This window comes from Telopea speciosissima, chromosome 3 (assembly GCF_018873765.1).
Source record: "Telopea speciosissima isolate NSW1024214 ecotype Mountain lineage chromosome 3, Tspe_v1, whole genome shotgun sequence".
In the NCBI taxonomy this organism is placed as follows: domain Eukaryota; kingdom Viridiplantae; phylum Streptophyta; class Magnoliopsida; order Proteales; family Proteaceae; genus Telopea; species Telopea speciosissima.
Window position 1 is genome coordinate 72,197,489 of NC_057918.1, and position 53,031 is coordinate 72,250,519.

A 53,031-nucleotide genomic window follows, 5' to 3' on the forward strand; every position below is an offset into this window, starting at 1 on the left:
TCGGAGGTCGACCATGCAAAGACATCCATGTTCGCTTGGAGGAGGTGTCCAAGCCCTTCTTTTTGTTCCTTTCTTAGTAGCGAGCCAACCTGTACGACCTTGGAGGGGTCGCCCCGGCTGAGGGGCCATGGGATGAGGTCTTCCACTGGTCTTCCTCTTCTTTCTGTCAGTTCATCTCTCTGGTCACTGACAATGTTCTCTAGGCAGAGTGCCATTCCGCAGGTGTTACCATTATTTTTTTTTCATGAAGGTGGCATAGTACTCCCTTGCTTTCTTCTGATCTCCTCGGACTTCGCCTACCCCATTCTCAGTGGGGAACTTCATCTTCAGGTGAAGTGGCAATATGACTCCTCTAGAGATGGTCACCCTAGGCGGCCATTGAAGGACACCACGGACTTGATGACCATGATAGTCACTTGTCGAGGGTGTACCCTGAAGGTGATGGGTAGTTCTATGGTACCTCTGATGGAGGCGGTGGCACCTGAGAATCCATGGAGGTACGCGGGCTCTGGTTTGAGCTGATCGTCCCCGAACCCGAACTGTCGATAGGCGTCCAAGGAGAGTACGTCAACAGACGCCCCTGTGTCTATCAGTACCCTATGTACAGGTCGGTTGGCTACCTCCACCTGTACTACTAGGGCATCCTCATGTGGGAAGTTTAGTCCTTCCAGGTCTTCATCCGAGAAGGAGATCACCGCCTCGGTCTTGGCTATCTTGCTTGGCTTCTCTGCCACTCCCACGAACCTGGCATGGGCTTTACCTTTTCTGGTGGACTCTTGCCCCGGTCCTCCAAGTATGGTGAGGATAGGAGGTCCCTTGGTGCCACTAGGTTCTGTTGCATCTCTCTGCTCTTCTGGGCGGTCTCTCTCTCGATCTGTTCTTCTTTCTTCTCATCTCGGTTCTACTCTGTCTCCGTTATGACCTCTGTCTCCTTTTCCTGAGCAGTTGTCACGTCTCCCCGTCACATACTTGTTCAAGCTTCCTGCTCTTACAAGTTGTTCTATCTCTCTCTTCAATTGATAGCACTCACCTGTGTCGTGCCCATTCTCTTTGTGGAAGAGACAGTACTTGTTAGGGTTTCGCTTCTCTGGTCCGACTAGCATGGGCCGTGGCCAATGGAGTAGGTCACGGTCTTGGATCCACATAAGTATCTGGGACCTGGTGGTGTTCAGCGGTGTGAACTCAGGGGTGCTTGCCCTCTCACTTCTCTCTGGGCGACAGTCTGTCCTCCCAGATGGGCGATCGCCCTTCTCTTGTTGATGCTCTGTCCTCGACCTCTTACCTTCTTTGCGATCATCAGGTGCTGACCTCTTGTTGTCCTGCGGCTTGGCCTCGATTATCTTTGTTCTAGCTTGTAGTACCTCGGCCATATTTGCAAATTTATTGCACCGCTCTAGGAGCTCTTTCATAGTCCTGGTCTCATGACATGCCAGGTCTCTGATGCCTCCTGCTAGGGCTGCATGCTGTGTCTGGTAGTCCAAGTCTCGAACCTCCAGGGACTCCTTGGTGAACCTGCTAACGTACTCCCTGAGAGATTCCCCAGGGTTTTGTACCACATTCAATAGATTGACGATGGTCTTCTTCTGCTTGACACTGCTTTGGAAGCACGTGATAAACTGTTCGCATAGCTCTGCGAACAAGCATATAGATCTCGGTCATAGCCTGGAGAACCATAATGTGGCTGCTCCCTTGAGGGATGCAGGGAATGCCCGATAGGAGTCCATGCCTGACCCACCATAGAGCGTCATCATGCCATTAAAGTAGTTGATGTGGTCATTAGGGTCAGTGGTACCACTGTAAAGTTCAAAGGTGGGTAGTCGGAACCTGGAAGGTAGCGTGGCTGACATGATCTCTGTCGAGAATGGGTGTTGTCCAGCTATGGAATGTGTCTCGCCTTTGGTCTGCTTCTTCAGCCCTTCCAGCTTCTCATCCAGGTCGGGGAGTCTTCTATCGAGCTCCTCATCCCGTGTCTGTCCCTCACTCTTGGCTGGATGTTCGCTGTGACCCCGTTCACGCTCTCTCTTGGATGTCCCCTCCCGCCTTGAGTGTTGGCGGGATGGTGAATGGTCACGCCGTGATGAACCCTGTCGTGAAGGTGAGGGGCTTTCCTCTCTGTAGGTCCGACTTCATCGTGGTATGTGACCTTCTTCAAGTCGTCCGTCGAACACAGACCTCCAGACCGATCTCTGCTGGCTAGACACCCTCACCCTGGGTGTTGGCGTCCTCCGACATTCTGACCGTGGCAAGAGGTCTCTTGTTCTCGTGGGACGCTGGGAAGGCTCCCCCCGCTGCGGAGTGGGGGTTGCCCATTGCGCAAGTCTCTCTGATCCCACGCCCCTGGGAGATGATCTCCTAGGGTTCAGCTCTTGTCGAGGTACAGACTCCACCCTTGCTGATGGTGAAGTCCTTCGGCGGTGAGAAGTCGCATGCTGTGTCAGGTATTCTCCAAAGAGTCGTTGTTCATCGAGGATCTGTCATTACAGGTCTTTGATCTGACCCACAGTGGCTAGACCATTGGGGTCAGGTATCACCTCCACCACCACATCGTCTACTGCATCATTGTTGGGCTCGTCGACCACAAATTGGTCATTAAGGGGGATCTCTTCCTCCAGAGGGACATGGTCCTGGTCATTGGCTCTGCCGAAAGAGCACTCTGGGGTGGTGATCCATTCCTTGCTCCGTTGTTGGTGGTGGTAGTCTTCCTTCGTGCCATTGAATGAATATGGAAGCGAGCTAGTAGCTATAATGGCTAGCGTCGTTCCCACAGACAGCGCCAATCTGTTACGTCAAGAAATTGTCGAGTGGTCCTGCGAGTGCCGTCACCTGCAAGTGGACCAAGGGGTCAACAGAGAGAACCGGTGTGGTTCCTGCCTAGGGCTCTCCGATGCCAAAGTTAGATCTCCTGAGCAAACAGATGAATAGTGATTATTCAATATGAGTTTTGATGTCCCCCAATGGGGTTGTGTACCTTGTCTTTTATAGCAGTGTATGGCGGTGTGGAGAGTCCCAGTTTGATGGCTATTGTGCCGTTGAGTGGATAGAGGCCCTGGGTAACGGGGCTCTATCCTGATTGGCCACCTCCCCGCGGGAGGGAGTGTCCTGGTGGTATCAAGATCCTTGGTGGATAGATACCCGCGTGTGGTGATAACGTCATTGGTACTTAAATCCGTCTGAGTGACGTGACTTCTAAGCGATGGCCTAGAGTCCTAGTGGTGACATGAGTCTGTAGTGACACGATTGGGTCATAAACGAGTAGCCCCGGTGTCCGTGTACATCACGTCTGCGTCCACGATGCCGCGCCTGGGTGCAAGCCACTCCTGGGTGTAGGTCGCACCTGGGTGTGGCCGCGCCTGGGTGAGGCCACGCCTGGTGCAGGCCACGCCTGGGTGAGGCCGCGTCTGGGTGTGGTTGCGCCTGGGTGAGGCCGCACCTGGGTGAGGTCACGCCCGGGTGGGACCCCCAGTTGGTTCTCCTTGGTTCTGGAGCGGGTCGTTCTGTGACGCGTGGCAGCCGCTGATTGGTCCGGTGAATCTTGGATGTATCAGGTTGTTTTTTTCCCTTCTAATATCTAAGAAATTTGATCACAAAAATTTTAGTTATCATCACTATGGAAAAACTTCCCCACAATGTCATAGTGCAATTTTCCTCTCACATGCATGGTTGAAAAATCCGGTTTTTTAGATGCGACCTGCCTTTTTCAAAATCTTGTGACTTAGGTGAGTCAAACCTAGTTCGGATGAGTATTTTTTTTTTCTTCTTATTTTTTGTAATATCTTCCTTCTTTTTCTTCTCCGAGTGAGGAGGGGGGGACTAAGGCTATGGTTTCTTCACAAGTGAGAAGAAAAAAATAGGCTAATATCGAAGACAAGGAATAAAAATTCTAGGGTATTATTTAGTTTTAGACCAAACTTGTGGTATATGAATAATATATGGCTCAATAAAAAAAAATCCAGATTTGTTGAGTTTCACATGGCTTGGGCAAAAAACAGAGTCAATGAGATCTCGGATTGATTAGACCTAGTTTTGTCATTCTTAAATGTGGGGGCAAGTCTTCATGACTCATTACTAGATTTCATGTTCGACTCAGATGACTCGCCCAAGCCGAAGCCTAGTTTTCCAACTATGCTCACATGGATTATTTTATTATTTTTTTTCTCCTACTCTAAATATGTGAGTCCCATGTCGTTATATTTTTTTCAGGGCATCACTTGGTCTGGTGTGCAGATTCCTCCCCACACTGATGGAAACCCTCCCCCTTATTTTTTATTTTATAATGATTATAAAAAATTAATTTTAATTTTAATTTAATTTCGCATCCTTTCCTTTGATTTGCAAGGGAAATTAAAGGGAAAGGAATTGAAAATTTCAAATCTAAAAAAAGAAACTTTTATTATTAGTACCCACATGTTTATGTCATCAACTCCAAAATCATTCCTTATTTGATGATTAAATTTAAAGAAGGTTTTACTACCAAGTTGTGGGGCACTTGCGCTAGCGCATGGGGGCCACCGGTAATGCATGCATGGTCATCCAAGGGAAGGGGAGGGGTGGTTAATTCATTGCCCCATGTGAAAGGGTGTAGGGGATGCTACCGGGTAACGTTCTTCTTTCCCTAAATTTCACTTTTAGTTTGCAGCCAAATCCTTTAAATATTTTTACGATTCATTACTAAATATAATAAGAAATTTGAATAGTTTAAAGTTTAGACCATAAACAATCATCATGATAATGATTACCAAAACTTCTTTTCTAGATTTGAAAAACTTCGCTTTCCTTCCTTTTAATTCCTCATGCAATATTTACCACAAAAAAAAATCCTCCTACAACCAAACACAACCTCTTAGAGTGTTGAGGTGGCCAAACGAAAGCGATTAATTAATTAATTGTAAAACTTCTCTTCTGAGAAAACTAAGGCAGGCAAGAGCAAAGAAAGAAACAGTATAGAAGAAACCAGCAATCACACAATCATATCACAATTGATTGCAACAACTACATAATACAACTTATCTCTCTGTCATATATATACAACCTATATATATATATATGAATCAATATTATTATGTAGTCAATCATCGATCAGGACTATTATTAATTATTATTTCACTACTTTCTGCAAATTGCAATAGGCATATCTACTATATCTGGATTACAGTTCAAATACATGAACAGGAGGAGGGACGACAAGTGGATATTACTACTGTACGTATTTGAACAAAATCCTATTATGTAGTCAAGATTGAGGGAACTAACGCGGATTTGGAACCAAGAATGCGAGCCTTAGTGTCAGGGAAATGATCAAACCCTGAAAGTGTAGTGACTTCTCCATTGCGAGTGACTTGAATTGGGTACCTAAGCAGATGGCCTGGCAGGTCATGATGCTCTAGATCATCACTCTCTTTGGAGTAAAGATCCCAGTACTTATCAGCGATCCGGTTCACCTTACCAACACATTCCAAACTCCCAGGATGGAGTAAGCCATTGTCAAGCATGCCAAGATGCTCGTACCACAATGCCATCCGGAAGCCATGGATCTGACCTCTTGCAGCTTGCTTGGTTGCTAGGTGATGCGGTTGATATGCTCCCATGGCTATCTCAGAGTCCCTACCACCATCCATTGACCTCTGATTCAGATTTGCAGATCCAATGATAATGTATTCATCATCAACTATCATCATCTTTCCATGAACATAAATCATGAAGCGGCGCTCCTGCTGTGCTCTACTATAATCACTACCCTTCTCTGGTTTATGAGGAGCTTCATATTCTTCACCAACATTCCTACTCTTCATCTCCCTATTGCCAAGGCAAAAGAATGTCAAGTATTCCCTTGGGTCGGCCTCCATAAGCCCCTTAGCGTGGAGGGCCTGAGTGATATCAGTGTACATCATTTCCATTGTTCTCCTCTGCCAATCTAAAATTGGTTGGACATGATCACTCTCTGGAATACCTTCTGGCCACATAGGGACCACAACATAGGCCACAAACCTCTCACCTGCTTCAATCTTACTCACAATCTTCAGTGAGATTTCTTTTGGAATTAGATGCAAGGCACCTATATCTTCAACCTTGATGTCATGCTCTGGCTTCCAACAGAATGAGCTTCCCAGGAAATATTGATTTTCAATGTACACAAAATGCTTTGCTCTTCGAATGGCATTTATGTAGGCATCCTGAATACTTCGATCGATTATGTTGTTCTTTCCACTCACAAGTCCTGCTCTGGCAGCATCCTCTGGTGTTGCAGGAAAGCCGAATGCAGCACCTCCATCGATGGATCTAAATAACTGAACATTCCATGTCTCATGGTCCCCTGGGAACATAACTGGAGATGGGGTTATAATAATGTCTTCAAGGTTGTGGAGCTGAACAAGTACGTTTTTCCCACCTTGCTTCCACCATCTCTGCTCAAAATTGTAAAGGACATCCCATGCTATGGGTCCTTCCAGACGGCAATGGATATCATGCCAGGGCTCTCTTGGACCACCTTTGTGGATTGAAGAACCTTTGAAGTTGGGTTGATGAAAATCATGATGGTGGGCTGTGTTCAAGGTCTTGAAAAGGGAATGGAAGGGTGTATCATATCTCCCATCACAAAGATCAATTCCACCAACAAAACTCACTATTCTTCTCCTTCTCCTCCATTCCTCCTCCTCTGAGGACGACCATGATCTTCTGTTGGGCATCTCACTGTCTACCACCAGAGTCTTTTGGTGATGAGTGAACATTGTGGAAATCTCAAAGCCCTGAACCAAGCTATCCCCAACATCAGGGTCACGGCCACACAAAACACAGTGAACATCACTGTCTCGAAAGTAATCTTCAGTTTCTGTATCATGGGTGTCCATAACACCTTCATTCTTTATCAAACCCACGGAGGTTCTGTCATCCCAAACAAGCATAAGAACCTTGACACCTTCACTAGCCTTCCTCTTGAGCAGCTCCCCAAGAGTAACGTCTCCTCCAGACTTTGGCCTGCTCATGTCCCTTACTAAGGTAATCTTAGTATAGACAGACCACCCAGCTATATAAATCAAATGTTTTGCATTAGTTATCGCATCAAAAATATCCTCCCAGCATCTATGGGGTTCATAGTATTTTCCCCCTGAAAGAGGGATTTTGGGGATGAAGTCGTCTGGGATATGTGCATCTTGGTAAAGAGTAACTCTGCATCCTTGTCTTTGTGAGAAGAATGTGTAAGGGACACCAGGAAATTTGGGACTTGTAATTCCCCTGGACCAAGTAAGTTGATTTGCTACAGGAACATATTGTAGCTTTACATGGATCTTTGAATGTCGATGAATAATATGTTTATGATGTTCATAAATGAATTCCACCCATCTATCTATTTCTTCCCCACCAATGATTTCCTCAACAGGTACATAAGCTCTTCCTACTACTGTTGCCCCAATGGGCTTATCATCTTTAACAGTGAAAATTATATGGGAAGACATATGAGCACAGTAAATGTGAAAAGATTCGAACCATCGAGGGTTGACATGCTCGCGTTTCAGCATTCTTGTCCGCCCAACTCTAGCTTTTCCTATATCAATTGTTGCATATAGTCTAGTACCCTTGCCGATTCCAATTCCATCTTGTACCTTCTCCACAAGCCTGCCAATGAAATTTGGGCCAAATCCCAAGTGCAGCTTATCCACCTCAAAAATGGTGACATGAAGCATTCCGTGGATCAAAATTGGAGCCATCTCTGAAACTTCTACTGCAAAGACCCACCACCGTACCTCAACTAAGTTGGATTGAAGAATAGCTGCTAGCTTTGATCCTCAAGTCATACAAATACAGGGAAGGGGACAGAAAGAACTACCACAAGAGATAGATATACCTTTAACAGATAACAGAAAAGGTTTTTCACCTGACAAATTGGATGGGATGGGAGAGCTTAAGGAAGAAGTGAAATATACATACATATATAAAACCAGTTTAGATAAAAAAATAAGAACTGATCTGGTTTCCAGTGAAGAAGTGGAGTTGTTAACGAAAGTAGGTAAGTGGAGTAGGAGAAACCTAAAAGTAATAGTTATAAATAGATGCTTGAGGAAGCACTTTCGTACTAGTTTGCATCAGCTTCAGATTATCAGATACATTAATCCCTTTGAATATTTGTAACTTCGATCACCAACAACCCTGATATGATGGTCAATGACAACAGTCCATCCTACAAGGTAAGCTCATTTGTGAAAACAATATAAATATATATATATATATAACCAACTACTCTTCTAACTCATCTTGTTTCTGTTACTATTCTTTAGTCCTAGCTACTACTTCTACCATATTTGTGCATGTTTGGGGGAGCTTGAGAGCTTTTCAGGCCTCTGCTTCTTGGATTTTGATGAGAAACCCAATAACCACAACCCCCTCTCTGCCTTCTGCTTAATCCTTGCCTGAGAAGCTCCAACAACAACAACAACAACAACAACAACAACAACCTGCTATGTAGCAATGGCTACTGTTAAATGGTTCAGTTTCGGTTAAACCGTCTAATTAAACGGTCTCAATTTTGAAACCATAATCGAACCATTTATTAAATGGTTTCACATTTTCGATTTAATCGGTTCGGTTCAGTGTTGGTAAACGTCTTATGTTTCTTTTTGCCACATTTATGTACATCTAAGAGGATTAAACGGTCTGGCCAGTTTGGTTTAAACTGTTTATTTAAATGGTCTCAATTTTGAATCCATAACCAAAGCATTTATTAAACGGCTTCACGGTTTCGGTTTAAATGGTTCGATTGGAATTTAGTGAACGATTTCAGTTTGATTTTGACACCCTTAGTGTTGACACCTCTATACGTGTATTTAGAACTTGGCACCTTTTTTTTAATTGCCCCTTATTTTATTCCCAAGAGTCTTTTAAGATTGGGGGTATAAAAGAATTTTAAAAAATAATTGTTGAAGATAACATATCACTGCATCAATATATGTCACTGTCATTCACATTTTTCGACTATGCATATGAAATGATATTATTATCCTCTCTGGAAAAAGATTGTGTTATATTAAAAGGGAAAAAATGTAAGATTACAAATTATTTAATTTGACACCTTGAGGGGTGTCAATAAGAAATTCTCTTTATATAAGAATAAGAGAATAAGGAAGTAGTTTTCTGTATGGGAGTGTGACCTATACAAACACTCCCATGTGTTTATCTCTCTCCTCCTCAAAACAAGGGGACAGAGGTGTCTTTTCATATGGAGAAGGAGAGAGAGAGATTCATGGGAGTGCTAGCATGGATCTTTATCCTCTCAGGTTCCCTGCCCGGTACAATTCATATAGTTCCTCTCATAGGAGGTGAAAATGACCATCTTATCCCTAGCCCGAACGTACTGTCCGGGTGGGGTCCCACCCCCCCCCCTCTTATTAGAGGCACTAGGGAACTATACCAGGCAAGGAACCTGAGAGGATAATTTTTCGTGCTAGCTTAGGCCACACTGTCGGACAAAGTTATTTTTCCCAAAAAAATATTATTTAATCTAACAACGTATGGGGGTTAAGTAGATGTTGATGATGATGATAATGATGCAATCTGCATATATTCATTTATTGAATAATACTTCATACTCAATCTTAAGAGTGTGGGTATCATTGGTCGTCGAGGTAGAAATTTTGGTACCAAAGAACATTACAGCTGTGTTTGGTATGAATTGCAAGTCGATTTCGCATTCTCCGATAATAATAACAATTATTTTTATCATCCGAAAATGCAAAATCGACTTGGGATGGAAGACCGTTAATGGTGTTGTGAACTAATGCCAATTGTTTTCTCTCTCTCTCTTTTGTTCTTAGGGCATTGGATGCATTATAATTAACTAATTTTGAATTATGCAGCCCTTATCATATGGTAGATACATATGCCATATATGATCCATCCAAAGTAATAAAGGATGCTCTCAAAATATTAAAAAATTTACGAGGAAAAGGTTTTAGGGCCAAATTGCAAGTAAAATTTGCAAAGGAAAAATCCAGAAAATATATGATCCCCAATAAAAAAATTTCCTATGACAATTTTACAAATTAAAAAAAAAAAACAATTGAAAATTATATTTTACCATAAAATTTTCTTTTCCAATAATTTTCTGCCGAAACAAACAAAGCCATAAAAGGAAATTTCTTTTCTCAATTTTGGGTTTGAGGGTTCACCAGAGCAGTACGTCATGGTTGGGTTTCTCCTTCCATCCAGCTCTCTGTTTTCATCTTGCTTGACCCTGTTAGAAGTTTACATCATACATGAGTTGTCTTTGTTAAAATTTTAAAACAGTCGGCTACCATTTTTCTTCTGCAACTATGCACTTAATTTATATTTTTATCAAATTTCTTGTTAATAACTTCCACTCTTTGAAAATTATAGATATTGTTCTGTTTAGATCCTTCAGTTAATGTCACATCATTAGTGTATTCTAGAAATGTCTTTTTTTCCTCAGGCATTCCATGTTAAAGGTTGGAAGTGTGAATCAGTATTTAATCCTCTTTGATTTCTTGGGAGGGAATATCTCATTTTTTTTATGAAAATCTTCTTTAATTGCATATAAAGACATCCACTGAAACATTAAATAAAAATATATATGGTTCCCTCCCTTCCTGATCTTCCAAGTCGCCAACTACACCTCCAAGGAAAGGAGGGTGGTGATCTGAGTAGTCATTGCTCTTTCATCTGTTGGTTCCTATGGATTGCTAGGAACGATATGGTGTCTGGGAAGCGGATTTGGTAACCATTCGAACTGCTCATTTCTGAGGGCTCCTGATTGTGGAATCCGATGATAAGGATGTTGTATCCCATCAACAATGGGCTGCCATTCAATCACCATTGGAGATTAGATTGACTGTGGAGGATGTCTTGCATATTTCTTCATATTCTGTAACTTATAATTTTCAGTTTATTTCGAGGGAGATTAACAGCATTGCTGACTTCCTAACTAGGAGGGCCTTGTCGATATCGTGCACGACAATTTGGTTCAATTCCAATCCATGGATTATAGAGATATGTCATACTCTATCCATAGTGTTGTACGTAATCTTGAATAAATCCTCCATTCCCCATTCTGGGGTTTGGGGGTTCTTGCACCAGGAAGAAAAAAAGAGGAAGAAAAGTCACAATACGAGTGGAAAAGTAGGATAAACACACCGTTAAAACTCAATGGTTAAATCTTAACCGTTGAATAAATAAACTTAAATAAAACCGTCGATTAAATAACCCGGCAACCGACTCTCTAACCAAGTAGGGTTCCATTCTCTCTCCTCTCTCACAACGCTGCAAACCATCTCTCCGACAAGTCTCCGACGGCTCTCCATCTCTCCGAAGGCGATTAGTCATCCTTCCCTCCATTTCTGCGATTCTTCTGATCTGAGTTGGAGATTCCTGCTTTTATCCAGGGAATTGGGGGAGATAACTACTTCGCAAGTGACGCCGGACTGAATCGCCTTCGACAAGTCAGTGACGCCGGACTAAATCGCCTTGTCTCGGGCCTAAAGATCAGCATCTTCAATAATTAATATCGAATTACAATAAATCAGATCTTCAATATTTTCTTTTCATCAGTTCCATGCTTCTGTATTTTATTTGGCATGAAAGGAAGCTTGTCCTGCACAACAGCATAAGCATGAGTAACTTAACCCCCTATTGAGTTCTGTTCAACATTAATCGATGGTGTGTTACCGTGCCCATCTCACCGAATTTGTCCAAGTCCAGTTTCTCTGTTTCTGTTGATGCACCTAATCTTGAGAGTCATCCCAACCTCCTAAAATCTTGGTTTTTTGGGATCAAATGATGGGGCATCAGGGGCCAGCATGGTTCCATCCTTATACTTCCTGAACTTTTCATACTCCTCAAACCTGTAAAGCCTAGCAGTCATCTGGGTACCCCCCAGCACAAGATTCTTTGCATCTTCATCTGGGTTCTCCCCATCGAAGTTGATACTCTACTAGCCATCATCGATTATGAGAAATCTTGGCGAGACACCTCCATCCACGAAGCCCTTCAACCCATGCCACACGCCGATGGGTTAGAGTCGCCCTAAGGTGGGGAATCTTAACCCTACAGTTTGAGGAACAAAGATTGGTGAGGGAGGAGATCGAACCAAAATAACTGGGGCTGCTACTACCGTCTAGAACAGAGCATGGAAAGAGGAAACAGAAGAAGCAGAAAAGGAGGTTTTTTTTTTTTTTTTTTTGTTATTTGTTTCATTTTTGGTTTCTTTTTTCTTTTTTTAATTTGCTTTGATCATGGAGGTTTTAGACGTTTAAAGAGAAGACATTCCATTTCAGGTTTCCTAGTTTCTGGGTACTAGATATGAAATTGGAATTACAGAGATATAGAGAGAATGAAGAAAAGATAGGGCTTTTGATTTCAGGGTTTCCTCTTCCACCGAAAGGGGATATTCAAATTAGGGAGGTGTGGTGCGATAACCTTGACGCTGGCAGGTTTTTTGGAGGATTGGAGGTAGAAGAACCTACTCTGATTTTGGAGGATTGGAGGTAGAAGATGGAAGCCCTGCTCTCCCTCTCCCTCTTCCAAAGACGACACGGCGGCGAGACCAGTTGTAGAGAGGAGAAAGAAGAAACCTGCTGTCTCGGTTAGCAGGTTGAATGCTTTTTTTATTCAACAGTTACAATTAAAAGATCAAAAAATAAACGGCTCAGATTAACGTGTTGTGTTTAGTGTTGAGTTTAAGAAATATACCCTTAGCTTAATTTCTTATTTAGATAGGTTTGCTCTGCAACTGTCCATGAACCGTTTATTTGGCTTTCTCATGCGTCCTTCTTCTCTGCATTCTCATCAGGAAGCCATATTTAATGATTATAAATTCCCTTCCATCAAGCCGTTGCCATTACATTCTATTTTCTTCTTGATATGATGTGATTTGACACTAATTTGACACAAATCACCCTCTTTAACCTTGTAATTTGTACCTTCCTAGTCGCATCCAAGAAGATAAAAAAGAGGGAACCTACCCATAACAAAGTAGTAGACTACTAGTAGCTAGCTTGCTTAATTGGCAAGTGAATCCTGCTTGCAGGGCGTTTTTTTATCTAAGAACCAGAAGAACAACCCCTTTAAGTAACTTACTACCACTGTGAAACTTAAAATATTTTCAGGCCAAATGCTCCTCGATCCCTTGGATGAGAGAGAGAGAGAGAGAAAGAGGGGGTGGCAAGAGTTGAAAATTTTGAGTGAGTATATGAAATAACATATTTACTTTGGGAATTTGTCTAACAACTTTAACATCAAACCAAGTGAAACAGGATTTAATTAAAAAAAGAAAAAGGAAAAAGAAAAAAGAAGAAAGTGAAAAATCTAATTAATCTAATATAATTGATCTACCCTTTCTTACCATGCCGACTGATCTGGTGAAACCATCCAATTCCCTTCAAGGCCTTGGAAATCTTTGCAAGGTTAGGCCTGCCCATTCCCAAATTCATCTTCCCTGTTGAGAATTTCAAAGCCTGTAAGCAGCAGAATTGTTCATTCATATCATCATCCTCTTCCTCATCATCCTCATAGTACTCAACTTCATGTTTCTTCTTCTTCTTTGTTTGCTTCTTATCCTTGCTTTTCACTTTCTTCTCCTTCTTTTCCAATTTCACCTTCCCTGTCTCAGTTTCATAAGTCTCCCATAGTAAATCCATCCCTTCTTCTTCATCATCATCATCAACATTCCTTCTTTCCTCATAAAGCTTGCATGCCAATGTCCTCTTCCACTCCTTTTCTTTCCTCATTGACCCAAAGCTCCCAAGGCTGGAACCCAGTACCTCTGGATTCCCATATTCCACACTCAATTTAATTGGGTTTTCATTTACCCTGTTAACAGCTGCCTTGGATCCTCCACCTCCACCCAGTACCTTTGGATTCCCATATTCCAGACTCAATTTAATTGGGTTTTCATTTACCCTGTTAACAGCTGCCGCCTTGGATCCTCCACCTCCACCCACTACTACTAGTGAGTACTCTTCTTGGTTTTCTCCAATCTTGTCGGACACAGTACCTTTTGGTACAATGTCATGATTTTCTTCTTCTTCTTCAGATGGAACTGTATCCTGTAAGAAGCATCCTAGGCTATCTCCTCCACATTTCCATTTCCTCTGACAAACCTCAACTGGGTTTTCTTCTAACTTGTTAGTTACTGCAGCTTCAAGTTCATCTAAACCAATGTCTAGTGCTTGTAAGCCTTTCCCATCAAACTTAGTTTCTAAAACCTCAATTGGGTCTTCTTCTCCTTCTCCTACATTGAAACCAATTGTGTTGAACACCACCACACATGCTTCTAGCTCCTCGAAGAGGCTGAATTCGATGCTTTCGTCGTCAAGTCTGGACCGTAATGTGTGTACAACTTTTCGATATGTGTCAAGGAGGAAGCCCACTTTAGACTCTGAGGTTTCTAGAGAGACCTTGTCATCCAAGATGCCGGGGAAGACAGTTGAGAGAGTAAGGAGGAGGAGAAAAGTGGTGATGAAGAGAGGAGAAAGAAAGGAGAGGAGTTTAAGGAGGTAAGGAGAGAAGAAAAGCAAGTAAGAGAAGTATAGAGGATGAGACAGTATGAAGGAGCAGAAGATGATGAAGTCAGTAAGGAGCAGACTAGAAAAATGAGTCTTGTTGTTCTTGTTAAAGATTGAGAAACAGAATTCAGACATCTCTTCTTTGCAGAAGAGAGAAAAGATGGAGAGAAGTGGAGGATGGAAGAATGGAAGGATGGGAGAATGGAAGAATGGAGAAAGAAATTAGTTGTTACTTTTTATGTTCTGTTTTAGTAAGAACTAAGAAGAAGGAATTAAAGAGAGTGAATTGGGGTAGTGAAACCGGCGTGACTAAAGGAGAGGAGAGTGAAGAGTGTTGTAACCAACCAACAAAGTAACAAAAGGTGACTACTAACATTGGTTGCAAGAAACACCTTTAGAAAAGTCCTTCATACCAAAACCACCAAACCAGTTTCTTTTAACTAAATGACTAGAATGTCCTCATTACCATCCTTATATTAATAATTGCAGTCTTTTCCCTATAATGCCATTGCCATATATGAGTGCATGACCTTTATCACATTTTGTGGAACCTTCTCCTAATTGGGTTTTTCTTTTTTACTTTCTGATAATTAATGAAACTTAGCCAAGATTAGATACTAACTTCATGCATTTATTGAATTGCATGTTCTCACAACCAAGAGGGCCCTAACATTACTCTATTATAGCATCAAAGTGAATGATTAATATGGGGGCATTCTAAGGTAATTATCAGACCTATGTCTTGTTCCATCCTTGCAAATATCTTCATTCTCACGGTGCTACCGCGTAAAGCCTATAGTTACATGAAACTTGTATCGATGGGTCCGATGTTCATCATCATCATCATCATCATCATCATCTTCTTCTTCTTCTTGATTAAATGGGTCCAATACAAATTGCATTTGTAGCACGCGGAAACGTTTTTATGAATGAACAGCTCAATGATTTAGAGGCATGTGAAATTAAAAGTGGTAGTTACAATCGTACTTAATTAATTTCCCCTCCTCGTCATGTTGATTTGAACATTTTACCTAATTCTCTAAAATGCCAAGAAATTAAGGACCAATTTAAACAATTTAATTAATAAAAAGGACATAATTAACAAACTACAACAGTTAGACAACAAACACTAGTCCAAAACAAATCCCTACTAAATCCACTATCAAAAATAAAAATAAAATAAAATCCCAAACTAAATAGAGACAATTAATTGAAAATTAGGGCTGCTTTTGGTGTGCATTTTTCATTTTGGGCAGTAAGGACTGATTATTGATCAGAATATATATATATTTTGCCTGCTTGGGTGGGAAAAGGAAGAAAAATAAATGTGAGTAAAGAAGATTAGGGTTTTGGAAGGTATATAAGTATATTCACAATTCACATGGGGAACCCACTCATGACCACTTAAGTGCACGCTATGCATTCATGCCATCTCTGGTCTCCTCCTTTTAAACCCTACACGGCCCCATGTGTCTGTTGTTACTCACAATTGGGTGGTGAGTCGTCAAAAGCCATATATAGAGGCTATTTTGGGTAAAGAAAAATGCTCCACAGTTCACAGTTTCTTTGTCTCTGCCCTTTTTGACCAACTGTTACACCATTATTTTATTTATTTGACGAGAATACCCTTCTTTAGACCGACTATTTTCCTGCAATATTGCCAGAATTGAATCCGATCCCTTGGGCCCTTGGCTCATTAATGAAGGACGATGGATGGACTTCCATCCCACCATCATCATTTAATTAGCGATGAGACCCCTTCCTTTGTTCCCACATTTGCATTAGAAAGTAGTTTTGTGTTGCTCTCTACTTTATGGAAGTTTTCCCTTTTTAGTCAACTCTCTCAACAACTATGGGAGACTATGGATTGAACCAAGCAAGTAACGGTAACCTAGCTAGATAAAATTATGGTCGAAGGAGGTGAGCCCACCCTGCCCATTGGCCGATTTTAAGTAGGGGTGTAAATGAATAGTTAAAATCCATTTTCGTATCTGTGTTTATATCTATTTAGCACTATCCGAATCCGTCCAAAAGTTAAACGGATACGGATATGGATAGGCTATAGCGATCCAAAAAAATATATTTACATGTAAACGGATAAAATATCCGATCCGTATCCATATTCGTTTAGCACTATCCGAATCCGTCCGATAGCTAATTGGATGCGGATGCGGATATGGATATAATACTATCCGAGCCGAATCCAATCCGTTTACAGACCTAGTTTTAAGTAACCTAAGATTGGATCAAGTGATTTGCCTGAAATGAATTGGAATTGAAATTGGAATTCCTCGAATTCGATCACCGACTCCAATTGATTCCTAAAATCCTTTGTTGAGTCGCTCATTATTCATGTTTGATATATCTTTAGTTTTTTGCTATTGTTTTCTTCTTTAATTTAGTTGGTAAAATAGTAAAAAACTCAATGAATCTTAATTACCTCTTGTAGCAAGATCCAGTACTGTCACAAGTGTTGTGGTGTTTCTGTTCATGCTCAAAGTCAGGAGATAGAGTACATAGCAATGGCTAAAGGTACTAATATGCATGCATGAAAATACACAAGACCCATGCCCATGACGGGGATGTATTTTATTGAATTGGACTTAATCTTGACTATCTTTACTAAATAAAAAAATAAAAAAAAGACTAATCTTGAATATGTCCTCTGTATCCAACGGTCAGTAAGTAGTTGACACATCATCTATCCAAGTGGTAGTGGTAGAATAAAAATGTGTTAACAAACCATTGTAACAATAATATTTTACAGAATTTAAAATTTGAAACAAAAAAATCATATATTTTGAAAAGTCTTTTCTTTTTCTTCTTAATTTCAGTTGCCCGCTGGGGTACTCTGGTCAATCGGATTGGATAGTTGTCAATCCCATATCGTCGGATTTTGATTAGTTCCTCAGTGGTGGTGGGTGAAGTAGAGCTCGGATGACCGAATTTACGAAACAAGTGTTCCCAAAATTGATAACCCCTCACAAGTCACAACCCCCCATGGGCCAAGGCAATTGGCAAGCAAGAAGAGTCTTTGTCTCCTCTCTGCAATGGACTCGAACCCCTCCCCTACCAAGAACCAATTTCTTGGACTAGGCTGATAATCCACCTTCCTCTGATTCTTTGGTGGCGTATTGATGAGGCAATCAATGTAAGGATAACGGTAACATAAATCATGGTCATTGACCTAATAGCGACGAAGAGCTCAGTATAATTGACATCGATGGTGATCTCGTGATATATATATATATATATATATATATATATATATATATATATAGAGAGAGAGAGAGAGAGAGTAGTCTGATATTTAATTATTTTTAAGGAAATAGTTGTATTTAATAAAAGCAAAGACGATGTAATGGTTTAGGTAATAATAATCTGTTATGTGTCTAATGGGACTTATTCTAGTGTATGGACGCCTAGTATGAGATAGGTTAAAGGACTTGATTTAACGCGTTCTATTAGGTTCAGAGCTTTTGACGTATCAATCAATTACCTAACATTATAATAATAATAATAAAGACAAACCTCCCCCACAAAATGCATCAAATGCTGTTAGATTAGAATATTTGTCAAAAGAAACAGGTCGAATTAGAATTGGAATTGGCGAACCCACATGCTACACATGAAAAAAAATGTAATTAATAAGCTAATAAATAATATTTCTTTTGGTAGGGGCATTGAGAGGGGGGATTTTTCATTTTGTAGGGAGACAAGGCGGTCATTTCAAGGAGCTTTGTTTGGGATGCAAGTTGTATATGTGACTAGACAATGTTCTTTTCCCAACAATTAATTAGTAAGACTTAGAGGACAACTGCTAGCATAGCTGGCTTGAGGCTTGTGTAGTTGAGCTAGCCTCCCTCGGAGGTTTCGAGTTCGAGACCTGCAGTTCCTCATCTTATTTAAAATGTAAGCAGTCAATTATGGTTCTCGTCACAAAGTCGTGCCTCTTGATGAAGTTGTCCAACTTCAATCATCTGTTTCATCAAAAATACAATCAAATGGATTGTATGACAATAATACTTTTCAAAAATCCGGTACAATAAAACGCGCAAGACAATGATACGATACATGTTTAATACGATTGCTATATAAAAATTCAAGAGCAAAAATATAAACATATATACACTATAAAACATGCATGTACACCTAATAAATACAATAATAACATTTACTGATGTGCCTAAATATATAGTTTGATCAGTTAACAGGCCTAGATTCATTATAATTTTTATTGTAGAACTTAAAATGGGTAATCAAAAGGGATGGACAACAACCTTAAGTGTGGATGCCAACGAATACAATATACGTATAAGGAATCATGGTCCAGTGCATGTGCAGAACTAAACCGATCTTGAATGGAGAAGGTCAAGGGGCATTCGATCTCTTTGGGATTTGTTCATGTTAGCTTGATGCAACAATGTAGTGTCGTTCCTTTCACCCCAAAATTATGGAATTAGTTTCATTCCAAAGGATTGCATACTCCCTGCACTTCACTTCTCATGGAGACCTATTTATACTTTTCTGTTAATGGTTACTACCTCCTCCTTCCCCCCCTAAGAGTAATGGATGGTGTGGTTTGTGGAGCACTAACCTTAAAAGGGTGTAGATGGATCATACGTAATTATAAAACCTATAATGGCTTTGAATGCTGGGATTCCCACAATGGCCACTACAAGCACTAATAGTTAAAAACATTTCAAAATAGAATTCTACCATGAACCACCGATTAGTTAATATTTCCACGTACATCGATCAAATGGTTAAACTAGGAAACATAAAAAAGGTGAAAAGAAGAAAGATTAAAAATACAAATCTTAGTGGATCCATTAACCCAAAATAGAGTTCCAGAATCAGGCCATCGTAAAGTGGAAACCGTCATGAGCCATGGCATTGCAAAATTGATTGAAGAGAGAGATATATAGATGCATTTGAAACTTATAGAGTGGAAAGATTCTCGCTGGTCGAACGGAGATGGTGAATCTGCCGCTGCAACCGCCGATGGAGCTTCTGCAATCAATGGGAAAAGACATGGAGAAGGGGAATCGACTGACACAAGGGAGTATTAATCTAGTATTTTGAGTTCGTAGGTGCTCCGGTGTTTCAAATCTCTTCTAAAGCAGCGGTAAACCCATGCCCTCCCTAAACCTCATTCTGATTCGAGTAACAAGGCAGGGGAAGGGGTGGTAATTAAGGTCAAACCCCTAATAGGGGTATATTAGTCATTTTAAGTCATGAATTACCAGCATCGTACCACTTAACGGGAATGATATAACGGAATGGGGCTGACTGTAACAACAAACCAAACCTCAGGTGGTGTGGCTGTATAATTTAGAAACATAGAGAGTCATTTTATATTTAATACAAACCTTAAAGGGTGACAGTGTAATTTTTCCAATATAAAACAAAAAGAAATGCCTAAACAAGTTCCTTCATTGAATTTGAATCCAACAATTAAATTGACTTGGGGTTAAACAACTCAAACACAACCCAAGTCATAGGATAGGAATATAGGATGATTTATCAAGCAAAAACCAAAAATCCGACCATCCCTATATACTTGATCAGTCTTCTTTTTTAGAGAATGGGTACGTGCCTCGATCTTCTCTGCCTTCCCCTACCCCAATAATCATATTTTGGTTGGTTGATTGGTTGGTTGGTTGGCCGGCCACTGTTTTGCTGTGGCTAGCTACCACCGCATGCAGCCAGTACGTACTGCAACTACTTGATTGGCCATTGATCGAAGAATCGCGATCATTGATCACATCATGCATCAAGCTAGGGACAAGAAATAGTAATGACAATCTTGGCTGGCAAAACAATTTGATCGTCTTGTCTTAATCGGCGGCACCTGGACGACATAGTCTACAATTAATGTAGCTAGCTAGATATGCATGCACAGAAATATATGCATATCATTCTCAGTTTGAAGTTTGAAGTGATGAATCCACATCATATCATTTCCTAAACGTACAGCGAATATATGCTTAGAATTTTTAAATCACCGTACCCTTGTTGTATACATGGAGAAAAAAACCACAGAGCTTATTGATAGAGAGAGAGAGCATGCTTGCATATTTTCTCTAATAGCTAATTTGAACCTTGAAGGATATGCCCTGTTAATGGGCTATCTCTAATAGGGTGGCCAGGAAGAAGGTTGCAAGCCCAGAGTGCATGGTGGGCGTGGGTTTAGACGGATCTTTATCACCTCCAGTTTGCTGACCAGCCCAGTTCCCCAGTTTCTCTAACAAAGGGGGGCTGAAATGACCTCTCTACCCATGCCCAAACACCCTGCCCGGGTGGGGTCCACCATCCCCCTATTAGAGGAACTGGGGAACTGGGCCGGTCAGCAAACTGGAGGTGATAATTTTCCGGGTTTAGACTGTCTTAATTTGATCCATAATGTCGCCCTCTTAACTTGATTTATTGTTAACCCTAGCTATCATCAGTCCTTAACCACTATCCAACCTACACAATGTAACTAACTGCATCTTCACCAAAATATATATATATATATAACCACATGGATCTCCGACCTTAACCTCCTACAACCTGTTGGCCGGATTGTTAACCTTAGCTATCATCAATCCAGGCCCGGCCTGGCCTGAGCCTGAGCCTGGGCCTGGAAATCTAGCTCTGACCCAATCCATGGGTTGAAAAGCCCAACCCAGACTACTAAATGAGCCGGGCTCTTGTTGGGTTTCAAACTGGGTCGGGCTAAACCAGACCCACAACTTACACCCGTAAGTTTAAGCCTTGCCATTATCCGTTTCCCTTGCCCCGTTTCGCTCTTTATAAAACAGAGAAATACTACGTTCGTAAGATCGTATGGTTGGTTACTGTCTACATTGACGCTTGACACTTTCCAGTGATAGAGATGAGATGAGATGAGATGAGATGAGATGCGATGCGATGAATTTTCAGGGACTAAATGCATCTCCGCAAGAGACAGAGACAGTGTAACTGTAACCCCACTTCACTCTCTCAAACCGAAAATCTCCTTCAGTGAAGGAAAAAAAAAAAAAAAATGGCGAATATCGCAAAGCTTCCAGACGACGCTCGAGCGATCCGAAACTTCGTATTTCCCTACAGATCCTTCATCTCTGCCATCGCTTTCATCTCGGTTTTTCTCTTCACTGCTCTCTTTCTCTTCTCTTCTTCTTCGTCATCGATAACCGATTCAGTAGATGTCAAGCTGGTGAGTAAACATTTTTTTTTTTTTCCTTCTGTTTTTTGGGTAAAAATTTACTGAATCTATTTGGTTTTGTTGTATTAGGGTGTGGTTTCTTCTCGTTTTAATCGCGTCCACTATGTTCGGAGATCCGTGCTTGCCGTGAAGTCAGATCCCTTGAAACCAAGAGTGGATCAGATCCGGAAGCAAGCAGACGACCACAGATCTCTAGCCCTCGCTTATGCTTCGTTTGCGCGAAAGCTCAAGCTCGAGAACTCCAAGCTTGTTAGGGTTTTTGCCGATCTAACTCGTAACTATACAGATCTGATGTCTAAACCGTCTTACCGGTCTTTGTTTGATTCCGATGATGTTTCGATTGATGAGTCTGTGCTTCGCCAGTTTGAGAAGGAGGTGAAAGAACGGATCAAGGTTACACGGCAAGTGATTGCAGAGTCTAAAGAGTCTTTCGATAATCAGCTGAAGATTCAGAAACTTAAAGACACTATTTTTGCTGTCAACGAGCATCTCACCAAGGCTAAGAAGCAGGGGGCTTTCTCTAGCTTGATTGCTGCGAAATCGATTCCCAAGGGCCTGCATTGCGTGACCATGAGATTGATGCAAGAGCGTATTGAGAATCCGGACAAGTACTCGGAGGAAGGGAAATTTCCTCCGCCGGAACTGGAGGATCCCAATCTCTACCACTACGCCATTTTCTCGGATAACGTGGTTGCTGCTTCTGTTGTGGTTAATTCGGCAGTAAAGAACGCGAAGGAACCCTGGAAGCATGTGTTCCATGTTGTGACTGATAAGATGAATCTTGGGGCAATGCAGGTAATGTTCAAGATGAGAGATTACAATGGAGCTCACATTGAGGTGAAAGCAATTGAAGATTACAAGTTCTTGAACTCTTCTTATGTTCCGGTGCTCCGTCAGCTCGAATCTGCGAATCTTCAGAGGTTTTACTTCGAGAATAAGCTCGAGAATGCCACCAAGGACACAACGAACATGAAATTCAGGAATCCCAAGTATCTATCTATGCTGAATCATGTGAGGTTCTATTTACCAGAGATGTATCCCAAGTTGCACAGGATCTTATTTTTGGATGACGACGTGGTTGTTCAGAGAGATCTTACAGGGTTGTGGGCGATTGACATGGATGGAAAGGTCAACGGGGCTGTTGAAACATGTTTCGGGTCATTCCACCGGTATGCTCAGTACATGAATTTCTCACATCCTTTGATCAAAGAGAAATTTAATCCCAAAGCGTGTGGATGGGCCTATGGTATGAACTTCTTCGATCTAGATGCGTGGAGAAGGGAAAAGTGTACGGAACAGTATCATTACTGGCAGAATCTGGTAAGACTGAAAACCTCTTTAAATTCTACATGTTTTGGTTCCTAACAAACTGAAGGCTTGCAGAATAATTTTAATATCACTGACTGAGTCCATAACAAAAAATTTAGCAACTAGCATTAGGTGCTCACTGAACTGAGATTTTTATTCTGTTCAAATCATGGGATCATCTATAGCTTTCAACCATGATGTGTCTGTGATGGATCCTAAGGATTTCTTGCCCCTCCCTCCCAACCCCTGCTTTCTTTATGTTGCTCTACTTATAAAATGAAGTCTGATTTCCTTTAATTTAAGGGTAAAATTTAGAAGACTCGTGGCTAATAACTCTTACAAATAGCAAACTCTAAGGAGCAAATTAACATTTCTGGTTACTTATCTAACATCCAAAAAATAAAAAATCTGGTGGTTTCTATAACAAGAACTGAAAACCCTCTTCATAAGTCCTAATGATGCTAATTTCATCATACACGATTTTGCAGTTTATCTCATGGTAATACAAAAGGAGGTCCTATTTGCATCAATTGGCCATTTGTGTCCTTCCTCTTGGCTGATTTCTAATAACTAATTATCTGTTCTACCTCCTCTGCTTTTAATTATTTGGTTGTTAGGAGAAGGAAGATAAGCAATGTGTGGGTCCTGTAAAAGTTAATGTACTTGTATTTATTCTATATTCATGATGGCTCTGATGGATTTGATTGATTCCTATCTCTTTGTTACAACTTTTTTATAATTATATATCTAGCCCTTGTTTGATGTTTTTAACTGGCTCCGCGGAGATGCTGGAATTGTGTTGCAGAATGAGAATCGAACATTGTGGAAATTGGGGACCCTGCCCCCAGGCCTGATCACATTTTATTCGACAACCAAGCCTCTGGAAAAATTTTGGCATGTTCTTGGACTTGGGTATAATCCAAGCATCAGCATGGAGGAGATCAGGAATGCTGCTGTCATACACTTCAATGGGAACATGAAACCATGGCTTGATATTGCCATGAACCAGTTCCGCCCCCTATGGACAAAATTTGTGGACTATGACAATGAATTTATCCAGACTTGCAATTTTGGTCTCTAGATGAAATTGGTCATGCATGGTTTCCTATGCTGAGCATGAGTCATCAGAAAATCATGGATATGCTAAAAATCAATTCTCCCACAAGTAGTAGTTGGTTTCATGAGGTCTGACGCAATTGTTCAGACTGATTAAAAAAATATATGTATGTATTTTTAATTCATTGTGGTAGATATTTCAAGTTTCAATCTAATTGTTATGTTCTACTACTACTGTCTGTCTTCTGTACATGTCCTTGATATTTACTTACAAGGATTGTTGTTGTTGTTGATCAAGGTTGCTGGATAGTAATAGAGTACGTAGTAGGTCTACTATTGTTCCAACAGGTCTGTTTGCTTCTTCTTTTAAAATTATATGGTTAAACTTCATGAAACATTTGGTGGTAGTGAAGAAATAGGAAGGTGATCTCTCCGAACAGATGATGTTAATAGATAGTGCTTTCATTGCACATGATATTCATTCTCTTTTATTTCTTGTGGTAGTAATGTTTTCCTCCAATCGTCCATGTGTTTAAATCTGAATGCTTATTGCAAAATTTGTTGTGATGGATTAGAGAGGTTTATATTCCATTTTCTAATACCTGCCTGTTATTGTGCCTTGTATATCTGCTTTAGATTTATAGATTAGACTGGGAAAACCACAGAGCTGTTCTCCACTTCAGGCCATCTAGAGTGGGTACTGGATAAGGTTTAAAATACGATTCACTAAAATAAAGTTGCTTGTAAGTTATATTATATACAGATAGGATTTTATTTTTCTTGAGCAACTTAATCCTCCTAAGCAACAGGTTTTCGTTTTGACATCTGGGGTTTGTGTTTTTATGTTTATGTTTAAAGAAAGGAAATAGGGCAAATCGTATGATTCTGTAAATCCCCTGTTTTCAACTTATTATAGAAATTTGATATATATATATATATATATGCACGCACTACCAGCGACATAGGCCTTGCGTGGAAAACACTAATAAATTGCTTGGGGTTTGTGTTTTTATGTTTATGTTTAAAGAAAGGAAATAGGGCAAATCGTATGATTCTGTAAATCCCCTGTTTTCAACTTATTATAGAAATTTGATATATATATATATATATATATATGCACGCACTACCAGCGACATAGGCCTTGCGTGGAAAACACTAATAAATTGCTTGGGCACTGGCACTGGCACTGCACATTGATCGCCATGCACCATTATGAAAACGATAGTGTGCAAAAAAACAAATATAACAAAAACGGTTTGAGACAATTACATCATACTTGAAATTTTGTTTTTCCTACTCTTACTTTATTTATTCCCTTTATTTATTTAATTCTTGTTCTCCCTGCCTAGGTTCCTTATCTCAGGTTCAGTCTTGAGATCGGTCAGGACCGATACCGATCTGGATCTTACAAGAATCTTGCATGTGTTACTATCGGTCAAAAAAGAATGAGATTCCCATTAGTAGCTTACGATTTGCCCCTTGACCTTAGAGGTGTTTATCGTGAAAGTTACACATTATGGATTTTGGTGAACCAAATTTGATGTCACTATGATTATATATTAGTATAGTAGAATCATAGTAATTGTTTCACATACGCTAAGCAGAAACTTGTAACAGTGATTCATAATACGAAACATGTTCTAAAGAAATAAAAATGAAGGTACTAAATCATACAAGGCACTTACGTTCTGTACAACCGAAGAGGAAAACTTTCTTCCCATGAAGCTCTCCATTATATTCTAATGCATTCTGACAATAAATTGAGAATAACTTTCAGCAGTATACAAATTCTAAATTTCTTTTTCATATTAAAAAAAAATTATCCTTCCTAGACGTCCAGGATTATTGACTACAGCTTTATATCTATCTGCGAGAGGGGAGGAAAGTAAAGTTGAACTACAAATTATCCAAAAATTTGAAAATTCCACTTGAACTGATGTGTTTAATCACCTGAGACTACACATTACCCTGTTTTAGCATTATTTTCAGTCCGATGTGTTCTACACATTACCGTGTTTTAGCATTATTTTCAGTTTGATGTGTTTAATCACCTGAGACTGATCTGTCCATCAGATCAAGGTAGGACTTGGGGGTATTCAAGGCTGAAGATTCAAGAGGGCAACGGTGAATATTTTGCTGTTTTTAATTTCAGATATAAATATTGTCTAATTACTTTATATCCAAAAGCCTTCGAACTAGGAAACTCCACCTGAAATCTTAGGCCAAACCTTGCAACAAAAATTTCGTTTAAATCCCTTTCAATTTAATCAATCTTTCATAAAGATGAAATCTTTTGAGTAAATAATTTTCCCTTCAAGCTGGTTCGTTGAATCTTCACTTTTCCCCACGAAGTGTGCCAATGGCGGCGGCGGTGGCGGTGGCGGTGCTGTGAGCAGAGTTGCAGGAAAGGGGTGGGATATTTTACGTTGAAGATGAAGGAAGGGTAGTATTATAAATTTAATTCTAATGTTTTAGTACAAGGGCAAAATAGTCCTCTTGTACCAATAACTAACATCAGACTAACACCGTTACTGTAGAGGGGGTGATTTGAGTTTTCTCAAAAATCAGGGGGTGATGTGTAATTTACCCTTTTATTTTTGAAGGAAAGTGGGAGAGAGAGAAGAGAAAAATAAGAGAAAAGAAGGAAACTTCAAAACATGTATTAGTGCTTTTATATAATAGTTTGATATATATATATATATATATATATATATATATATATATATATATATATATATAGATATGAGAGAGAGAGAGAGAAAATTTGGAAACTGCTTTGGTCACTTAAGCTTCACCCTAAATTCAAATTTTTAATGGGATTGGGACTCAAACTAACTTATCAAAATTCATTCAAATCTAGGATTCGTGTGTTCTTTGCAGACTACACAGAGAAACCCCATGGCATCTTTTCCTTTCATGTGACTTTTCAAAACACATCTGGAATGTAGGCTCTCTAGAGCTGCAAACTGAATTTCTCCATGCTAATTCCATTGAACTCTTCCACTCTTTTTATACCAACTCCCCAAGCTCATCCTTTGATATAAAAACCTTTCTATCCATCTTTTCCATTACATGTTATTTTATCTGAACTGAACGGAATCGTTGTTGGGTTTCACATTGACCACCCAACCCTCCGTCAATAATTCAGAATAGATGGATTGGGTCATTGGGGATTACACATCATCCCTTCTGCACTACACATTGAACCCAATACTAAACCCAACTTTGAATCAATTCCTCCTACCATCTGGGAAATACTTGCTATTGCAAAACCGAACTCTTTAACAATTATCTGTCACGACAGTTTTTTGACAGATTCCGGAGAAGCATGATGGGCAGTCATTATGATTCATAACAATAAATTTGTGTGTGCCTGTACGGACTTTGGTTATGCAGAATCACAATAAGAGGTAGAAACAAAAGGATTGTTGCTCGGCCTGCGGCAGGTAGAATCATGGTCCGACGTTCCTCTCAACATTCTGGATTGACTATTTAGATCTGATCCATTGGCCCACCCAGTCTATTAAGCAATGGCCTTGGGAAGTATTCACAGATTTATGGGACATTAAGAATATTTTGGATTCCTTTTCTAATTTATGTTTTTGTAAACAAAACAGAAGTTTTATCCCGACTGCAATGATCTGACTATTTAGGTCAAACGTACCAGGATCAGTTTGTACCTTTCGAACATTTCTCTTCTTTATGTATATATATTAGTAAAATCGCACGTACAAATGCACGTGTAGACACTAATGTATGTGCATGTTTGTGAGAGATTGTATATGAGAGAGAGAGATCTATGCAAGGGAGAGGGTGAATTTGACCCAACAAGTTTCTCCTGATTAATTTGTTAAATTTTCTTTGATTAATCGGCAAATTGTTATCCATATGTTTGAAATATGATTTTTATCACAACACAGAGTAATATAATATTCCATACATTGTTTTGAATAAAAAATTTTTCTTAGGGTGAATTTGTTTTGCATAATTTTGGCACACTGAGAAAACTTCAGGGTACTTAATGATTCATTTGCAGATTTGGAAAAGAAGTAAAGGACAATGAGCAAATTGTACTTCTAAAGACGAGGTTTTCCAGGGTTTTTTCAGACCATTTTGATGCATCAAGACAAACTGGTTATTGCATTTAGAAAAATAACTCTAGTAATTCAAAGCCAAGGACTGAATACTCCTTGAATTACTGGATTTGTTCTATATAGGCACACCGTTAAATCAATGATTTATTTCAAGAAAGATTACAACAATATTATGGGAAGGAAATGGTCTAACCAGAATATGGATGGTTGAGGGGGTTAGATAAACATTATACTTAAGAAAGATAACCCTCAATGCAACCAGTTACAATAATGAAACGCTTAATTGTGGATTACCGGCCAACTATTTACAATAAAATCTATACAGAAATTTAATGAATTACTATTGTGATGTCACATTTGAGCTCCATATATATTAATGCAAGAAATTCTTTCATTTTTTTGGGGCGGGGGGGGGGGGGGGGTCCTGCAACACCAATGTGAAGTTTCATGCCTTTAGAGCACCATCTCTCATTGATTTCAGTTTTGATTTGCAAGTTCTTTTCAGTTTTCTGCCAACTCCTTTGTCATTTCTAGGTAATGAGCCACACACCTTAGCATTGCAGAATTTGATGATGCGATCTCAATGTTACACCATAAAAGAAATTTGCAACAAGCTCAAATGCCTCTGATCTACTTGGAACTAAGGGCAGACTTATCCAAGAAACTTTTGAGTCCTTTCCTTCTACCATCAGCTTCTGAATCTTGCTGCTACAGGAAGTGGGAAACCTTAGGGAATTGCAAAAGGACCTTGACCATTTAAATACAACTTCGATGTCTAAACTATTAGCATAATTTCTTTGCTTCCAAGGAAAACTAATATTTTCTTTTTACCTTGTACGGTGTAATAGTTCAGATATTGCAGTTGTTAACTAAGGGAAATCAAGAAATAATAGAATAAACAACAATCATCATGTAATAAAAGTCAAAGTATGCAAATCCAAAAGGATTTCTACGTTATAGGTTGTATGTAACCATTTGAGAGTTTATGATTGAAATATTGAACAATAAAATAACCCTAGAAATATAGTGACCAAATTTAAACTAAGAGACATGAGAGCCATAAAATTCCGCTATCCAAATTTAGTAGAATTTTCCCCTATTATAGCTCAAGAGACAAATTCATAAGTATAACTGCAAAAGGAAGGAATCTTATATTTCTTGGATGATTTACTTACATGGTACCTAAATTGATAAAACCATACCTTCAATTGCTTAACAGAGCCCAAATACTTTGAATGTGAAAACCTAAAAAGCTTTAACAACTAATGTTTGGAATTAGACACCAAGATTAATAAAAAACCAAGAAACTATACAGCCCTAATTAAAGCAGAGACCAAATACCAAATAATACCCTACTGAGACCAAGAAAATTTATCCTTCTTTCTTATTGAATTTAAGTTGCATTAACTTGTGGTTATTGCTAAATAGAAATGTTGACCGAACTCCTTTATTGTTGTTCTATTGATTCCTTAAAGAGGGCCTTCGCTGCTCAATTTCCCCAAATGGAAAAAGAAGCTTCGTGATGATCTAACTTCCAATTAAATGATATCCACTGTGCATCCCTTTTCTGTCTGTGGTATTATTAAACTCTGTTTCAACGATGATGATAAAAAGAAATGAAATATGACCAGTAGGGATCCCTTTGTCAAAGTCCCCTTGAGCACTTAAATTAGTCCTCTATTGCTCCATCAACCAAAATAAGATGGAGGCTGGGAAGATGAATTTGACCGGAAATTCCTTCTAACCCAAACCTCACATGAAGGAGGTTTCAATGCAAATCCCACCCACACTCTCTATATATACGAACCCCCCATGCCAATCTCACATGCCACCTTGTATAGTGCTCCTAATTTTTAGGTCAATACATTATCCATTGGCAATATTGGAGTTGTCAAAAGCTAAAAATATTCTAACATACCTTCTGCCTCACCTAGTTCACTTCCCAAAATATCAGGTTTCTAACTAAGTGGAACAACCGAGTAGATTGAAAAAACATAAATTAGAACAGGACAACTGAGGACTCATATTTTCAACTACTACCTACGGAACCAATATCCAGAAACGTAAATTAGAACAGAGAAAAACAGGACAATAAACCCTAGACACATATTTCCTTCCCCACAAATATGAGAGAAATTAGAGTTATACCATAGACCTAAATAAAAATAATCCAACATGATCTCTCAATTGCATACTTAAACCAAAAAACCCACAAAAATGACACTGATAGTTAGCATCCAATAGAACAGGGTACAAAACCAAAAATAGAACAGGGGTTCCTCTATTGTGATTATATGTCGCGAAGTTATAACAAATTATATTAAAAAAACAAAAAAGAAAAGAAATGACAGATACAAAACCAAGCAATGAATCTGAATCTCAATAGAATAGACCTTTAGAGAGTATGTACAGAATTCCCAAAAGTGTCAGCATATCAATGGAATCTATTTCAAGGGCAATCTGATGCATGAAGTTTTCGATTGTGTATTGAAGAATGGGCCTGAGAAATAACAGTCCATTAATAATGGTCAATAACTAATCACTATTCTAGGCTCCTGAAAATTTATCCGGGACAGCCAAGATCCAATGAAAAATTGAAACTACAGGAAGACTCTACTTAAAAGAAGTCATTATCAATGGTGAAGATGTGTAATTCTTCGACACTATGTAGCCGAAGCAATGGGACCAAAAATCCTGTTAATATTGTTACGGTGGGAGAGAGGAGAGAGTGGGATGGAGGAGCCAAGAGGGATGTAAGGGTATATGAAGATGCTACATCAGTAACTCCAACAACTGAATACGTTATGTACAATAACCATATCAGATACCTGAAAGACATTAATCATGAAAAGCAAATAGTTGATCTTTCTGCTATACTTAATGCTTTCTCGTACAGGCCAAAAAAAAAGGATTAGTCATCAAATAAATATGCCAAAAAAAGTCTATAGATACAACATTTCGAACTTAAGTTACTCGACATATGTCATATGAATATGAATGGGAGAGAGTAATGACATATAAATTCAGAACCAGATACACATGCACAGTAGCTATGAATGTTTGAAAAAATGTCAATGATGAGGGAATCACAATTTCAGTCCAATGTTTTTAAAAGAAAAAAAAAAAAAAACCAGTTTCATTGCACAAAACACCACTGAGATTCCAAAAATCAAAACAGGGGTTTGCCTGAACCTTCCATCGATTCTCAGATTAGGGAATACCTTCTTCAAGAAGAAATCTTCGATTCCTAAGAATCTGACCATTGTATTAAGCCTGATTTTGTATATTATATTCTCCCATCCAATTAAAGCCTTTGACCAGAATTTGGCTGAACCTTAGATTCTATGTTATTAAAAGTCTTTTGAAATCTAGTTTCACTCCTTGCCTGCAATCCTGACCCAAGCTGGTCTCTCAATGAATCACACTGGTCCTAGATTAGCATTGCATTAGTAACTTTGAGGTTTCTTACAGATGAGCAACCATCACTTTCATTTTGTTAATCGAAGTCTCCCATTACAATCAACCAGTGTCATAACAAATTAGTGACAACCCCAAGAAAGCAAGCAAGCAGAGCTGAACTAAAGGTGTTACATGATTCAATGAAGAGGTAACATGAGGAGGCAACTAATGCCTTGGCATGCTTGACAGCGTCATAAGAGATGGCAACAGTTTAAGATCAAACTTGATTAACTACCACAGGTCTTCTACTGGGATTGAGAAAAAATCAAATGGGATTCTATAGATGATAAAGACAACTCCGCAAAAGGTTCAGTAATTCAAGATGCATAACTTTGAATTACAAACAATGTGACTGAAGGAAAGGTTGGCATTATTTAAAAAGGGCCAGCTAACACGATTATGTGTATCTATATTAATCGGGATGTCCCTTGTTATTGTTTTTAGTTGGATATCTAGATTAATTAAATATATTGAGTTGCCTCTGATGCTTTCCTTAAGAGTCGAATCATGACGAACTTACCATCATAGAAATAGGAAATCCTGTCCTTCGAATGCATTTTAGCTGAGGAGATGTAACAACCATTTTACTGAATCCTCGCCATAGCAGGAAGTTTAGAGCTGCAAAGCTCAAGGCTAAACAAACGAATTAATACAATAGTACGGGATTGAATAATACAACCTGCTCACTATGCTGGAACTTAGCCCGGGATTCCTGTTCACTCCGGCGGCCCCAATGGAATTGCAATGAGACGGTGCCCCTAAATGGCGTTATTTTCACTTTTCTCCTCTTTTTCTCCTTTTTCCCGTGTTTGTCCTTGTTAATAAAACGAAGTCTTCTCAGATCAAAGAGCCTTGGCTTTCTACTTTTGCCCTTGGTAGTGTAAATACTCAAACCATGAACAATGAAAGCGTTTTGTCCTCTGTGGATCTGGAAGGGCAGTTAGGTTTTGAGAAGAACAGAAAATAGTGCAATCGAGAGTGAGAAAAGCTTGGATCGATCTTCTCCTCTGTGGAACCGCCTAGGGAGTCCGGAAGTGCGAAGGAGCTTCGTCCTCCATGGATTTGGAGGTCCACCGGTAAGGTTGTGGGAAAAAATAGAAAACAGAGAGAGAGAGAGAGAGAGAGGGTGTTACCAGGATTTTTTATTTTTTATTTCTGGAAAGCAGAACGGCTTGGAAGGGGCGAGAGACAGGGTGTTTCTAGGATTCCATTTTTTTGTGTCCTTTTTGGATGAATGGAGAAATAATATATATATATATTACATTAAAAATAAAAATAAAAAAAAGGCTAATGAAGGGTACCAAGAAACTGGATAAATCAAGAAAAAAATAATTGAAAGAAAATAAGAGATTGAAAGTATTTAAATAAATAAGAATAATAAAATAATCAAATAAAAAAGTAATCACGAAAAATGAGTTCATACACTTATATAATAATATGATAGCATAATAGTATGATAGTATGTCAGTATGATATATATATATATATATATATATATATAACCAATATTATATATTTTAATAGTATTTTACAAATATTTTGAAATTCTTGGTGGTCCAATCATTGACTCAGTATCTCTATACACTACGACACACTAGGGTGAGACAATATTTTGTTCACATGCCCTAAAATCTATAATGTGATATTGATTAGTGGAGAGATTAATTCGTAATTATTTACTTCTTTGGGAAATATTAGTATTACATTATCTAGGATGTATATATAATTTATTTTTAATGGGATTAAAGATTCTACTAAATTCTATTCTAGGTAGTAATCCCAATGGGATCTACCTCCTCCCAATATTATAGCAATCTGGGAATGCCTTGATCTTTTAGGAAACTAATAATATTTGACTTCCATTCTATAAGAATCATGGACGGAGAAACCCTAATTCAATTAGGGGTTCTACCACCTCTTCACTCTCCCTCTTCTACTTTCTTTGTGTTGTTATTTGGGTTTTCACATAAAATTAGGGGTGTAAATGAATAGTCAAAATCCGTTTCCGTATCCGAATCCGTATCCATTTAACACTATCCGAATCCGTCCGAAAGCTAAACGGATGTGGATATGGATAGGCTATAGCTATCCGAAAAGCTATATTTACATGTAAATGGATAAAATATCCGATCCGTATCCATTTAGCACTATCCGAATCCGTCCGATAGCAACTCGGATGTGGATGCAGATATAGCACTTTCCAAACCGAATCCGATCCGTTTACAGCCCTACATAAAACCCCAAATTAAGTGTGTAGAAGATTCTTACCTTAAACAATCGAGCAATTGTTGTCAACGACGTGTTATTCTCATTGCTATATTGTGGAAGAGCTAAAGGGGCATTGCTTTGGTGATTTTTGAGGTAACAGTTCTCCCATACATGGTTTGATCAAAATATAAAAGTTTATTCCACCATGATTGGGTTTTTCAAAAGAGAGTACTTTATCTTTCTAAATTTTTCTATCAAAAAAAAAAAAAATACTTTCTAAATTTTATTAGAGCACGATCAATGCTTCAATTATAGGCAACTCAAGTTATAATAGCAAATACTATTAGATTTTTCCCAATAACGATTTGTGGATTTATTTAATTATTAGGTCGATCATTGATGGGAATCAAGAAATACATGGATTGATGTGACTTGCTATTTATTCTTGAGACGAGCCAGACCGTCCCATTGTGGAATGTGGACTAGGGTTTGGGGAGTATTATAAATACTATTAATGAGGATCCCTGCAGTTATATTCTCTTTTCAGAGAGCTCTGTGTGAGTCTAAAAAACTGTAAAAGATCGTCATCGCGGTTGTCCAAGTTTCTACGTGGTCTTACATTATTTTTCATGTTCTTCATCAACACACAAAAGTTTTCCTATTTATTCCACGTCAGCATACGTGGTGAAAGGTACACATCTCTTTCCTTTCTCTTTTGATCATCCCACTGTGTTCTAGAGATTCATACAGAGTTTTTTGCTAGGGTTTTGATTGAAACCCTGGGTTCTAACAATGACTACTTCAAAATATGATATTTTTGTTCCCTCCTTAATGAGGCAACAAAAATGGATTAGACTAGACTTGTGTAAAACAAAAAAATAAAAATATTTAAAATCAGAAGGAGAAGGAGAGGTTCTCCATCTGCCCAAAGAGAAGGGATAAGACACACATGAGTTCTTTCCCAAAAAATAATGAAAAAGGCTTTTTGTTCTATTAGACAATAGACTGAGATTCAAGGTTTAAGTATCTTATAGTATTTGTCGATACTAATCAATGTGTATAGTTCCTTTAAGGTCCGAAATGTTACGACACCAATACAATTCCTAAAAAAAAGTTGGTATTAGTACATGTAAGGAATCTCATCACTTTTATATGATCAATTGAATGCATTTGTCTGGTTGTACTTTGTTCTCTTTTTATATATGATATATTTTATATATTACTTATTTATAATGTTTTATACTTCAAAAATGTATTTTGCATTTATCTTAATCATTTTCATACTTATCTTTAGCATATCTTGCACCTGTCCAATACATGATACATTTCTTAAACTCACCCTTTAATATAAAACCCGATACTGATACTTTAAACTTTAGTGAAATTGATGAGGAATCGATTCTTCTATAGTTTTTTTTTTCTGTAAAAAAAAATATATATTTTACCCTTGGTAATGTGGAGGGTGTTTTTGGTTTTATAGCTTGTGCTCTCTCCAACATTACTCAATAACGATACAATTCGAAAATATAACTACCATATGGCAAAAATGTGGCAGCATGGACAGGTTGCATGCTTAAAAACATGTCCCAACTGTTTTATTCACATTGTTGATGATGTGGCAACTTCATTTTTGCCATTTGGATGGATAAAGAATCACATGTCAAATTATGTGCAAAAATTCAATCATATTCCCAACTTGAATTCATTTTGCTTGTAGTTTGGATGATCCATAATTTTAGCTCTTATTTTTTACTTTTTTAACTTTAATTTTTCACTTACTAGGTTAGTGTTCAACTTTTATGCCTAGATAGAGAATGATAGGTTCTACTTGAACCAATGCACTTTGGGGATATATGTATCCTACATGTAGTGCAACAAAAGGAACACAATTTCACACTGAGATGAGCTTCACAAGATCTTTTTTTTTTATCTTTTGGTGATGAGAAATTTTTTCAGGGTGCGATAAACGCATGGAGTCACAAGTACAAAGATTGAACACCCATAGAGTGGAAGTAGGCCAGCTTGTCACACACTCTACTGAAAGGGCCTTCCTGGCCAAGGTATCAGCAAAATTGTTGATGGACCTAGGAATATGAGTAAACACACAACTCAAGAAATACGTTGACAAATGCTTGATATCTTGAATAAGCTTCAAAAGATCACAAGGTTGTTTTATATGGAGTGTTCGAATACAGAGTGCACAAATCAACACTTACATGAAGTTTGTATTTCAATCTATACATCTCAACTCCTATTACATCCCAAAGAACACCCATAATAGTAATGACACATAATCAAACACTAAATTCCTTGAAGAAATTAATAACTATCAAGTGTGGTGGGTTTTGCAGAGTACACTAGCAGAAAACAACCTCAAATTTTAGCATCACTAGGCAATGACGAGCACTCGATAAGCTTCTGCAGATGCTTTCTACCCATTGGACCTCGAAGAAAAAAAAATTGTCAGTGTGGGTTAAGAGTCAGCTAGACATCCTTGAATTCTTCTTCCATTTACATGTCCGTTTGCTTCTTTGTAATTAGAGGAGAGCATTTTCCTAAGGGGTATAACTCTCAGGAGATTATAAATCAACGGTCAAAATGTGATTGTATAATATGCCTATTTGGAGCTTGTGTTTATTTTGATTGAACTGGAGGCTGAAGTTGATCTTGTGAAGATCTGAAGTTCATTGTTCGGACTTGTGAAGATCGGAGGTACATTGTTTTGACTTGTGAAGATCAGAGAATCATTGTTTGGACTTCTGAAGATATTGGGATCAGTGTTTGGACTTGCAAAAATAGAGGACTGTGTAGACACATCATTACCCATATCCTTAGTCTTATGGAGAAGGAAGGTCCCGGAAAGAATAGTCAAAAAGCCACATACTTCAGTTGCAATCTGTGATACATCTTGTGAGTTCCAGTCCTGAAGCAGTAACAAGAAATCAGATCGACAGCCATGAATTGCAGTAATCAAACTGGAAACTTTGTCAACAATAAGTCACAACTATTATGTATACAAACAGCAAGACCATTAAAGGCATTTCCTATGAGGCAAGATCATATAACTGGCATATGTTTTGAAGTCATTAAAAAGACATGGAATTAACTGAAGTTCTCAACACACTGTCCATCCTTCAGAATAGGTGGTTAGACTTCTCTATTGATGAACTAGATATACCAGAGATACATTTTCAAATAGGCAAACGTATTGCACTTGTTAGTCCCAATCTTTCATTTGTATAGAATACAAGTTATCTCATGCTTTTGAATCTCCTATTGTAGCCAACAGACCTAAAATATGTAAGATAGAACAAAATATTTCCCAGAACCTAACAGTGCCAAACTAGAATGACTGAATAGTAATAAAGATGATAAAAGAAGACAACAAGAGTGTTTGAACATGACCACCTAAATTTGCCAATGCAAACCATATAATAGTGACACTGACAGTATACAATTAAAAAAAATGGATCAATCAAAGTATGCCCTTTATCTAGTGCTATTAGAGTTTATCAGTCCCTGAAAAGCAAATGTGGTTTTAATTTTTCTGATAAAATAGTTATTAGCGGCTGGGGAAAAAACAATTATTTGCAATCCCAACTTCCCAAGTCAAAAGATAACACAAGGTGCTTATCCATGGCTCCATCATCCCAACAGTCCAGGCATTAAATAAAAGAAAGATGCATTTCAGTTGTCTTACCTTTTTTTTTTTCATTTGGATTTGGGCATTGAATCTATAGGGATTCATTCTAATTAGGAATAATCATAAACAAATTTGAGATTATTAGTGGAAATTTTCTCTTCTTTTCGGATAGGTGAAAAGACAAATGAAGGTAACATCAACATTAAATATGGAAATACAGGGCAATGGGGAAATTACTTTAAAACTTTGCAGTAGGGGAAATTCAAAAATGTGACCTCCCTCTATCACACACTTGACTGTGGACCACCAAGCCAACTATTGTTGATAGAATTTAGTCTATTTGAGTCAATGATGCAGTTGCATAAGACATTGATCCCATATGGAGGCCTAGACGTAAATCTAGAAGACTGACAAGGGACAAGAGGCAGTCCAATGAACCGAAAACAAGCTTTGGTTAGTTATGTTATAGGTCGGGCCTTTTATTTACTTGAGTTTCATTGTAATGGGCATAATTTAAAAGCCCATAGTGGGGATAAAGTTAGTGCATGGGTTTAGTAGATTATGATACTTTATAGCTTTTAAGAGTTCTGTTTTATGTCTATTTACTTTAAGTTAATGTAAGAGAGTGACTAGCAATCCTTTTATAAGGCAATTTAGGAAAATTAAAAGGTTACCTATACGTATACAACCCTCATTAATTGGACACGTTTTGAGTAAAGAATTTTGAGTTTTTTCAAGAGTTTTGGAGCTGTTGAATACGGGATTGGTGTCCCAGACCTGATTTCTTCATTCTTCCCATTCTGATATGCTCTTACTAGGTATGATCTTACCCTCTTCTCTTCTACTATTCTTCTTCTTATTACTTCTTGATTCCACACCAAGTGGAGCCCCTGTTTCTGGTTCAATTTTTAGATTGCTAGATGTGGTCATTTTTCTTATTCTAGTTCAATTTCATCTAATATTTGTCCCTACTTTGTTGTCTTGTCTCTACATGAATCCTGGTATAATTGTAGTTCTTGTTTTTGGAAACTCTCTACAAACCTGAACTGAATTATTTGTTTCAGAGCCAGACCTAAGATGACAATGAAATTTGATCCACATATCTATGACTTGCTACTTTCAATGAAATATGATATTCACTTAATCAAAAAAGTTATGAGAGACATGAGGGCTACTTCTGTTGAGTTTAAAGAGTATCATAGAAAGGTGTCAACAGGGTTCAGTCAATAAATTGAAGTTATACATGAAGTTCCACAATAACGACTAGAAGATTAATCAAATGACGATCTGATTGAAGTTGATGAGTCTCCCATAGAGAATTTTGTTGAAGAGGAGAAATTCGAGATCCCCACAATGATTAAAAGCTTGGATTTTGTCCTCCCCCAACAATCCTTCAACAGCAAGAATCCGATAATTATTGATTTTGTTCATGTTATTCGTGAGAAGTGATGGATCGTTGAATCAAGGAGACTGATCTTAAATGGCGATCGAGTGGTGGACATTTAAAACTCAATGATGAGTTCTTTTTCCAGTACCAGGGGAATCGATATAATTGCATTAGAAATTGAACCCGTATGGAGGCCTAGACGTAAGTATAGAAGGTCCACAAAAGGCAGGTGGCAATCTAATAAGCTGAAAACAAGCTTTTGGTAGTTATGTTACAGGTTGCGTTTTTATTTTCTTTGGTTTCAGTGAAATGAAATTACTTTATTCCGTAAAGTGGCGGATAAAGTTAGTACACGGGATTAGTCGTTAAGTGTTTTAGTTAGATTAGGACACTAAATAGCTTTTAAGATTTCTATTTTGAGTCTACTTACTTTAAGTCAGTATAAGAGAGTGATTAGGAGTCCTTTTATGAGACAATTTAGGAATTTAAAAGATTATCTATAATGTATACAACCCCCATCAATCGGAGATGTTTTGCATAAAGAATTATGAGTTTTTTTCAAGAGTTTTTGTAGCTGTTGAGATACGCTTACGGGATTGGTATCCCAGACCTAATTTCTTCTTTCTTCTTATTATTCTGATCTGTTCTTTCAAGTGTGATCTTACATTCTTACTCTCTTCTCATCTACTGTTCTTCTTCTTCGTACTTCTTATTTCTATTGATTCCACACCAGGTGGAGCCCCTGTTTATGGTTCAATTTCAGATTGCTAGACTTGGTCATCTTCCTTGCTCTAGTTCTGTTTCATCCAATATTTGCCCCTACTCTATCCTATTGATTCTACATATATCCTGGTATAATTGTAGTTCTTATTTCTGGAATCTTTCTAGAAACCTGACTGCATTATTCAATAGTTTCAAGTCTAGGTTTAGTTGTTGTTTTAAGATTCTTATCAGGTCCCACTAGTCCTGCTGCTATCACCACAGTTCCTTATAAGTGCATGATTCTCCCCCACCCCCCTTGTCTTCAATGAAAATGCTATTGCCTGGGATCTAATCCCATGGTGAAATCCTACGAGAAGACCTCTTTATCTTTCTTACTATTTCTCTCCTATTTTTCTATAATATCCTGTTCTTCCTCTTCTCTGTTTTTTCTAGTACTCTTCAAATCTAGGCCTGCTCTTCTGTTTGAATTAGCTCTATTCCTATTTCATTATTTAACAGACTATATGGGTGCAGATATCTCTCTAGTCTCTACCATACACTTTTTCTCAAACACTAAATATTCTTCCTTTGATGCACCTGCCTTTGCTGTATTTTCTTTCTTCTGTTCTAAACCCTTATTCCCAATACCATACACCTCAACTTCAGCCTTCATTTTCCCCACCTAGGCATCTAAAATTTAATTCTCTGCCTTCTCCTCACAAACCATCCAAATCCATTAACCCCCCCCCTTCCTCTTGCATACTAATTCCTAATTCTAATTGTTATGACTTAACGAAATCAAATGGATTTCATAAATTCTAATTTTGATTAAGTTATAATCCTAATTCTAATTGTCTATCATAATTTAATAAATTCTAATTGGTTGCACCCAATCCTAGAATCTTGAAACCACAGGGCTTACCGAACCATTTGCAGGAATTTTTCTAGTGCAAACCTAATCAGAAGCTTCAAGCATTACACTGACAGAAATGAAAGAATAAAAATGATCAGATTTTAAAGCATTTTTTGAAGATATATGAATTAAACTAAATAAAGACTACCAATGACAGGACACAACAGCATAGCATGCTTTATGAGATCTTAGATATTGAAGTTACAATCTGCAGTTGAGATTAATGGAATGCATGCAACAGAATCTGTGTCCATGCACAGCTCCCTGTGCACCAAACCCTCAGTCAGATGCTAGTTACGAGGGTATGTCTCCAGGAATCAGATCCATCTGTGCATCAAATCTCAGGATGCAAGGAGCTGACAAATATGGATTCTGTGACTATGTAGGATACATGGATCTCATAACAATTGCATACAATCTCCAAGTATCCAAGAAAGCTTAAATGCATTGCCATTGATATCACAAATGAAAATATTTAGCAACGAAAGAATAGAATTAAGAACTTAAATATACTTTCGTTCAAAAGACTGCAAATTTTGAAAGGGTACAGACTTGTAACAATAACAGGCCATAGTTTATGTTGGGTAGGTGTCCAGATAATGGCGCATTTCAGACCCCCCCCCCCCCCAAAAAAAAAAAACAAAAAAAAAGAGAGGAAAAGAAAAGAAAGTAAGCAGGATAGGATATGGAGGAACCAACAGATATCCTACACCCATAGCAATGTCTTAGCGTCGGTGTAGGTACTAAGTTTATAATGAAGGCTTCAGGTATCATAGGAGAGATGACACCACTCACCACTGTCCGAGGTGCATAATGTGCGTATGCTATACCAATCACTATCTCAATGTGAATAATTTTGATTAATTAGTGATTTGCAAACAGATAATCAGGAAAGTTGTCTAACAAAAACAAAGTGACTTTACAAAGAGAACCAAACAACACAAATTTCTATTGAAAAAATCACCTTAAACATGATCATGCTGGCAAGGATTGTGAATGAAGTGAACATGACATAGTAGACAGGCGATATGACAGCAGTGTTAAAGGTGTCCAATGCCTGCAAATATAACCTAATCATGAGATTAAGCATCTTCAAGAGTCAGGGGAAGAAAGAAAGAACACTGCTACACAGCTAATTCTGGAACATTAAGCACCATCGGTGAGTAGATACTTAATGGTGACTGGTAATTTCACTAACTGCTAAGATACATAGAGAGAATAGCTTATTTGAAAGGAGATTGAAATATCCCAAGCAAAGGTAAAATACATCAGACATCATATGGCTGGTAATTTCAGTTTTAATCATAACTATGTACAAGCATATATTCAGGTTACTAGCAAAAATAAAAATTGGTTTGGTACTGATATGGTGCAGTTGCAACTTTCCTACAATGCAACAATTTGAAAAGAAAACACTTACTTTTATTGAAGATGATTGGTAATCCCCCAAAAAAAAAATAATTTTGGAGTAATTTTTTATCTGGTAGGACTTGGTGTGGCTTATGATAAGACTGAAAGTCATTGTTAATACCTGATCAGAAGAATATCTGCACCCTGAAGATCTCATACTTTTTATAAAGGCTTCTATCATGGTTCTCTGGTTAGTATGTCAGTCAAGAGATGAAAAGAAAAGGAACTGGAAAGGCTCTGGATACAGATATCCATAGAAATATTGGTACTATGACATTGAGTTTATTTAAGAATCAATATTTCCTCTCCCTGCTTACTAGTTTAGTCAACCATTTAATATTTTTTGTCTTACTGAAAGATTATTCATAATATTGTCCCTATATTTAAAGAAACAAAAACAGGGGCGAGGAAGAAGAAAACATTGTAGGGATTCAGGACCAAGAGAAGAATGAAAAGAGAGAATAAAATTACTTTCTCGAGATGTCCAGATTACAGCCAGTTCAAGAATATCATGATGCATAAGCCAAGCATGAAGAATCAAGACATCCATGAGAACAATAGGTCAATATGGCCTCAGATAGACTTGAGAGTTGTGGTTCTTTGTTACTGTTATAGGGTGGTTGTTACTGTTATAGGGTGGTTCTGCATTTCCTTTGAATAAGAAAAGAGCCAAAGGATGACTCAACTCTATTTTGTTTCATAGCCCCTGGTTCCCCTCTTCATTCAGTTACTTTGCGATCACTTCTCTCTTTGCAGCCCTTGATCCTTACAATGTTGTGCTTCTACACTTTTTTGGTAAGACGGAGCATCTCTAGCAGCTTCTCAAGGAGTTTTCTTTACTTGAACTTCAAGCTTCGGTACAAATGAACAACATTTGGAAAACCTACTTCTCTTCTTTCTATTTTTCTTTTATTTTCTTAGTCTTTTTCTCATTTTCTTTTCTTCTTTTGTGGTCTGTCATGGTTCAAAAAATTGGATCCGAATCAGTCGATTAGAAAAGAAATTCTACTTAATGCTGATTCTCAAACCCCTCTTTTGGATCGATCATGAATGCACTCGGATATTCATTTTTGGCCATTTTTCCTTCTTTTAATCAGTAAAACAGAAGAAGATCAATAGAACATATCTCTTGTAGCAAGATTTTCTTTGAAACAGAAACACCAAAAAAATTCAGAGATCTGTGAAAATCTTTTCTTCTTCTTCAGTTCTTCCCGATTCATTTTGTAGAGGTCCGGCCAATTCTGACCAATTCTTCGATCTGATTCGAATCGGAATCAATGGAGGCCGATCCCATGTACGGTTCCGGGTTTTTAAACCTTGGTCTCTTGAGTAGGAGTTTATGTGTCTAGGATCTATGAGAGTCTTTATCACTTCAATTTCCTATTTATTTTAGGTTTCTTTCTTTATGAGTTTATAAGGGAAAACATGGGTAAGAGTCCTATAAAGGACCTTACCTGGTTAAATGAGGTATAAGATTTAAAGAGAGCCAAATTAGAGTGATATTGAGTTAGGAAATTATGTTCTATGCTCTATTTGTTTTGACATTAAGTGTGCAAAAGTTTTAAAAAGAAATGAATGTACAAAATTTTCATTATAGAAATAGATGCTATCGTAGTTATCAAGGAGTTGCCCAAGTGACAAGGTACTCTTCAGTGCCCTAGCCGTCTTGTTGCCTTTATGGATGCACGAAAGGCACCCCCTGCCTTGGACACCTTGGCTAGCCTGTGACATGGGTGGACTTTTTTTATGGGGCATTTTTATTATTCTTTGTGTTATATTAAATTGATTTTTTCTGACTATTTATTAGCTTGTGTTATATAAGTGATTCTTTTTCTATTACTTAATTTATTGCTTTACTTTTTTATGAATATCCTGATATTATATCCTATACTTTGTTTATTATTTATTATATGTTAGTTTTGCTCAAATTAGGTCATTACTGATGTTAAAGACAGAAAGACTCTCAAACCTGCAAGAGAAAGAAGAGCGTGAGATAGAGGAGAGATTGTGAGAGATGGAGAGAAAGGGAGATTCGTGATTAGGTCAACTAGACCACCACGCCTCCTATTTACATTACACATAGAGAAGCCCAAATATACGCAAAAGTACGAAACTACCCTAGTATACATTACAAAAATTTGGATTGGGGGCTCCCACCCCAACCCCCCCCCCCATGGCTCCAGCCCTTTCAACCCCCCGGCCCACTCACCGGCAAATGGGCCTTCTGGAGTTGGGAAAAGTGAACAGTACTTCCCTTGCTAATAACGACAATTATTAGCATTATAGAGCAGCATGGGTACCTAGGCCGCCTTGTCGCCTAGGCGTATACCCATTGCTTTGGGTCGCCTTGACAACTATGGTTGTTATAGAAGTAGACATTAGAAATGTGTTGGTCTCCAATATATTCCACAATTTTATAGACAAAAATTATAAAGTACAATAAATATCTCCCTTATTTTATCTTACTTTCGGGTATCATATTTAGAAATAAACAAAGCCATTAGTTTATCTTACTTTCAGGCAATTTAAATCGAAAAAAATGGAGTGTATAATATATATGCGCTTGTTCATGAATTTTCATATATTTGGTAATGAAGTTAAGTTTTAGTTATGTTGTTATGGGTGTTTACAGTTTCAGCATGATAGGTTGAGGGTGCTTACAGTTTCAGCATGATGGGCTGAGGGTGCTTACAGTTTCAGCATGATGGGCTGAGGATATCCCTGTGTTCTCCTCTTTTCTATCGTTATTATTTTCTGTCCTTCAATTCTCCTCTTTTCTATCGTTATTATTTTCTGTCCTTCCTTCAATTCTCTTTTGTAAATTTCTCTTTTATGCGATTGCTTCATCTTATCTACTCTCTTTTATGCTCTGTTTTTGGTTTCAGACCCTGTTTTTGCAACTTATACAACCTGTGTTTCTTCGCCAGTTTAATCCTTGTTTTATTTTCTGAGAACTCCACTGGTTATCTCCAGTTATTCTGGTCTCTATTCTCTTACTTACCTCTGCTAGTCCTTGATTCCTGTGGAAATAAAGTGACCGAAATTGAAACTTAGGGCTGTTGTTTCCTCAGAGATATAGCTTATAAAGTGACAGAATCTAGTTTATAAAGTCCACTCAAATTGAATTTACCTTATCTGAGCTAGAGTTTAAGAGCTAGGATTTCTTCTTAAAACCCTAAACCTGATTTTCTCAGATTTCAGAATTTATGAGCTTAAGTATGTCTTTTATTACTGCAAGATTGGTTTATGGTTTCAGCTTTAAGTTTAGTAAGTTGTTGGGGTTATTTGTAATGTGCTTTTTATTTTTGAAGGACATATAGTGGTCAGTCAATTGTTAAGCCATACAGAAGTTATAATTTTTTGTTTAAGAAAAACCCTAGTATGCGTTGAATAGCTGGAAAAACTTGCCCCATTTTTAGGTACAGAATTAGTGTTAATAGGAGCTCCTCAAGTCAATCACAATCATTATGTAATTCCTAGCATTTTTTTTTAAATAAAGTACAGGGTTCTTTGGGGATATCTAGGATTCTAAGTAGCCGAGAAAGACAATTGAAAAGAAGTAGCGAAGGAGTATCTTCTTCCCCCCCCCCCCCTTTTTTTTTTTTTTTTTTTTTTGGGGGGGGGGGGGGTGCACTGGTACTTGGTAGGAGATGTAGACAGTTTGGACTAAAAATAGGCAAACATCCTCAGACAACAATCAAAATACCCATGCTTCAAATATAGCAATGTTGGTGCAGAGAATTTTTTATGCCACAGAAAGCTGCACTGAGATGAACTAGAAGATTGACAATCAACATTATCCTGGAAGGTGATTACTGATAAATGAACACTGAAAACCAGACGGTGGGACTCTTTAAGAGTCAAATAATCTCAAAGAAAGAAAAGAAATAGTCATCACAGACTCTGCCTATTCAACCATCTAAGGAAATAGAAGTATGACGCAAAGATGAATGGCAGCATAACAGTCAACACTAAATACTAAATAAATAAGAAGTCTGTAATAGTTTTAACCAAAGTTTAAGCATTCATGACTTGAGGTCCTATGATTCTGCTCTTCCATGTATATGGGAAGAAACAATAATTTTTGTTGTAATCATCTTTCCTTTAACATGCCATGGTTTTATCACTTCACTTTAAGCACAGTTAGAATGAAAGTTCAAGACTGGTTTTGTAACACATTTCCAAAACAAGTTCCTAGGTTACCTTGTTCAAATAGTTCAACTGCAGGAGACAACAGATAACAACAACCAGAGCGAAGAACCATGTCTGAAAGTATTTGAATTGATTTGATCCTGAAAATGTCAACTTCAGAGCAATTCCCAATGCTTTCACACTCATAACCTACAGCATTAAGAATTGGAGAAAAATGAGGAGCAGGAAGTCTGGTTTCCAGTTGTACAAGCTGCAAAAGAAGCATACCGTAAGGGAGCCCATGAGCGAGCAGATTCCAACGTATACCATCATATGTGTTTGCCCATATTTTGGTACAAACAAGAAAATGAGGACAAGAACCATAATCAAAACTATGCAAGTGTAAACAATGAAACCTGCTAGAACCAAGAATTCAAAGGTCAGTTTACAGGCACCAATCATGAAACTGAGGAGGGGATTCAGCAAGATGTAATTATGAGATCTAATTAACTTAAAATACATAATTATGAGATATAGAATATATAGTACACAATGAATAGGAATTCTAAGACTTCATGCTCAACATAGAACCAAAGAAAAATGGAAAATCTGTAATGAGCAAAGGACCTTGGGGTGAGTAAACCCATATGAGATATGCTTAGAACTAGAAATTTTTTTTTTTTTTTTTTGGGTGAATAGAACTAGAAAAGTTACCTGGCTGAGTCGCTAGTTGCCAAACTTGAATTACTGATTCAATAGCTGTTTCTTGTGGAGCATGTAAGACGATACTAGTGGAGCCCACCACACAAAGAAGACAACCAAGCATGCCAAAAATATGCAATTTCTCATTCAACATAAAATGAGCTAGCACTGCGCTGCATAAAAAAAAAAACTTCTCTTTAGAGAAAGAAGAAATGCTTTTATGAAAGAGGAGGCATTGAAATGTTATCTAATGACATACCTGATAATAATACTTAAAGCCCCCAATGGAGTTACAAGAATTGCAGGAGCAAATGCATAAGCAGCAAAATTAGCTACCTCACCAACAATCACTAGAAAACCAAAAAGTCAGTAATTATAAGACCATACAGTTTTTCAGGGGGGGGGGGGGGGAAGATTTCTATGGCAAGGTTAATGAGACATTTTTTCAGGTTTTTTTTTTTTTTTTTTTTGGGGGGGGGGGGCTGTTAGATTCAGCAAAAGCACAAGCATAACAACTGCTATGGTTTATTACCTCAACAATAATTTCTTGTGTATTTGTCAAGGTAGAAGGTGATCAGAACATCTTTCATATATTAGTTATAGGTGAAAAAGTGTAGAGTTTTTAAACAGTTCGACCCCCATTGGACATTCTTGAAGATTTTCCTTTTTGAGAAAAAAGACTACATGAGAAGCCAAACAGACTGTCATTGGATATGCCAACAGTTTATGACCAAAGAGCAGCAGGGAAACAAAGCTCGAAGTTTGGAGACACATTGATCTTGATATTTCACAAACCATGTTTGTATTCTTTTCTATGGTCCAACAGAGAAATTTGAGAGATTGAAATAGGATTAAATCTTCTATTCCACCATCCCTTCCATAGAATTCCAATTCCTATACAAGATCTTTTGTGATTTTCCAGCACTTCTTATAGAAGGCTAGTGTAATTTTTTCCCCCTCCCTTTTATCGTTTATGTCAATTGCAAATGTAAACTCACTAGGAAGCGAATTTGTACCATTTGAAGGTATTTTCTCCCAAAAACTGTCCCCCCCCCCCCCCCCTCTTCATCCTTTCTAGGAAATGTGCAATTTCATCATTGAAGACATTCAAATTCAAGCCTGCCATTCCCTCTAATGCATACAATTTCACAACGATAAAAATGGCTGAATATTCTTATATTCTGCTCATAAAAAATTATGTGCCCATCTCATATGTGGCTGATAAATTCATCCATCATGCCGTCACTATTCCTGGAGATGAGATAATACTAAAGGGTTAATTTCAAGTCCCCACAGATATATATATATAAAAATTTATTTCACAGGCAAAATAAACCAATAGCAAGGATGTCAAAGCGCCGCAGCATCCGGGTGGTTTGTTTTGGGTCGCCTTGGTTGGTGTCTCCTTAAGTTTTTTCACCCATCGACTGCCTTGATTCGCCTAACGCCTTGACAACTATGCCCACTAGAATGTTTAAATTGGCCTATATCAATTGAGGGAATGGTTTGGGGTCTCCTTTCCATTCTTAAATCCTCAGTCATCTAGTTGGATGGTTGGGAGAGAAACATTAGTGTTTCAAAAGATTGCACATGCACTTATTGTCAAATAATTTCTGGCTATCAGTCCCTCCATAAGATGTGAGATCAGTGAATAAAATAGAATCTTACAGACCCATTTTCTCACAAGAATTTAAAGGTCCTAGAATGCCTGCACTAGCCTGCTCCTCGCATCTCAGCACTGTGGAACGTGTAACAAAGTGAAAGCCATGCATAACAGCTTTGATAGCGGAGTAGTTAATTCAATCTTTTAGTTCTTTATGCCACTCGAATAAGAGCAGAGGCAATAGCTAAGTAATTCTCTCTTTTTTTTACTTTCACACTCTGAAATTTAAGAAAATTAAAAACCCAGCTGGTAATAGATGAATATGTATATGCCACTCGAATAAGAGCAGAGGCAATAGCTAAGTAATTCTCTCTTTTTTTTACTTTCACACTATGAAATTTAAGAAAACTAAATACCCAGCTGGTAATAGATGAATATGTAGACTACATTATTTAGTTTTCATAAGAATGTGACCAAAGTCCAGCAGTTGATCTAGGCTACGGAGGACTTCCAATCTACAAGGAAGAAGAACCACATTTCAGATCTAATTCATCCCATCGATTTCCCCATAAAACAAGCATTGAAGCCAATTACAGCTAGAAGAATACAAAAGCATTTAATAGCTTCACATAGTTCCAATCAGAAATATGGTTCCTATCCCCAGACCAAGCCCCTGAAGCACCAACACAAGAGATGCCCAAATATAGTGAATGTCCTAGTAAAAAAATATTCAAGCCATAGTTATTCTAGTTTTGGAACTCCACTAAGAAAACTATGTCTCGGGAAAAATTGGTAGAAGTGTCAAGCTATAGAGAAAGTATGTTTCTATAGCTTTAGATTTATTGTTGAGTTTGTGCTCCCCGTAGATTTCCCATTTTAAAGAAATTTGATATGATTGATAATGCTTTGCAAACCACCAAATCTACACCATTCTGAGGTCAGGATACATGCCAGCTTAACAACCAAATGAAAAGGACCATGCAAAATATTGTAAAACTTGCTCTTTATTAATTCAAGGTTCCAGAACTATTAAACTTACTAGTCAGCAATCCAATCCACCACAAAGGCTCATACAAGTACGTGTACCCCCCTGAACCTGAAGAGAAAGAAAACACAGTTGTGAAATCATTAAAATTCAATATAAACATGAAGTAAGGAACTGAACAACTAATCCCAGCTCGGGATGAAAATCATTAACAATAGAAGAGAAAGAGAACAAGATGAAGATCGAAACTCTTGTTTCCTAATTCGTGATTCAAAATAGGAAACAAATGACAAACCTGCTCTTAGTCCATTAACCCCTGCTCTTTTAAGTCCTTTCTTCTTCACTATAAAGCTGGTTCCGATAAAAAAACTCGACGAAATGGCCAAGATAAGACCATGAAGATTATCGGTAGAAAACGCCATCAGATTCAGAGAGGGTGGGGTGGGAGGGGCAAGAAGAAGAAGAAGAACCCAAAAGATCAGGTTGTTGCAGAGGCAAAAAAAAATCTCTCCCAAACCCAATTCCTAAAAACAATCAAAAAATCAAGCCCATATATAGAACAGATTAAAAAAGAAATGATGCGGGCAGAAAGAGAGAATGAATCATTACATACCCTCTCCTAGGTAGGTCCAGACGATCTGAAACTGCTTAAGAAGGACCCACCAGGCTCATTCAAAGATTGGTGCTGATGTGAGGAGGATTGGGATGGGTTTATATGATGAAATACAATGATGTTGATGTTAACGTGTTGATGATGGGTTATGTCCATAGGAGAGAAGGAGAAGCTTTTTTTTTTTTTTTCTCTTTTTTTTTGGGCAAATGGGTGAAGAATGAGGCCGGAGGGAGAGAAGGAATGAAGGTGGAAGCGGAGCGGAGCGAAGAGCAACGGTATTTATTTTACGTTACATTAATAAGAGCCCCAAACGAATGCAAACACCTCACCATCGATTTAAGATGAACGAGATGTCCTGCGGATCCCGCGTTTTCAGCCTTAAAAGAGAGTATAGTCCCTTTGCTTCTCATTCTTTTGCCCTTTCTCCTTTTTTTGTATCTTCCAAAATGCCCTTCATGTTATTTTCCTTTCCCTACTTTAATAACCATCCTTTCCCCTCTTTAACCCATTTTCTTCCCATTGATTCTACCTCGTCTTGTAAAAATGTTTGAATTTTTTTTGAGTAAATTATATGTACCTCCCTCTCCTGTACTTTACTTCAATTACAAGGAATCCCTGTTGTTTGAACAATTATATTCGCACCCCTAAAGGTCAACGGTGTTAGTTTTGAATTGTAAAAGACAACTTTCCCCCTTTTTTCTTCTTCTTCTTCTTCTTCTTCTTCCTCCTTCTCCTCCTCCTCCTCCAACCCCTTGCCTGCAACTCCGCCCCTCGTCCTACTGTCAGTCCCACCTTCCATCCATGCCCCCACCCCTATTGTTGGTTCCACCATTATTAAACTCCAACTAAGTATTCCCCAACTCAAGAAGCAAAACCTCTATGACCTCGAAATGCCCAAAAAATCTTCAAAACCTAGATGGGGTAGATCTCAAAGACAAAAGAACCATGACAACCCATTTGAGGTTGAAATATATATAGAAAACCAATCCCTTAGATAACCTGCACCGAGCAAAGGGGTGGGCACTAGGAAATTTCTAAAGTGTTTGCATTGAGAAGTTTAAGCTCTGATATGGCAGTACCTGGGCTTTAAACTTGTTGAACTGTAAGAATCAAAGTCTTCCCCTACTAAGTTTAACAAAACGGAGAAAGAAATCCAAACCATAAAAGATTAAGTGGGGGTTACTCGAATCTGGTTAAGGTAGCAATGGTAGCATTGTGTTGCGACGAAATCCAAGCAAATGTCTACTTGGCTGAGCTGTCCTGCACAAGCAAGACTAAAGAGTGTCAGCCTGAACCGGTTAGTATACTCCGATGCCTAAGTCAGATCTCTGCAACAGATAAAATACTTGAATCCAAAGAATAGGAAGTGAGGGTAGGGGTTGCTATTTATAGGGTTGAGATAGTAGATCGGTGTATGATTTTTTCAGATCGGAGACAGTAGGGAAAGTCCCATGTAAGGGTAGGTGTCTTCTCTAGGATAAGACACCTGTCGGGTTAGGAGTCACAAGAAAAGCGTGACCTTAACTGGCACGGACTTGATCAGGTTAACTAACCACATGGATTTAATTGCTTGTTATCCAAGTTTTTGAGTTTGTCTAAGTGAACTAGGCAGACTCCTGACCTCAGTGTCCTGGTAGACTCGGCAGTTGACCATGGAGTGATCTATTTGAGTATATGTCCGATATCCGATCTGAGTATCAGGAATGGCATAAATTGGTTTGCCCAGGGTTCATATGGTTCAGTCCGGGTTGGATAATTGGTTCGTCAATCCTTCCAATTCGCAAAGTGTCACTCTGTGATTGGCTAGCCACAATTATGGTTCATCGCATTGCTTGTGAAAAACTGATTTGCAGAGAGATAAGGAACATAGTATTGAACAACAGTTTCTTCATTGTTCAATATGATTGGAGTTCCTGCCTCATAAGCACTCCATCCACCATAACAACTCCAGAGATCCTCCAATGTGAAATACTCTATTGTTTCTCCTTCCCAAGAATGCAAAGTCGATTAAGATTTTTCATGGCAGTCCGCAAAACAAGAAAAAAAAAGGAAAACCCAGAAAAGTTACGAATTCATTCTCTGTAAACAAAAAGGAAACAATTGAGAAAAACCAATGGAACGAATTTTCGGTAGAAACTGTGATCGAACGATTGGGATTGTACATTCTAGAAAGCATTTGAGGTTCGATTGCGTTGGCCCTCTCTGGAAAATCATTTTGAGAGAGAGAGAGAAATTTCCCAGTGCCCACCCCTCCCCACCAAGGAAGAAGAGGTAGAGAGAAGATAAAAAGAGAAATTTCTATATATTTCCAGTGGACAACTTATTGACCTTCAGGCAGCATCCGTGTTGGGATTGAATCCTTCTGAAAGTGTTTGAATTGCAAAGAACCGAAATTGAGTTCTTGAACTTATTGGGAACGTATGTGGATGAAAAAACCGAATGACAAAGAGGGCTTGAAGATCGCCAGAGTTGGTCGTGGTCGATTTCGCAACTCGAAGATTGCCGGATTGGAGAGTGGACGTCCTCGCAGATCGCCGGAGAAGAAAGAGGTGAGATGGATGATGAGGTTGAAACGATGGAAGGTTGAGGAGATGGGTTTGGATTTTGTAATATAAGGGTAAAAGGGTAAAACTATTTTAATAAAGGGTAATATGGTTATATGAATGTTTTGCTTCAACTAACGGTTTCAAGTTAACAGATTGGGGTTATTTGTAAATCCCAACATAGTTTAAGGGAGATCAATGTAATTAATAATAGGGGTTTACTTGTAATTAAACCAAACTACAAAGGAGATACATGTAATTTATTCTTTTTTGTTTTGGCAAGAGATCGATGTTTGGTCTCTAGCCCCTACCTAGTGTGAGAACCAATGAGAGCGCGAGTAGGGGCATTGACATGAATAGGTTTTTTTTATTTCATAGTGGGCCGAGCGGTAAATTTGTGCGCTCATGTAACTACGCGCCAGAACAATGCAACGAAGCAACATTCTTTCTCTTTTCTTATTAGCACCTGCCTTCTAAGATGTCATATAATTTACGAACTTATGTTTTTTGCCTTTATAATATAACACATTTTTTTTCTAGTGAGAGAAAACTCTGTC

General features: G+C 38.3%; 4 protein-coding genes across 4 annotated transcripts; 1 reads left to right on the forward strand and 3 right to left on the reverse strand.

Annotated features, from left to right (window-relative positions):
- Positions 1-5,185: 5,185 nt before the first annotated feature.
- On the reverse strand, positions 5,186-7,703 carry LOC122654115 (phospholipase D alpha 1-like). Its single transcript, XM_043848091.1, has one exon. The coding sequence runs from the start codon at positions 7,701-7,703 to the stop codon at positions 5,223-5,225; it is 2,481 nt and encodes an 826-aa protein (XP_043704026.1). The 3' UTR covers positions 5,186-5,222.
- A 5,468-nt stretch (positions 7,704-13,171) lies between these two features.
- Positions 13,172-14,832, reverse strand: LOC122655501. The gene is made up of 2 exons (XM_043849688.1): positions 13,315-14,832; positions 13,172-13,282 (listed from the first exon to the last, which is right to left on the reverse strand). The coding sequence occupies exon 1, from the start codon at positions 14,640-14,642 to the stop codon at positions 13,332-13,334; it is 1,311 nt and encodes a 436-aa protein (XP_043705623.1). The 5' UTR covers positions 14,643-14,832; the 3' UTR covers positions 13,172-13,282; positions 13,315-13,331.
- Positions 14,833-21,537: 6,705 nt separating this feature from the next.
- On the forward strand, positions 21,538-24,307 carry LOC122655502 (galacturonosyltransferase 8). Its single transcript, XM_043849689.1, has 3 exons — positions 21,538-21,708; positions 21,787-23,037; positions 23,831-24,307. The coding sequence occupies exons 1-3, from the start codon at positions 21,538-21,540 to the stop codon at positions 24,104-24,106; spliced, it is 1,698 nt and encodes a 565-aa protein (XP_043705624.1). The 3' UTR covers positions 24,107-24,307.
- Positions 24,308-36,123: 11,816 nt separating this feature from the next.
- On the reverse strand, positions 36,124-49,771 carry LOC122655832 (probable magnesium transporter NIPA2). The gene is made up of 8 exons (XM_043850193.1): positions 49,614-49,771; positions 49,373-49,429; positions 46,990-47,080; positions 46,743-46,903; positions 46,317-46,444; positions 46,101-46,238; positions 41,452-41,544; positions 36,124-36,765 (listed from the first exon to the last, which is right to left on the reverse strand). Exons 1-8 carry the CDS (start codon positions 49,738-49,740, stop codon positions 36,460-36,462), a joined length of 1,101 nt encoding a protein of 366 aa, XP_043706128.1. The 5' UTR covers positions 49,741-49,771; the 3' UTR covers positions 36,124-36,459.
- Positions 49,772-53,031: the final 3,260 nt, after the last annotated feature.

What these genes read in the sequence shown, in the direction of transcription:
- LOC122654115 (XM_043848091.1), bottom strand. Translation starts at nt 7,703, where the DNA reads ATGGCTCCAATTTTGATCCACGGAATGCTTCATGTCACCATTTTTGAG.
- LOC122655501 (XM_043849688.1), bottom strand. Translation starts at nt 14,642, where the DNA reads ATGTCTGAATTCTGTTTCTCAATCTTTAACAAGAACAACAAGACTCAT.
- LOC122655502 (XM_043849689.1), top strand. Translation starts at nt 21,538, where the DNA reads ATGGCGAATATCGCAAAGCTTCCAGACGACGCTCGAGCGATCCGAAAC. An exon ending in ATTCAGTAGATGTCAAGCTG is followed by an intron (nt 21,709 to 21,786) that starts GTGAGTAAACAT and finishes TTGTTGTATTAG; the next exon opens with GGTGTGGTTTCTTCTCGTTT. An exon ending in ATCATTACTGGCAGAATCTG is followed by an intron (nt 23,038 to 23,830) that starts GTAAGACTGAAA and finishes ATTGTGTTGCAG; the next exon opens with AATGAGAATCGAACATTGTG.
- LOC122655832 (XM_043850193.1), bottom strand. Translation starts at nt 49,740, where the DNA reads ATGGCGTTTTCTACCGATAATCTTCATGGTCTTATCTTGGCCATTTCG. An exon ending in GCAACTAGCGACTCAGCCAG is followed by an intron (nt 46,445 to 46,742) that starts GTAACTTTTCTA and finishes TGGTTCTAGCAG; the next exon opens with GTTTCATTGTTTACACTTGC. An exon ending in AGTTGAACTATTTGAACAAG is followed by an intron (nt 41,545 to 46,100) that starts GTAACCTAGGAA and finishes TTATATTTGCAG; the next exon opens with GCATTGGACACCTTTAACAC.